General features: G+C 40.5%; 1 protein-coding gene across 1 annotated transcript; it reads left to right on the top strand.

Moving 5' to 3' along the window:
- The first annotated feature begins 24,508 nt into the window (after positions 1-24,508).
- tmem121ab (transmembrane protein 121Ab) lies at positions 24,509-66,215 on the top strand. Its single transcript, XM_079355601.1, has 2 exons — positions 24,509-24,964; positions 64,437-66,215. Exon 2 carries the CDS (start codon positions 65,234-65,236, stop codon positions 66,176-66,178), a length of 945 nt encoding a protein of 314 aa, XP_079211727.1. The 5' UTR covers positions 24,509-24,964; positions 64,437-65,233; the 3' UTR covers positions 66,179-66,215.
- Positions 66,216-72,089: the final 5,874 nt, after the last annotated feature.

The following is a 72,089-nucleotide window of genomic DNA, read 5'->3' as shown; positions in this document are numbered from 1 at the left end:
ACTGATTGAGAGAACATTTGAATTGTGTATGGATTACTCAAATGTGTTTTTGAAAAAAGGACAATAAGAGGAAACAATGTTTTGTGAAACAAGTTTTTACAACCAATCTGTGATGCCAACATCCAAGGACATCTACGTTCCCTGTTAATTATTCACACAAGTTAGAGCACAACATTTCAATCACATATGTTGATATTATCAATGCACCTGTATCCCAAGCTGTAAGAAATAAAAAATACAATGAAATAGTAAAGCAAAGCAGAGCACATTTTCAACACCGGGCCTTTATATTGGAAATTGACAGCTTTAGTCATTTAAAATCAAAGAGCAATACGAAACATTATAAACTGATGGGGTTTCTCCTACCCTGAAGTCTCTGAACCATCTAGACTTATGGTGCAGTAATCTAGGCACCAGCTTGCTTCTCTTGCTCAAGTCTGTGAAAGTTGGGCTTATGGCCAACAGGCATAATCATGATTTGTTTGTTATTTGTGAGACAAGAACATTTGGAGATTCTGTTTCTGTGTCCAATTTTCTAGGTTCCAAATATTGGCCCATGCCTTCCAATAAAGTTGATCTCTGAACACATGCTCTATGCCAACAAAGTTTGCAGGCTTGTGTGTTTTTCAGCTCATAGCAAATCCACATTAGAATCCTTCTTTGGCTGAGACCTTCCCACAACATGTGAATGCTTCTGAGAGTTTTTGACCAAATGGCTTAAACTTTGACAGGAGTAATCCCCTGAGTGTTTTGGCCAAATTTTTTCTGCATTTTTTTTTACACGTTTTATGGCCTTCATTGTTGTATTTGTGTGACTTGCTTTTAGTAGTGGCAGCTGGAGGCAAATGAAACTAAACTAGTTGGGCAGCAGCTCTTTTTTTGCATTAGATGGAGGAATGATAGAGTTGAGGTCATTGGGGCCAGTTATTGTTTGGATAGATAAAAAGTTGGCTCGCTACAGTTGCCTCAAATCTAGACAACCTATTCTCACCATCAAGTTGTCAATTACAGCAGTTTGATCGGTGGCCAAACATGAAAAAATATGAGACTTTATAGGTCACAAGAGTCGTTACTGGAAGCTGATTTACAAACTATTAGCAGCACCAACATTTGTAGGCTGTCGTTTTTCTGGGGCAATGGGCAGATAATAACCTTCATACACACAATATATAAAAAATGTTTTACAGATGAGAGAATATTTCGCTGAGCACGTATTTTAAGTTTAACACCACCAAAGCTCTACCTGGGCACTAAGCTGAGACTGCTAGCTCATGGATGGAGCATAACTTCCTCCTTCCCGAGAACCATGTGGAACATTTCCAGCTCATTATGCTGGTCCATGGAAAGCATCCACAAAGGAGGAGGAATTTGCCGAATTCATTGTTTAGCTGCAGGAAGCCATGACAGGTAAGGAGGACAACCGGGATTCAGAAGAAAAAAAGAGAGGGAGTTGCAGCAAAGGACACATTTGCAAAGAATTTATGGAGTTGATATCCAGAATAATAACCAGGTTTTCTTGGCCACAGCCCCTGGTTCATCCACTGTTATTCTCAGAGGGACATATTTTCAAGGATCAGCCAGCCCACCTGCTTGGACAGATGCCATGCTGGGAGAACATGAGGCAGGAACTTCCTCTCTCCTTGGGGCCTCGACATCAGTCTACCTCCGGAACAAAAATGGGTTGTTTTACATTATATCTGAGCCATTTTAGCCATGATACACTTGACACTGGATCCCTCAAGGTGCTCACATTATTTACAGTGTGTGCAAAGGGGGGGAAGAGTGTTATTTGACAACATTCTTTAGCAGAAAAACCATGCATCATACATTAAACTATACACATTTCCTCCTGCTTCTATTTCCTGTCGCTGGCTCTGTGCTGCAACTTTAAGCAGGCTTTGATTGTCAGATGGGTTGATAACATTTCCGCCTCCCTCCCCAGCAGCTGTCAATCACAATGGCGCCTGTGAGCCACAAGGAGCATAAGAAGCCACACAGCCAGAGGGGAAGTGGCACATAGAGAGAAGGAGAGAGAGAGTTACAGACAGAAACACACACACACACACACACACACACACACACACACACACACACACACACACACACACACACACACATTCTGAGACACAGAAGTACAAACCTACTTTGGAGCCATTAGAGGTCCAGCAGGCAAAGCATTGGCTGAACTAAATCGAAGTCTGTTTCAGCATTTCTGATCATTAAACTAATGCCCAGAGTTAGGGATGGAGCTCCGTCCCCCCTGTTGTCTACATCAATCTATTAGTGTTTATTGACTGGTCTAGTTTCCTGCTTTGAGAAAATCATGTTTCTCTCTTTAATCTTCCTTCCTTTGCTGATTTGACAGAGTTGCTCGTTGCTGAGAAAGGCTAACATGCACAAACTGTCACCGATGTGTGTTCATGCTCTGCTGGGGTTAGGGCTGTGTCCTCCACACAATGTAGTCCTAATACCATTGATGAGCCTGTGTACTGAGGCCTGTCTGAGCTGCTTAGCAAAAACGATTAAACAAGTACATCGAGTTATAATGGAGAGGGGTGAAAAGGTTATCAAATTGTGTGAAACAAATCACAAACCCTTCTCTAATATTAAAGGGGCTCTACCGACCTGCAAAATATCCCTCAGTTGCATTTCTGCAGCTTCATTTAGCACCTTTTAAGTAATTCTTGTTTGTTGTTGCTTCCCCTGATGTCATCCATTAGGTTTTATCAAATTTACAAGGTAGCTGAGAAATAGGATGAACCATAGCAAACAAATAGGATTGAGTAATGGGCAGCAGCATGGAAAGCCATTCTTGAGAAATATTGTCAATGTTTGAAGTCAGCAACAGCAAAGTATGAACCCTTCCCATCTGTGCTCCCTCAGAAGCCCCAGCCCCTAAAGTAAGTGAAATACATTTCAAGGGAAACAACTCTACTTCTGGCGTAATTCACTACATGCAGCCTGAGGCCCCTGAGATGGGAAACACTTTAATGGATTGCAATTTGTAGCTTGGTGGATAAGGACATAGAAGACAAAAATTGGCTAGTTAAGGAAGATGCTGAAGGGAAGTCATGGACTGTGTAAGACATGGATGTAGAAGTCCCTCATTGGTTCTAAAGTGGAGTTTTGAAGCCTGATAATGGCATTCCCCATGTTAGATAAAGGTTCCTCAAACCAGCCTAGAAACAGGCAAAGAGGTGGATATTAGCCTTCAATCCTGCCGATTATATTAGCTATTCAGACAAGAAACTGTATTTTCAAACTGCTTTATAAATGTCTTTCCTTCTGTTAAATAAGCTTTTTAACATGGGTGTTAATGGAACATATGTGGCTTTTGGAACTGGCATATTGGACACTGGAGGGACTGTGATTTTAGTGACTTCACCATTGACACTAAAGGTTGCTGCTGTAGTAAAGTGCAAGTGTGCTACTTGATGCTAATAGCTAGTAATGTGTGGTTTAAGCCCCTTTATGTTTCCTACAAAAGGGAGCAGGGTTTGGGAAAAACACCAGATGGCTGAGTGTTGGATTGGACTACAATTTTGCACTCAACCAGATTATTTGAAGGGAACAAGTGAGAGTTAAAAAAATGAAGTAAATCTTGAACAAAATCAGTGGATTTGCTTACAGGCTAACTAGGAATGGCATCTGGACACTCGACAGTGTTATAACCTTTTAGGCAACGGAGCTAAGTGGATTATCCCGAATCGAGGAAGTGGTCATAACAGCTCCCACCATCAGATTTTATGTAACCCTCCTCTGCAGAGTAAAAGGTAATGTCAGTGGAGTATCCCTGCTCCTATCCATTTTAATACCTTTAAAAAGAGGCAGTGATAGGAAGCCACTGCAAAATCTTGTTGTATTATTACAGTGCTGTGCCTCTTTCTGTTGTAACGACGAAAGTAAATTTGCCCAGACTCTCTAGTTTTTCAGGCTAAGATTCAACAATCAAGAGACTATCTTCCACTTATCATTTTGTAAATATGTAATAAAAGAACTGTTGGTTGAATCTGATATTGTAGTAAATATGCAGCTTTCTTGTCAAGAGATTAATGAAACCTTTTAAAAACAATGCTACCTGCCAACACAAATTCTGAACAGGAGGTTTTTTTCCTGCAGCAGCAGTGGGTGATTTCAGCAAATTAATGGTTGCACGCAGCCTTCATGCCGCCTGCCCCCTTTATCAAAATCTAATGGCAGGATTGTGAAAAACCCAGACAAGATTACACAAACAAAGAGTGGAGGTGTGATGAGATGTCAGAGCAAAAAGAAATAATTGTCAGCATGTGTGTCAAGGCGACCACCTGTGATACTGTATGTGTATAAAAATGTATGAAATATTAAATCCATGCATATTATGCACGCATTTGCTTTAATTGATGTATATGTCTCTTTTGGAGAGCATTTGGGGGCATCAGTTTATGTGGGGGAATGCATACGTCTTATGAGCCTATCTGTGCGTATACGTGTGCGTCTGACAGTAATAAATGTGGTGAGAGGGAGGCAGCAGCGGAGAGTGATGGATCGTCCATGTGCTGCAGGCTGAGTCTCCGGGGAGGGACAATGTTACATCCTACCAGGGAGGGACAACTTAGAGTAATTGGGTCACTGGTACTGGGAAGAGAGTTTCCACCCAGCCATGCTTTTAAGTAAGAGAGTGGCACCAAAGGTATGGAGACAGGAAGAAGAGGGTGAGGATGAGCAGGGAGGTGGGAAGAGCAATAAATTATGATGGTGGTCCATGTGAAAGAGGCAAAGCTGAGGCAGAAAAATAGAAATGGGAGCAATAAAACCAGGTAGAAGTACCCCAGTTGGCAAGAAATAAACGGCTATTTTGTTTTTTATACCTCATGGAAAAGCTGCTGTGATTACAGGCTGCCATGGAGTCGGATTCAGGGATTTTTCTCCTCATTTTTTCCTTGCAGACTGGCTTTTGTATGGATTTCAGCTTGCATAGAGTCCTATCAGGACACAATCTGCAAAATCACCAGCGAAGCTTACTCTTGCATGCATCCAGTCTTTCTGTTGGTCTTCCAGTGAGTTTCAATGGTTAAATCAGATCAAACTCCCCTTTAATGAACACAACGTGGTGCAACATGCTGCTTATAGCTTCTGAAAGGGAGACTAATAAGGATGAGAAGAGAGATGAAAAGAAAGAGGAAAGAGACGGGGAGAGAGAGAGAGAGAAATGTGGGCGTCCTCTGCTGCTTTGGCAAGACTGAAAGGTCAGAGATTGAATACTGTGTAAATCTATCACTACAACGCCGGAAGGCTGATACACTGAAGCTGGCTACCACCCTGCTGTTTCAAGCCTCGTCTCTTGTACAGTACTTCAGCCTGACCAGGTCAACTGTCTTTTTTTTTAAGGTTTATGGAGATTTACTGAACATGTTAATCTCTAATTCTTGTTGAATTAGCATCTTTTTGAACGTATGCACATTTTATCTACAGCTGCGTCTGTATTTATCGCAATATAAAACAAGCTCGTCAATGTTTTTCTCTGTCTGCTTCATTCTGAAGTCCAGGGACTGCTGGGTTAGGCTACAACCCAGTATTTCCCATACTAAGGATACCAAAAGATGAGCTCTGACTTTTGGGTTCACAAATAGGTAAAACATTATCAGCCAGTTCTTACTTGCCAGATGAACAGTATATGGCAGGTTGGTAAGTAGCCCAAAGCATCAAAATTGAAAATGTGGGAATATCTACATTGTCTGAAAGCATGTAGACGACGCAATGGAGAATGGGAACGTTTTGCTTTGGGGATGACGTGATAGGTGATGATAGGGTCCAAAAGGCACTGCTGTTCTTGGCCACAAGTCTCTTGAACAAGACATATTTGATCATAGTAAGACTATACCAGATAAATGTGTGGCTGTTTTTCTCCGATTGAACGTCCTTCTAAAGACTCCTGTCTGAAGCTGGCATTAGTTATGCATTGTACACAGCTAAATATCACGTGTATGTCCAGTTCATTTGTATTTACGTAAACCAAACCATGATTTTTTTTTCTAAAAACAAGAAAAGTGCTGTTGCAAAACAAAAAAAAACAATGGTGAAACCCCAACCTCTTTCCAACATTAGCTTTTGCTGCACATCAAGTTCATCACAGCATGTTGAACAATTTTCAGTTGGCTCCATTTTTTTAAAAATTGATCTGGAATTAACTTGGTTATTGTCACATACTTGACTGCTTTTTTTTTTGATAAACTTAACTGTACATTGCATTTCTGTTGCAATTTAAATGACTTGGAGGCCTGTAGATGAACAAAACATCACTAAAGTGTATCCTAGACTGTCGTAATTAAAGCTTAAGGTCTTGGGGCCTTATTTGTTAACTTCAAACACATATGTGTGCAACGAGTGCATAGAGGGTGGAATTTATCTTGTACTTATATTTAGGACTGTGTGTGAATAAAAGCACAGCTCTGACCATGTGTACACATGAAATCTAGTGGTAGAATAGATACACTTCAAATAGAAAGCATGCATTAAGCTGCCTTAAATAGCTCACATACATGAGCATCCTTTTATACTGAAGAACAACAGAGAATTCAGAGTGTAACATTCTGAGAGTGCATGCATATAAATGATGCAGTAGTATTATAATCTGCAGAGAATGTTCTTGATTATTAATTTGAAATATTGTATAATACATTGTCCAAAACAGCAGATCATAAATAATTAAAAACAGAAGCCAGGTCATCTAAATCTTTGATTTTCTTTTTTTTTTTTTTTTTTGTGCGTGTGTTTGCATAATAGGTCAATACCCTATATTTTAGAAAGCAGCAATTCTCTCAGTTTGGTTTGTTGGGAAGCTGTAAAAGTTGACATTTGTGTTTGGAAAATGACAAGTATTAAAAAAAAGTAATAATCTAGCCAACAATTTGATCAAATAAATTGTTAAATCATTACCCCGTTTAGAAAACCAAGTTCTTCTTCACACATTTTGTTTTCATTGGGCACTGACAGTAATAACCACCTTGGAAAAACAGACAGTCAAAACAGACCTTCAGTTTCAACAATAACAAAAGGCCTGACAGCAGACACAGTAACATGTAATATCTGGGAATCAGAGTCAAACTTCCAGTGCAGCAAAGACAAGAACAGTCATTAAAGAATAATCAGAGATTTTCTGCATCACCACTTTAACAACCGTCACACATGGAGGATATGCCACTTTGGACTATAAATGTTGACTTTGATTTTTACATTTTAGGCATTATTGCACGGTTACCCCGAGTAACTCTGTGTGAGAAATGCGGAAGAGAGAGGAGATGTGACATAAAGGTCAAAATCCTGTTTCAGACCAATGATGAAGCAAATATGACACACAAAACCTCTTCACGCTTTCACTTTCACTTCACTGTATCTGTAGCTCCATTTTCTCATTTTTGTACCTTATCTCTCCTCTCTGTCCTTCACCTCTTCTTCTGCTACCTTTATCTCTTCCTCACATCTCTGCTCTTCTTCTCTCTCTTTCTCTCTCTCTCTCTCTCTCTCTCTCTCTCTCTCTCTCTCTCTCTGTCCTCTAATTATTTCACCTGCACTCCTTTACCCCCTGAAAAACCATCCATCATCTCTTTAATCCATCCTCAGACCTTTTGCACATTTTTTATCTCCAACATTTATTGTCAAGAGCTTGTGTTTTTCTTAATCTGATACGGTTACCATATTTGCATAATGAGCAAACAACTTTGACTTGAAGTTGTAATTTAAACACGCAATTAAAACTTCTTAAAACCGCAAATTAGATTGGGCACAAGGATTCATAATTGGCCTGAGAGCCAGAATTTCTTAACGTAATTATTTGTAACTTACAGAACAAAAAACAAGGATCTTCTGCAGGAAAAAAAGGCTTGAATTAATCGGCTGCTAACACTTAAAGCTGCATAACCAACAAACAAAGTGGCATTTGGCTTCTTCTGCTGCTATAAAACTGAATGATTGATTTGAGCTCAAATCATTATCCCATGACTTGGAGACATGAATCGACTTTGTGTCTAGAATTAAAACCGGCTGTCAAATTTAAAAGGCCTCTGGATTGGAAATTTCACAAATGAAGGGAGAAATCCGATAAAAAAAAAATACATTCATGAGCTTGTTGTTCTTCTTCAGAAGGCAGTCAGTCTCTGATGACTTTTCTTTTTAATTCATGGCTCTACGCGATAGCAATACTCTGAAGCATCACAAGTAGACGCCATCAAGGACAGGGGCGCTTCTCGGGTCTGTGAGGGCCCTGGGCCAACATTCATCTGTTTGTTTATTATTCATTTCATGGAAATAATGCATGCAACACTTAGCAGGGCTGTCAGATGGGGACCTATTAGGAAGGTTTTCTACTTTCATTGCAAAATTTGCACATTCGAGGTATTGCTGTGGTTTAAAGTTTTTCAGTCGTTGGGGGGGCCCCCTACTTGCCTTGGTCCCCAAGCTGTTACCTACCTTGCCTGTTGACAAGCAGTGCCTCTGATTAAGGAACAAACTGGGATCCTGTTCTTGGTATGACTTTTTAAAAGTGTAGACATCAATTATTAATAATAATCTCCCCCTTTAACTTTGAAAGAGGGACAAAGTGGGGTGACAGAAATTAGCTCAAATACTGTCACCTGAAAATCAAGAGCTGTAAAGCCCCATAACCAGTGTTAATAGTCATCTTTGAGAACGATGCTTACTGTCGGTTTAAAAGTTCATCACTTATCTTTTTCTATTCCATATTTCACTATCTGATAATAACCAAATCAGTCAGCAGCAGACTGAGCGTCCTTTTTAGAGACTTGTCTCATGCACTGCTAAAGCTGTTTGGGGTAATTTGATGGCTCTTTATGTTGTTTTGAAAATGATGCTTAGTGTCATTTAAAGAGAAGAGCAGCTGGAGACGAGGTGGAGGAGACACCGTGCGTATGGTTTTTAGCCACTCGAGTGGCATCACAGCAGGAAAAGCAATGACAGCCAGTCAGACAGTGCACCAACTTCAGTCCTGACAGGAATATCTCATCAACGGTTGGATGGATTCCATTAAAAGTTGGCTCTCATCTTTGTGTTACCCAGAGGATAAAACTCAAGATTTCTGATGATCCTCTGACAAGGAAAAGGCCTGCTCATGTTGATGGGATTCACACAGGTCTTGTAGAACCAACAGAAGGTTGACAAAATGTGGTTTAATTTCAAGTTCTATTGCAGTGGGATTGTATGCAGACATTGGTCACCTCAGATTGATGCCCATTGACCTTTTTGGTGATAATCTGACAAACTAGTTGTAGTATTACCATTAGATCAACATTATTTGCTTCACTTAAATAGCTTGATAACCCCTCATCTGAATTGTGGTAAAACTGTGGCAACCCGGAGGATGAAGCAGGCCAATTTTAAGATTCTCCGGTATCTTTTCAGGTTGATATTTCATGACATTTGTTCAGTAAAAGTTCTCAATAACTATTGGATCAATCAATCAATCTTTATTTTTATAGCATCAACTCATAACAATTATCTCAAGACACTTGAAAAAAAGAGCATATGGGATAATACGCAGGAAGGATGTCTCCTTTGCATTCCTCTCGTTGCTGTTATCTGCACTTCCTTGCCACTGACGTGGAGGTTGGAGCAGGCTGTGCATGAATGAGGACGGCGGTGAAGTTAAGAACAACAGAGTTTTCACATCCAAATATCTAAACCGCTAGCATGGCCGCAAAGCCTTTGTTAAAGTTTCGTCTTTCATTTTTGTGCAAAAACAGTCAAACAAAAGGGTTTGCTGATGATTTTCACATCAGTGCCCAAAGACAGCAGAAATGTGTGCTTCCTCTTGAGTCTGTAAAGCAACCTGTTGTAAACCTTAAACAACTTGGGGTTTAGTGCTGTGCTGGAGAGTCCCTCAGCAGTCATAACGGGGAACACACTAATTACATCCAGACACAAGCTATTAATCAGCCTTTCTACCTCCAGGCAACCCTGCAATCTGAGAGTGTCAATCTAAAGAAACAGCATCAATCCAACTGAGATGAAAGCTTCCTGGAAAAGCTAATTAGTATTAGTAATGGTGGGAGAACTGTGTGTTTGAGCAGCGTTGCAGCCGATTTCGTCAGTGCACAGATATCATGGTCTATTCCAAAAGGGACAATCATATCAGGTCTCCCGTCTGCCTTCTGCCCAGGCTGGTCTTAGCTGGCTGCACCTTCACACCACTGGAGGCTGATCAAACAGGTGGTCTGAGACTGTGTGAGCGCCAGAGAATATAAAGTAAAGGAATCCCATTAAAGAGATGGAGACGAAGAAACTCCAGACAGTTCTCAGGAGGCAGCGTGAATTAATGGGTTGTTTTTTTTCTGCTTTAAAATCACTATAATCTTAAGCAAAGAAAACATTAAATCACAAGGATGTTTGCAGTCATGAATAATGTAAAATATTTCTATAAGAAGTTTTCATCTGCTGGCCTTTCATGAATAAAGAACAAATAAAGAGTGATTCAGTGTTCATAGCAGCCAAGGCCAATTATTCAATGTACTTAGGCTAAATGATTAAAAAAATACTGATGCACAATATACACATTTTTTATTGAGGTCTTTTTGCAAAAATCCAATTTTTCATTCACTTTTTCACATGTACAGATTACAAAAACTGAAGGCTATACTGCTCTATAAAAAAGTATCTGTTGACAGATACTGTGTAAGAATACAAAATATTAAACTCTCTTTGTAGAAAATGTTCATGTTTGATTGACCCTCAGCGCTTTGCAGAAAAAACAGTCTGAATGAAGAGCAGAAAATGTCAAACGCTTCGACAAATTGCTACCAAAACCCAATAAGTGGCCATCCAGCAACGAATTAGCTTTCACTTATCCTTATAACCAGATATCTGTATGAAAGTCCTACATTTGAGTCCTACACGTTGCCTTTCAACTGCAAATCCATGTTTGATTTGCTGCATAGTTACAAACTATGGCAGCACACAGAAAAGGAAGTCCTGATCAGAATCCTGAATAATATAGCTTGCTATACATAATTCTGTCCCAACAAAGACTCAAACACAAACAAATGCACACAAACATCCCCCTTCCTTCATGTCAACCCCCAAACTCGTCCCCAACTCACTCCTGCACATCCTATCAAATGGGGAAAAAGGCCCAATATGTGTTTAAAAGTGCTTGTGAATATGTTAAAAGATTAATTAAATTTCACATGGGTTTTTTTCAGCGTACACACAAACACGATGGAGAAGATGTTATTTCAAAAAAGATTGAGAATCCAAATTGTATCAAATTTAGATAAATAATATAATAATATAAATAATATATAATAATATAAATATAAGAACGTATTGACCCTGAGGATATTCTAGTACAAGATAGCTGAAAGTATGATTACAAGTATCATCAAAAATATGTTTTCAGTATATTAAAGTTGAGAGTTTATGAGTGTTTCATGCAGAGAAAGAGTGTCATAAAGAGGGCCAGCAAAAGCAGAACAATAAGTAAAATAAAGAGATAAATATAATGGCATGTGCATGGACAGTAGTTTTGGCTTGTGTTCCAGGTAAGTGCAGAGTTTTGATTTAAAAAGAAGAATGTAGCTATTTGATGGCTTTTTTAAAGCCATCCAGGAACATTGGTCAAAGATTCAAACTAACCTGCAGGGATCAGATAAAAATAAACAACAGGCTGTATGAGGTCGACACTGTTAATTGGCATGCAGAAAAATAATGTAGCACTGTTTGCCAAAGTGATTATGTTTCTCAAAGTTTAAAGTATTATAACAGACTGAATAGACAACATACGGTATTTCCTAACAAGCATCATGTGCAGTCAAACCCTGATCTGAAAGCATTGTTTTCCTCTGTGGCATCAAGTGCTATGGTCTAAAAACTATACAGAATACATCAGTGAGTCACTACAATAAACACGGGTACTCAGGTTTATTTTCAGTCGAAACACCGCCCTGGTGCAGGAAATACTCAGAGGCCATTATGTCGAAGCTGAAAATAGTCCACGATAAGTACGCCATTGACTCCCTGAGTTATGTTTGAAAACATGAAAATGTCGAAAAGCAACTGGCCAGCTCTCACTAAAAAATTAAGAATACACCCGCAATCCATTTTTTAAATCCCCCCCTCCAGCCACAAATGTATTTTTCGTGTTGTTACTTGAACTGGATGATTGAGCTTCTCTGTGCACAATGATGCTCAGAGTCTGACACTTAAGGGATTTTTTTCACGTTCATCTGCTGGACTTTTCCTTTTCTCAAATACTAGTTTGAGACTTGAAATAGTTAGATTTCGTGACTCTATGGTTGATGTTTTGCAGATTACCCGAGTAAAAATATTTAGCTCCAACTTTCCTTTGATAACAAATGATAGATCTAGTTGTTTTTCAAACATTTCAATATATTGTATTATATAATATCTCGTATCCCAACTAATGCACAAACAAACGCAAAAGATAGGCTAAAACCCATCTCATTAATGTGATCAATGGCAGCATGGTATTGTTTAGTTTAGCGATAGTTTAGAAAACTAACGCGGTAACAAGCTTTGTTGTCTCGAGACAAAGTGATAAATGAATCTGTTATATTGGGAAAGCCAGCTCTAACATCGTGAGATAATGAGGTAGCACATCAAGATCTGGAGAAGACACACCAAAATGACCTGTAATCACAAGGTAATGGAGTCAATAAAATGTACAGATGCATGTTTGCATTGGGATTCCATAAGTGGATCAATTCTTTGTTTGGATTTTTCTTTCCCTATGTTGGAATGTAAGACAAGTGGACAATCATGTCACTGACAAAAAGCCGTATATAACTGATTGTACTATTGGTGAAGTTTATAGCGGTCAACAAAAGTTAAAAAAGGGAAGAAAAAAAAGTTGGTTGTATTTATTTGTATAGTATGTATTTGTTTATCTTGCTAAACATCTGCTGGATCATGTAATTGTGCTCTGCTTGTTTGTTTAATGTATGTTTAAACAGGTTTGTATTTTTTTCAACATAAACATTCATATATCTTCCTTTTTTATTGAGATAAAAGTTGCAAATGTCTGTTAACAAATTTGTAATTGAAGTCGTTTATGGGAAAACCCACCAGATATAAATAAGTATTCCAATTGGATACTTTCATGCATAATGTCAGCAGGGGATCTTTGAAGATTAAACACTTCAGCTGGAAAGGGTGAGATTAAGTCTGAGTGTCACAGAAAGGGCATCCTAGGGTATCCTAAAGCTCCTGTAAGGAACTCTGGTTTGTGACCATGTTGGCGCCCCCTGTAGATAAAGCACTAAATCTCATCTCTTTGCTAATCTCGTCCTGTACATGCATATGAAGCATTTCTGACAAAATAAATCACAGCTGTCTTTCAACTGTCCATTCACTGACTGTGATCTGGTTGTTAAATTAACCTCCTCATACACCACCTACCCAGTGGCAGCGTTTGCAGTAGAAACACAAAAAATAACTTAAAAGAAATAATTAACCTACTCGCTGATGCTCTTGTTTGCGTTCAAAGCTCATATAGAGGCATCAGTATTTATTTCAGTCTGTTTCACAAACGGGTAAAATTTTGTCACTGGAGCTTTAAGTAAAATACAGATATATACCACCCCCTGTAGATGCCATGAAATAGCATAATAATATGTTTAGTCGATTTACTTTCTTTAAACCTTGTTCCAAGCTGTCAAAAATCCAATAAATGGTTTGTGAAACCAATCTCTCTTTTTTTTTTTTTTTTTACAAAAAGTCAAATCAGCGCAGCTTTCAGTTTGAAAAAGGTCTCCCACAGATCCCACAGTTCTTTTCTTTTTTTGTATCCATCCTCCTCATACTCCCCTCTTAATCCCGCTCCATCCACCTTCTACCAACACTCATGCAGCATCCGTCCAATCAACCACTGCCCTCTCTCCTCAGCAGCTTGTTTCCGGACATGCTGATCTAGGAACAGGTAATGAGGCCCAAATCGGACAACAGGTCACCGCGGTGATGAAGCTGCAGGAGGTGAAAAAGCCTCCCGGAGTTTCTAACAATGTGTCACCGAGATTGACCTGTGGCCCTACGTGTTATAATCTCTGAAAGCTTGAGCTCACCTCATGGCTCACCTGGTAGAGCAATACTCTCTCTCTCTCTCTCTCTCTCTTTTTTTTTCACTCTGCCCTCTACTAATCCTTCTCCTCTCCTCCCCTTTAATCTCACTCCCTCCTTTTTCCTCACATTCATCCTACACAGCCGTTCATTTCATCCTCGCAATTCAATTTCATTTGCTGTAGAAGTACAGGACAGGGAATGCTTATCTTGCCACAACATGTATATAAGAAATAAATAGGAAAACATAAAACAACAAGGCGTAAATATGAGACAGGATTAAAGTTGGTAAGCCGTCAAATTTGTTCCCAGCCAATAAGTAAGGTTTGCAACAAAGGATTCATATTCATATATGCCATGAGAGCTCAATGTGAGTCCCTTAGCTCCAGTAAACAATGTTACTTTTTACACTCAGCTTTATCAGAAGAACAATCAATATGCAAATGATTTCTTTAAAGGAGCTAACTCTGAAAGAAAAAGAAAAAAACCTCAACATGCAGATTTAAGTCTAGTTTTATTTTGGAGTAGGTCTCCCCGTCAGAGAGTGCCAGACAACGTTTTTTAATGCACTTCACCGCCTACACACACACAAACATTCACACCCACATGCACAAACACGCACACAATATGCTCCAAAGGACCCCTGAGTAGGATTGCAAATGCCAAATGGCCTCTTAATAAATACAAACACAAATGCATTAACACACAAATAATTACAGCCCACTTCCTTGAATATTTCGCAGGAATCCTCCCACGTTTATGCATTCATTGACTCTAAACAAGCAAAGGATACATGTGTCAGACTGCACACTCCATCAAATCAGCCTCATTGTTAACCTGCCATGCTGTGTGGAGAATAATCCTTTACACTCATCACTCTGGCTGCCTCTCTGCTTCTTTTTTGTCTCTTTATCATCCTTCAAATCCATTTCCTACTGTAGTCAATAGAGGTGAACACACTGCAACTGCCACAACACATTCCCTTATGTTGGTTTCATGATTGATGATTGATTGATTAAATTTTATTTACATGTCATGCCCAACCCTCCTTCGTTAACAAGACACGAGAAATGCAGTTGCAGTGGTCCAACAGGACATTAGAAGTCGCTATAAAGTTTCATGTTTTTTACAGCCGGGTCTTAAATTTGACCCCCAGGCTTTGCAGATAAAAGCTGCTCTGAAAAAGTTTCTTCTTCTAAAGCGCAGCTCATCGTTTTCATGATCATCCAACCAGAAGAGATCCGCTTTTATGGAAGACAATTTAGCAAAAAGTACATGCCTCATGTCATTATAGATGAGCAGCTGTGACTCAGATTGGAAGGTCAAGGGTTCAATCCCCGAGTTGTACCAGCTGACAGAGTTAGCACATTCTTCTGACATTTGTCTAACATCAAACCCAGATATCTATTATGATCAGTATGATCTTCATTAAAAACAACTGAAGTTCTTACCTTGAATTGCCCCCCGGGGACAAATAAAGTTTTTTGAATTGAATTGATCTTTGTCTCAAAAGTACTATCTGTGTTTTGTCTCGATTTAACACGTCTCCATTTCCAGCACCATTCTGCAACAATGTTCAGCACAATCCAAATACAGTAAGAACCCAACAGTCTGTTAGACTTTGACGCCAAAGTTAGGGGCTTTAATTTGAAGAGCTAAATCATGAATATGGATAGAAAACAATATAGGAGACAAAACATCTGCTTGCTTCACACCAAACCATTCGGGATTCCATCCGGTTGTGTCCTAATGAATGTGAGCACAGGCAGCAGGTGCTTGATAACGAGCCATAAAGAGGTAAAACTAAGAAAAAGACAAAAAAATAAGTAAAGCCAACTTGTTGCTGAAGTTAAACTTTTTGAACATACAGACACGCGAGTGATTTGCCTTTTTAGTGTAAACACATTGCACACTTCAAATGTGTGCAATGTGAATTACCAGTTCCAATTTCTAGTGTTGCCATTGATTTTTTAAATGATTTTGTTTTTGGTCTAAACACATCACTAGGTGAAGCTGGCTGAAACTCAGAAAGCACTCAAAGTGTCTTACAAAAGTTTTTTTTAAAAAAAAAGCCTTATATGCAAATGAAAAATCAAGTTGCAAAAAACAAAACAAAAAACAGAAACCCCAACAAATTAACTCATACACAGATGCACTGTAATGACAGAAACAAGAAAGTCAGATACACTCAAACCCAGAAGTACAAACAAGACAGCACTCCCCCACATCACAGCAGACGTTGTCTGTAGGGGCCCCTAACTTTTGTTCAGTGTTGATTCAGAATGTTCAGCTTGTTTATTTTTACTAAATTCATTAACTTCCCACCACTTCTGATCTATGCTCCGGTCCTGCTGTACATGCGGATGTGTCGCCCAGCCCTCATCCCTGCACAGTGGCCAAGGTCTGGCCTGCATCTGATGAGGACGGGAGGCCAGAAAGAGTGAGCAGACTCTACAGGTATGCGCTTTGAAATGGAAAGAAGCTGCGTTTATAGTGCAGCACAGATGAAAGCGAGCCGCAAGGAGATGCACAAGGTGGAGGGGGTGAGGAGGACATGAATGCGTAAAGGGGGGATTGGAGGATAAGACAGGGGAGCAGACTTGTTTTTGGCAGCCTCCATCTCACCTTCACTTCTGCCACTGTTACCTGAAAAGATTTACTCCCTTTATCTGTCTTGCCTCCATCCTCTTATCTTTTGTTCCTGATCGCTGCTTTGATAGAGGATAAAACATACGAAAGAGGTTCATGTAGAGGTGAAAATGAAGGAAGAAAATGCCTGGACATCCGAGCAAGAATCTATATAGTAGCATGGATATAAAATCGGAAAATATTTGACTCTCATTATGTAGGTTTTTATGTATTATGTATCTGTTAGAAGAAAGAAGCCAAGTTTTCCTCTTTAGCAATGCTGCATTGCTGCATTTTTTTTGTTACATTGCACTGCCCAATCTTCCAATGGGGATGATTAAAGTTTCATTTTGTTGTGCCTTATTAGGCATCTAAAATCACATTACTCTGTAATGATGTTTGATTGACATATTGGTTTTATTAAAGAGACAAAAAGTGCCTATTATTTTAAAATTTCTTTGTCACCTCTTTTTGGTTAGAATCAGAATCAGAGAGGATTTAAGTTGTGTATGTCGAGTCATTGCAATGGAGAGTATTCAAGGGATTTAAAGTACTTTAAACTGTTATTAACAATCTTAGAATAAATCCCAGCTCACCTGGTTGAGACAGCTGGGCTGGGCTGCAGCGTTACATCAAAGAGCCGCTCACAGTCATCACAGAAGGGAAGCTGTAGGGAAAATAAAAGCTTAACATGAGGAGGGGGAGAGAAAAAAAGCTGAAAAGAGAGAAGAAGCAAGTTGTGTGTGGAAAAAACATGAATAATGGATAGCAAGTACAAAAATCATGCAGATGAGAACAAAAAGCAGAAACCACAATAAGAGCGGCATTACAATAGACAGTACGACATACAGAAAAAAACAAAGGAGACATTTTATGGATGCTTGGGCACGTGCACACGCATTAATGCACACCAAAAGTGAGGAAGTGTCTCCTGATGTGTCTGACATTAATGAGGCAGAGTGCAGGATTTGAGATGCTGCAACGCCTGCAAGCAACAGAGAGGCATGCCGAGCATGTCAAATCAGCCTTATGTGGGACAAAATCATTATGTCACCACACAGTAATCTGCCAGACACAACCCACACTTGGTCTTTTGGCAAAACGCGGGTCAGTGGCAGATGGGTAAAGGCTGGATCTGTGGGAGAAGCTGCTGGCCACGCAAACTGAGCGTCTAAAGCGCTAACCTCATTTAAAACCGGTTTCTGTTCGGCTCCCGAGGGCGCAACTCGAGTTCTGAGCCTGAGTAAATCCAGGCCAGGCCAGAGGAGACCAAGGCTTCTGCAACTGTGGTCACTTTGGGGGTGGGGGGGGGGTTATCAGCTGTCGCTGCGTGCACATCAAGTATTAAAAATGCACATTTTGTGCAGAACTCAAGAATTTCAAATGTAAGTGCACAACAAAATAAAAGCACAGCCTGCAGGACTCGTGCGGCTCTTTGGTGCAGTGACTGAAACAGAGGCAAAGAAAACAACCTGAAGGCTGAATCCTGCACTACAAGGAGCCTCGCTCTTATTCCCTGCGTCTACTCAAGTTGTAATAATCTTTTTCAATATTATGCCCAGCAAAATTTGCAATTTTTCAAGCACTTAAATACTTTCCTCACTTCTTTCTGTAAAATAACTTTGACTGAAGACAAAACTTTGCCGTCGAGCTGTGATAAGTCACAACAAATCTTACACTTCAGCACAAGTCAAGCGTTGGGTCAAAACAGACTTTAAGGAGCAACTTATCTTCACAATTTTGTGGAGTGTGATGAAGTCCAGCTGAAGTTGCTTTAGTTTAAAGAAAAATGCTGGTCTGCTGCTGAAATACTGAACCACAAGTTAACATACCAATTTATTTTACACTTTAAATACCTGTCTGTGCTACTTAGATACAATAAAGGATTAATGCAGCAAAAAAAAAATGGAAAACTGAAATCAATGGAGGTTCTTCAAATTGGATCTGCATGGCTCGGCTCCAATTTTACTACTTAAAACAAAAAAGGGCACATGGATATTGGGGTTGTAGAATACTTTTCGACAGCTGAGTTTTTTTAGTCTTTGAGTTTAATTCATCAGGATGAAGACACATATGACTTGAAACATTTGTCATGTTCCAAATAGCAAGGCTGGGGAGCAAACATCAAAATCAACAGCTCGACTTGTGACTCCTTTACTTTGAGAAAACAGAAATGTGGTTTGCAAGAAATGAAACTCAATTTGCCAATGACGACCTTCTAATAAAAAACATTGTTTCTTAATTTTGCATTTTATCCAGCACTGTGATGCTTTGTAACAATGGATGATGATGATTCATAAAAGGTTACATATTGTGCAAAATACACTTTACAATGTTTTTCTAACACTTATGTGTCCCCAGTACGTCTACAAACCCCCCGATTATAAGAAGTTTTTAGAAAATGTGTGCTCAAACAGGTTGTTTGGCGATGTTCCCTTTGTGACATCACAAAGGGCATTAACCCTTCCCCAGGTAGATGACATTCCCAAAGCTAGATGGGTCCCTTGACTTCATATAAGTGTTTGTTTCTATCATCATATTTTCTACTAAATAGGCAAACATGTTTAAAAGCTGTTACCTATTCCCACATCAAGCTGTCATGGTGCATTATTCATTGTTTAAGTATCCTGCTTCTTTATACCATATTTAATATGATGCAAAATTACACGGCTGCGTTCATTTCCCATTGGTCATTTTGCATTCAGGAATCTGTTTTCGCTTTTTAGCAGAACATTGCTAAACAGACCACACTTCTGCGTGCCAGAGTTTCTTTTATTCCTGTTGCTATTGAAAGCTAAATGAGAATCGGTTGTCTTGATGCCTGCTGCAGATCTAATTTCCTTTGGGATAATAATAAAGTTAAGTTTGCTGGGGACGCAGCTGTAATCACAGACTCGGGAGGATTAACTGTAATCACATCAATGCGCAGAAAGAAGACAGGTACATTTTTTTTTTAAGATTTATTTTTGGCCTTTTTAGATAGGAAAGTGGATAGAGTCGGAAATGGGGAGAGAGTGGGGAGAGACATGCGGGAAGGTGGCCACAGGCCGGACGCGAACCCGGGCCGCCCGCGCGAGGAGCGAAGCCTCTCAACATGGTACGCGCGCTGTCGCTGCCGCTGAGCTATCGGCGCCCCCGAAGACAGGTACATTTGATGGTGGTCTGCTCTCTGTGTTGGAAAAAAAAAGGAAAGAGAAACATGCAAAAGCTACAGGCTATGACAGAGACATTCTCAAAGTCAAAGATGGTAAATACAAACATGGCTAACTGGAACACAACAGTGTTTAAAGACTGGTGAGAGGTAATGAAAATGTCACCTTCATGTCGGGACATTCACAAGTTGAAAAACCTTCTCAGGTGCTCAGATGATTTGTGTGGCCCAGTTCACTTTGTCTTACTTTACCATCAGTGTAAAAAGTTCATTTATCGTGATTATTAACAGCCAGGTAAGCTCATTTTAAAAAGGCTATTATCAACCATTATGCTACAACAATAGCAAAGAATTTTGGTCTCAGCAAGCTCCACATATGCTCCAGCAGCTCTTCTCTAGTCCATGTCTCTGTGGTTTGGTGATGTGCAGCTGTCAAATGCTGACAAAAAAAACTCACAAGAGAACAGTCTGGGTCAACCTCAACAGAGGGCTGAAATACATGAACCATCCACTTATATAAGCCTTTTATCAAGCGGTTTCTCCCGCTTGATAAAGGTCCCGGGGACCTCAGCTTCACAGTTTCACTGTGTTTTCATATTATCATCTTTAAGTGTAGAATCCTTTCATCTTTACTTGTATAGAGCATGTGAAGTATGTAAAGTCTAAAGCTACAAGTCTCTCAAATTAAAAGACTGAAGTAGTGTGGGATCATGGGAGCTGGTGTCTGCTGCCCTGGAAATATATATAAAGTTCCTGTGTTTGTGTGTTAGGGTTAGGGAATTTTATTCACGTTACATTTATTCATGTTGTTTTCTTTCCAAAGAAAAGAGCTGATAATGTGACCATCTGTCTTCCTCACTCTGGTTTACCAAGTTTCATATCCGACCTGCGGCTCCTTTCGTGCATGTCATTCCCAACTCTGATTTCCGACTCTATCCACTGAGCTATCTCTCCAATTAAGGCAAAAACTTTGGGAAAAAAAAAGTTCCATTGAAAATCTGTCATTAAACTATACTTGTAATAGAGTAGTTTGGCAATTATAATAATTACTGTTCTATTGTTATGCTTGAGAAAATGCAACAGAGATGCAATCTGTAGGCCAATAGTTCTTTGAAAAGAATCATAAAATAATCCACTATGTTCTTATAAAATGCACGGGAATAAAAACATGAGTTTCCAACTTTGGGCTTTACACCTGCAAGCACACTTTTTCGGGCTGATTAGCATAATGCTGTTGAGGCACAGATCTTGTCATCTTAATCTTGTTAAGACAATAATGGACTTTATCTATATGGAGAAAAAATCTCATGTCACTTTATTTGTTTAAATTAGTCTTCAATGTAAAACATCACAAAGTATTTCTTTTATACAGACAAAAATCTGTATCATGGTGTCCTGTATATTCCAAATATATCCTGCTACACTCCTCTTGACAAAGATAAAAAACAAATAAAAGTTCTCAGATAAGTTATTTGTATCATACATCAGAAAGATGGATTTGAAAAGAAATATGTGCAACACAATACAATTTCTGCTTTCTTTTATTGAATTTTCAGGTGGGGGGAAAACAGCCTGTTTTGAATCAAGAGGTTTTCTCAGACACTTTAAATTCCAATCGAGTCCCACAGGTCACTAGCTACCATAGACTGTTGTGCCTCCTTTCAATGTGATGAAAGCACACATCACCCTGTCATCTTTCCCTCCTCGGCAGCCAGAAGACAATCTTTCCCACACCCTGAAAACATTCAGGAAAAAATGTTACATAACCCAGAAGCTGTAGGGGAGTGTGTGTGTGTGTGTGTGTGTGTGGGGGGGGGGGGGGGGGGGGGACCTCAATATTTATCAACTCATCTTAGATTCAGTTTGACGCAGACCAATGAATAACCTTCTGATCTCACCCATCAAAGCTCCATCAGACAGTCACCTCACATCTACCTTCATCACCCGAATCAAATCGCCACTGATTGGCTTATGAAAACCCTCATCATTGAGGATTGCTTTTAACGTGACGACGGTATGTGTGGCATCTGAATAACTTGAAAATGACGAGCGAGGGCAGGAGGGTTTTTCTGTGCCTACTTGATTTGAAGGAGCTGAGCGCAGTCACTTCATATAGATGCGGTTTTGAAAGCTAATGAGAGTGAGCAGACTCCTCTCCTCTACAGGGAAGGGGGCAGCCAAATCCCCATTGAAAATCACTTCAATATTCCCATTATAACCCTATAGGGACATAGCAAGCCTATAGACTGCATGGGGCTTCAACTGTGACTGTACAGAGTGCTTGAATGTATTTGACTTCTTCTATGCTATCATGTTGCCCTGCCACCCTAACCCTAACCCTTTTTAGTATAGCTGCACTGTCGTTCATTTACTGCTCTGTGTGCCTTTAAATTGCCCCCCTGGGGACGAATAATTGTTTTGGAATTGAATGTAATATGGAATAGACCCATACTGACCTGTACGGTGTCTGTATGTATGTGAGTGAGTTAGTTACCTTTTTTCTTATTCTAATATTCCTAATCTATTACTATGTTACAACCACATATATCACATCCATGCAATCAACCTGGACCTTATGACCTTAATCTAACATGATGGCATTTTAATGTTTTATAATAGCAGGTAAAAAAGATCAATGTATTGTCACCCTGTGCTTTTTGCCAGCTATTTAATGGTGTCAGAAGATAATTCATTTTGATTAAAATGACTCCTTTTGTTCTGGATGGATTTGATATAGACTGTCATGGTTCCAGAGGATCATTCTTAATGACTCTTTTGATTCTTGACCTCCACATTAAGGTCAAAGGGTCCCTTAAATAGACTTACACTACATACATAGCTCATGAAGGATACATCTTAATGAGTTAGGGGATCCACTGATTTTCCAGTATCATAACTGTTGGGAGTTTAAGGGGAAATCTGCAGCACATTTTGGAACTTCAGTGTCGAACAGAGGAACTGTTTTGTCAATAGGCAAGGCAGACCACTGCTTGGGGCCCCTGGCCAGTAGGACGCATCCAAAGGCTGATATACTATAAACCACTGCAGAGGCTCAAAGTGTGCTAAATTTGAAATGACAGTTGGAAACCTCCCTAAGGGGGTCCCATCTGACAGCACTCACACATATAACATTAAATAACTGAATGATGCTTGTCTAGCCTTAAAAATGAGTGAGAGACGTTTTAATAACATAATTTCCTCATTCCCCATGTTTTTGTTGGTGTCAGAATATTTAAACCATAATGGGGAGGAATGCTGCTGAGAGGGCCCCCTGAAGTTCTGCTTTGGGCCCCAACTGAATCTAGAATTACCATTGGTAATGAAATTCGATACAATGAACTACGATAACTTATGTGGCTCTTTGACTTTACATCCATAATTCATTACAGCATGTAACACCCTCATCAAAGTCAATATTTCAATCCCTCCACTTCTTTCGTAACCAAATTTGAAAAAAGTAAACTAACAAAATCCAATCCGCTTCAGCAATATTTTACATTTGTTTAGAATTGCACTTTTAGCAGCTTGAAAAAGTCATAATTAGCCATAATTGTTTATGAACGGCTATTAAATGTTAAGTAGGGGCAGTTAAAGGAATGTAATGCCCAAATTAGTTAACGTGCAAATAAAAGGATAAACTTGATTGTCCCCTTGGGGAATTTTATCTTGGACAACAGTGCTACAAAGCTGCAATCATAATTGGTAATGTAGAAAGCTCAGATGATGAACAATAACATGGTTACCGCTGACCTGTTAAATCTAAGCATGTTACCCAGACAGGTATTTTACGTTGCTGGATATTTCTTATGTGAGTAAAATAGATATTATTACTGTCTTTTTCTTAGTGCTTAACAGTGTGTTTCATGACTTTATCACACTTTTTATTCAATAAAATACCTTGAATTTCTGAGTGTGAGGATGACAATGCATTTATTAAAAATCTCCAATGGAGCGAGGAGGCGTTGCTGCTGTACGGTGAGAAGTTTATGAAGATCTTTCCCCTTCATTATGGAATTTTTTCTCCCATAATGCCACTCACTTTATTTTAATTAAACACTTTTACAAAATAATAAATCATTTAGTTTCATAATGAATCATTTGCCACTAACTTTTAGTGTGAAAGTTTTGCTCTGTGAAAACAAAAGTCCGTCAGATAACCAATAAAGGGACAGTAGGTAGCTGAAAAAGATGGCTGTTCATTACAAATCGACCATAAATGCAATCTTTACCCCAATGCATGTCTGTTTGTCTGTGTGTGTGTGTGTGTGTGTGTGTGTGTGTGAGAGAGAGAGAGAGAGAGAGAGAGAGAGAGAGAGAGAGAGAGAGAGAGAGAGAGTGTGTGTGCATTTGTGAGTGAGTGCTAGAGAAAATGTATTTCTTTGTTCGTGAAGCTTATATAAAGCAGAGACATGCTTTTTTGGCACCTTCACATTGGACTAAGTCAAATTGAATTTTCTGAATCACATCACAGCCAATAAAGTTAATGCCACATGATTTCTTTTTAAATATGGCACTCATTAGCTCATGTCTATTGTAGCTTATAGGACACTGGAGGCGATTGGTGTCCCTCCTGTCACTCCAACATATTTAAATTGAATAGTGATTGATAGAGCGAGGAGGAGGAGGAGTAGGAGGGGAGAGAGAGAGGGGGAGAGAGAGAGAGAGAGAGAGAGAGAGAGAGGGAGAGAGAGAGAGAGAGAGACTGGTTGAGCTATCCAGAGGAAGAAGCAACTAGCAAAGAAGCCTCAGCAGTTGCCCAAGCGGCTTCACTTCACACAGCCAGCTCACTGCACTCCTCAAGATTCAGATTTCACATCATCATTTTGAACACATGATTTGAGCCGTTCACGCTCTGTCTCGCGCGCACTGCCTGTGCCGTACCGGGCGCGCGGCTGGGATTTTTCTTTAATGTAAGTTAACGGCAGCGTCAGTTGTTGGACCGGCGTTTCTTTTTTCTGCGCCTCCTTGCAGCGGATTTACAAAGCCTCTCCGGAGCATGCGATGATATTCAGCACTCTGGACAGAGACTAAGCATTTCAGGACCCTGGACAGAGACCTTTTCAACACATTGGACAGCGACAAATAGTCTCAACACCCTGGACAGAGACTAAACGTGCACTGGAGGTAAGCCAGCAGAGTTTAACAGCAGCTGATTTTGCTGTGTTCAATGCATTGATCACTCCTACAATTTGTTGAACGTACGACTTGTATCTAAGAGACTGGGTTCATATAAGAACAAGACATTGAAAAGAACAATTCGGGGTGATTTTTTTATTAGTTTTGAAAGCAGTTTTACGTTTCTTTGCATCGAGGAGGATTCATTACCACAATGCTGCTACTTTCCCCAGATCAAGTTGGAGACCGGTTTTGGTTTTTTGCAGCTTTCTTCGTGTGGTAAAATTTAGCAAAGGAGGTTCAAGTAATGGACACATATAATTGTTTGTTTTAAAAGCCAAATGTTTGATTGTGACTTGATTTGAGGGGAAAAGCGAGCTGTCTTTCGCTCTGTCAGTTTCATTTAAGGCAACTGTTTATTTTGAAGAGTCAGCGCGTGTCCGGGCAGCAGCAGCTCGTGCCTTCCAGTCCGCGCGGAAAATCAGCTATGAGGCCTGCCCCACCAACCATCACCACTAACACATACACACTAACACACATATTGACACCCACACCACCCCCACGGCAAGCAGCCAGCAGCTAGCAGTCACTAAAAGAAAATATATAACCCTCGCGACCCCCCCGCGTGCTTCCACCGCACCAATTTTACAGACCAACTATCTGATAATGAGCGCGAGACGGTCGCTCCTCCCAATTTAACCTATAGGCCTACTGTTACGTTATGTAATCTAACGTTTTTTGCGATTAAACCGGCGAGATTTACTATAAACTGGCTGACCGGGCCTCAGTTTTTATTGCTCAATGGCACTTAAACAGAAAACATGGCTGCTCCCTGAACCCACTTAATGGGTTTTTGTGGCACGTGCCCCATGTGTTTTACCAAACTTGATTGAGCCTTGCAGTTTAAACGTGTTCATAAAGTATAATCTGCATTTGTTCAGTCATTTTATCAACCAATTATTAATATTTTAGCATCAATTTATCTTTTTTTCCCACTATGTATCATTTGTGTCTGTTTTCTGCTTAAATTGGTGGCTGGGACTGAAGATTTACATGTATTTAGAATTTTTGAACGATATCTTATGTTTTCCACTATTTTCCAAATGCTAATGGATTAATCAAGAAACTAATCAGCATGCTAATGGATAACATCAACATTGAGTGAAGCCAAAGTCATAACCCTAATGTCTCAAGTGTTGGTAAATAATGTCACATTCAAGGACTCATTTATTTTACATCCTTGTAATCCGGGCTGCATGTTAGCTGGTGCTGGGATTAAACGTGTGACCTTTTGACTAGCAGAGGGGGAACTTGAAATTGATGTGGCCACCCAGCCTCTGTGTTCCCGCTCACTCAGCCCCATGTATCACTTGATCTGTCTGCTGAGGCTCTTTTGCACGGAGGAATTAACTCCCAGGATGTAAAGGAAGAAAAATGCTCATGTCAGATTTGCTTTGAATAAGAGGTGACCCGTGTGCTTATTTGCCTCTATTGCTCTAACAAGCACTAATAAACGCACAGATTCACACACATGCACACACACACACACCCTGACAGTGCAAATTCTCAGTGATGTGGGAGTTTTTTAAGGTGTTCATTAGGATTGTGATTACAATGAATGTGGGATAACTCCCGCCTCTGTGTTAAGTGTGTCTGATATGTCGGCTCTGACTGGGAGTGACAAGAATTAATCGAGGAGGAAGCCAGAAGCATGAATCACGGCGGTGGGACTAGCACAGGGCTTCACTCCAGTGTCCTTAAAAGAAAGGAAACACATTTTCATAAGCCAGTTTTGCCTCTGGGTTATTAGTCTCTGGACCCTACTGTAAAGAAATTGCAGTGCTATATCATGGGGATGATGAAATAAATGCAAATTAATCTTTCATGCTCAATTTATTATCCAATAAACAGACTGAGGATTTGAATTTGAATAGTAGCCCTGCAGAGGGCAGGCCACACAATTGCCAGTCTCTCTCTCTTAACAGCCTTTGTCTTGATGGAAATAAAATCCCAGGGTGTGGATAGGGTGCAAGACACTGAATTCAGTGCTCTTCTTTTGAGGTACACCCATACCACAAAAGCAAAGCCAGTTTAACAGTCGCTTTCCAGCCTTGGGGGTTATGGCTTAACTGGTCCCTCTGTCTCCGACTGAGCCTCATTGAGAAACACGGCACAGCATCGCATACAACCTTAGGGTCAGCAGTTACAAGCCCTCATTGGCATCCAGGACAAAGCACCTAGATGGACTCTGCTGTGGAATTTCTTTGCATTACACTGACTGCAAACTGGGCTGTTTTTCACGAGTGTGCCCTCCCCGTGCTCACTGCATCAGTAGATCATGTGTCTGCATGCCTGGAATTCCCTTTATTGGTCTCTTAAAATTCAGAAACCCCTGCTAGAAATGCAATTAGATTCAATATTGCTCTAACCACATGACAGTCTGGTTTGAATGCCAAAAAGAACGCCCAATTGCCCCCCTTTCCTTTTTCCAAATCAGCATGTGAAAGCCCCTTCCCTTCCCCCCCGCCGCAGAGTGAATTGTGGTCAATTTGAATGATCAACTGAAGACAATCTGGGAGCCAATGGATGTCACAGGTAATATCAGGCTGTAATTAGCTGCACCAATAAAGCATTGACTATATGTGTGGGTTAGTCTATTTGATTTTCAATCCTGTTTGCTTCCATCGTTCCCCGTGGCACGCAGAAAGCACAGAAATGAAAGTGCTCTGTCTTTGCTTTGCTCCACAATGGGAAGGGTTATACCCTGCTACGCTAAGCTAAACGGTTCTGTTCAGCTCCGTGCTGTGCTTGGCTCTATGTCATTAGCTGCTGTTGCATTCGACGCAGTATAAGCACTGAGCTCATCTCATCGGTTCTCAGCCACTGGGTTTCCACTTCAGAATGCTTCCGAAGGGGCTATAATCTCGCTGACATAATGGCGTCCACTTGGATCAATAGCCAAATGGCAGACCAAATCAATAGCTACCATACTGTAAAATAACGTGGCCTGGAAGAGGGAGAGGCAGGAGTGGAAAGATTGCAGAGAGTTGCATAGATGGCATGTGTGACTCTGGAAACTCTTTGAAAATATACTCCTTAATTATGGATCAAAAATACCAACCTTGTTAACTGGCCATGTATTATAGATTGCTGCATGATCTATGCTAATGTAAGCACAGCAGTGGGAGAAAAAAAATTGGCAAACAGTTTGCCTGCTTGCTTGCTCTTAATAATCTCTGCACATGCAGATACACAGTGACACAGGGTAAAAGCAGAGGAACAGTAAGAATGATAAAAGGTGTAAAAGTTCATTTAAAGCTCCTGTGAGGGACTTTTGCTTGAAACAACAAAAATGCACGTCTGATGTCACTGCTTTTTTTGTTCTTTACATGCACAGGTAATGTTTTTTTAAGAAAATGTTACCCTGCATTGGTCAACTGTATCCCTCACTGAGAATATTTGCTGTGGAAACTGGGAAAAGTCAGTTTGTAAAGAATGTTGTTTATAGCTTTATCCTGACAACTCCCCAGCTGGAGCAGTTACAGGAATTGAAAGTAACAGATTAGAAATGATCAGTCTTGTCGCTGATGGTCTGGTTTGCTTCTGTAGGTCATTATGAAGCATCCGTATTAATATCAGTCTGTTTCAAAACCAGCAGAAAACCTTTCACAGGAGCTTAATATATGGAAAAACATGATTTGTCAAAGAAAGTTTTCACTCTTTGAACGTGAGAGAATTTTTAAAAATATTAAATCTTACAATCCTTGTTGCCTTCTCCTCAATATATAAATGTTGTTTTGTTTTTTTTTAATTTAAGCAAGAAAGAGCATCCACATACCACATCTACCCTATTTAATAACCAGTCTGTTTGTGTCCCCTTAGGAGCAAGAAAATTCATTAGTCAACCTTTTATATGAGCCGAGTCAAGAGAAGTCTGAGATAAAATGCCCATTCTGAATTTAGGAAGGCAGCAAAGGAAACTTTTCTGCAGTGTTATCGGGTAGGAAACAGCCCGAGTTTTTCACTTTCTACATTAAAGGCTGCTGAAATTATCCACCTGTTTGAAATGTTTTTCTCTGCAGCTTCCTCAGAGATGATATTATGCACCGCAAAACAGCATCATGGCTTTGGAAGAGAGAGAAAGAAAACATTTTTTTTGAAAAGGTAACTAGCTAAGGGTCACAGCTAGAGCTCTGTGACTGCTGCTATTTCCAGCAGAGAAGCAAATTATCCAGAATTGAAGATAAGTCTATCTTTCTGTCGGTACAACACGGAGAGTGTCGCTGCATGATTAGATCCTGCTTTAAAAGAATCACTGCAACCCTCAACGGCCGTTTCCCTGTTGGAGGGCAATTTGGCAAACTGCTCAGCATCTCATAAAGCAGAGATGCAATAGCTTCGCCGGACATTGATAAATCAAAGGCATCAAAAGCGAGAGAGTCGCTGGAGGAGAAAACAAAATTGCAGATGTGAATTCTGACCCATCACTGCCTGCGTTGATTACGATGAGGAGGTGTTGTGGTTTCGTAAAATCCTTCTGCATGGTGGTTAAAGACTTTTCCTTATCATTGTTTTGACTGAGGCTATTTTGTAGCCCTTGGCTTATCTCATTTGCAACTGTGGCGGACCGTTTACTTCTTGAAAAAATTGAAAGTTCGTAGCAGGAGCACACTGCAAAGAATCTCCTGTGCACGTGTGAAATGTTTGGTATGGTATTACCGCGCACGTAGGTATCTCAAAATACCAACAGGCACGCCCAAAGCTTTTCAAACATTCACTTGCACAGTTGCAGCAACCCATACACCCTCCTACACACACACACACACACACACACACACACACACACTCTTCCACACAATGAAGGCTATGCTTTAAAAAACGCGTGGCTGTGCGGGTATATGGCGGTGAAATATTGGAGTCATTGCAACCCTGCAGGCATGCAGTTATCAGGGATACAGAACTGATGGGAAATCAATCAGCTCAAGTGGAGTGGCCTGGCCTGTGGTAAGGAGACGAGTCTTGTCTTCTCCAGCGGCTCGCCTTGATGTCAGCAGCTTCCTGTGCTAAGCACTGAACTGAAACATACATCCATTTACTGCACTCATGTATGGACATGTGCACTCTTTATCTATCTATCCTTTCGTCCATCCATCAGTCTGGTGTGCATGATTTCAAGACGCTTCATCTGAAATATGTCCCTGCACATTTTCTCTATGCTCAGTATGACCTGTGTGTGTTTTCTTGACAGGCTGCAGTCATGTTGTGAGTGATGATCTGTTCCTCTGGGGCATGTTATGGGGCCTCGCAGGACCTTGAAGCTCTCCTACTGAAGCCAATGTATGTTATAAACCACGGCCATGAGCTTTTTTCAGCTCTAACAAAGTATTAACTATGGACACAGACTGTACTCCCACAGGATGAAAGAAACAACCAAAAATGTGCTGTTTGCACTCCTTGATATTTAAATTTAACTGTAAAAAAACACAATTTCATTTTTTTTGTACATATGACAAATGTTCAAAATAGTTCAAAATCATAGAAAATATTCATACTTTGATTTAACATTTATAAAATTCAATAAGTACTTTTCCCCAGAGCCTGTTGCTGTATCTATTGACACATTTAGCTCTTGCCTAGTTTATTGATTGTTGTTTATATTATTGGGACTTCTATTTCCTCTTTTTGAACTGCTGTTTTTCACATTGTAAATTGGTACTAAATGAGGTTGGAAGGCGGGAGAAAAGTCACTATTTTCACGAGGTAATGATGACTTGTTGATCTATCCTAACTATCTATGTACACTCATTGTTGTTCAATCAAAGCATACCTACTTAGCAACCTTTGTCTATATACATTTAGTTTTGTGTTTGCTCAGTGTAAAGTAGGCGATGCAGTAAGAATGCAGACAGATCTGTTACATCTCTGTGTCAGCCTCATCTCTAATTCATGCACATTATTGTTGCTCACCAGCTGCGTATATGCGCTGTGAGTGCTATGAGGTGCAGTGGTAGCAGCTTGGCCCAAACTGAATCACACACAAAAACCCAAACAGAGTAAAGGTAATGTGGTGTAGCTAGAGGCTGTGAAGGATTAAAGTGTCCATAAACATTACTGTGCCACATTATACTACAGAGACTGTTTCCTTTATAATGATTCTAAGTGGGAATGTAAACCCATTTTCATGCAGAGCGCTCAATGGCTTCATCCTGACGGGAGGCAGATACATGAGGTGTGTGTGTGTGTGTGTGTGTGTGTGTGTGTGTGTGTTTGTGTGTGTGCGTGCACTCCATTTACATTTTCACATTTTACAGAAGCTGTTACAGGGAACAGCTTATACAACAAGTGTAACTTCACCAGCTTAAGCAAACGAGCTGTCGGCGTAAAAGCAGCCACATTGGTCTATCAGAATGTGTGTAGGTTTGTGTGTGTGCGTGGATTCATACGTGAATACATGTATGTATGTATGTGATACAGTATGTATGCATACATGCTATCGTGCTTAGCATTGATGTCAAAGTAGCACTCCTGTTCCTGCTATATGATGCTACTATATTAGATATGCTGCTTGATTTTGCTCCTGTTAGCATGTGTTATATTCACATATCTATTCTATCAAATCAGAATTGCAAGTTTGTGCACCTGTCCATTTGGTAACTATATATTTTTGTGTGTGAATGCATTTTCTTCTTGTCTGGGAGAATCCGGTGTTTGTGCATTTGTGTAGGAATCTGTGATTTGTTTGTATCTATGTACAGTGTGTGTGTGTGTGTGTGTGTGTGTGTGTGTGTGTGTGTCTCTGTGTGTCTCTGTGTGTTTATTAGACATGCTCTTTTAAGTCTGAAAAGTATTTGTTTGTGCATTTCTGAGTGGGTAGGAAGCACCCTTCTCCTGACAGCTGTGCAGTAAATAACTTCTCAACATCTAAAAGGAGAGGAAAATCAACTGAGCATTTCAGAGTAAAAATGATATTTTCTGCTTCTCTGGCTCTGAAGTTCTGAGTCGATCAGTGAAAGCTGCACAAGCTGGTGACATATTAAAGGAAAAGTCCAAATAGGAACATAACAAACACAAATTCTTTTGTACAGCACATCTGAGGTCACTGCAAAATATTTGAACATGAAAATAATGTTTAAAAAAAAAGCCTTGTTTCCTGCTTTGAAATTCTGCATTTCTCATATAATGAAACCACTTTTTAAAAGGTTTGTTTAGAGAAGACTTTGGAACATCGCCTCCACCCACTTAATCCTACAGTTCTGAAAGTGTCAAAATCACTCAAATTGGAGCTACTTTAAGCGAAACTAGCGAGCGAGTGAAGGCAGCCAGCACGAGTCTGTCGCTTCGCTTACATGGCTCACTCCTCTCACTAAGAAATATATCCAAATGTAGCCGTTCAACCATGGCGCTGAACTTAAGCTGACAGAGCTCTGCCAAACCGCTCACCTGAAAGTTAGGATGTCACTTTCTGCCGCTGTTGCTGTCACTACTTCTGCTCAGATATTCATTTCAAAATGCCTTCGCACAACCGAGCACTTCCTGGAGAGTCTCTAACTATTTTAGCGTACAGGAAGGGGGCGGTTGGAAACACCTTTCCTGGCAGTGTTGAAGAGTGACAAATTTAAATCCCATAGTTACCAAACGTATTCATGGAAAAGATTCCAAATGAATTAATCATCCGTGTTGATGATGCTATTTTAAATACACTGCTTTAAAAACGTCAATTTACTTCAAACCGGAACACAGAAGTACAGCAAAGCTACCACGAGGAGAAAAGTTCAGTAATCTAATCTTCTTCAAACTTCTCTGCAAGAGGTCAACAATGCACATGTGGTACAATCGTATATATTTGATTTAATGCAGAACATGTGAACGTGTGAGAAAGGTCAGCCTTTTATTCTATAAAGTATTCATCAAGCAGTAATTCTCACGGGTTCATTCAAGCTTTTCCAGACATTTGTTCATGAATTAAAAAGGGTTTGCCAATCTGTTTCCTGGAACATACCCGACATATTTACCAGGAATAAACATCTTCTCTTTTCATTGGGACAAAACCAGTACTCTTATATTTCACTTCAGTAAGAGATGAAGTGAACAGCTTTGAAAATTAGAAACACCTGACAAGTGCAAATGTAACATATGCTGACAGTTTACAGCTTTTGAGCTTGCTAACCTGAGGAACCACCTGTGATAAGAGAAAAATGAACAGCATTAGACTGTGCTGAATTTTCGAAGGATGTGGAACATTAAAATTTGATAAATGACAGGAGCTGTGACTTTTCTATTCTGCATTTCTCCCTCGCTGCTCCGTCAGATTGTAAGTGACAGCTCGGTTTAAATCAGGATTCTCTGCGAAAAGAGGTTCTTAGCCTTCTGGTGGCCCTGACTCTATTTTGCATTGTGGCTTTAAAGCAAGGCCAATGGGAGGGAACGAGATGACGTGTAAATCATCACAACATGTCTTGATGCCTTGTGTCTGTGAGTTTGTGTGTGTGTGTGTGTGTGTGTGTGTGTGTGTGTAAGGATTTCCTCAAAGAGAGCAATCTGTGCCACTGTGTTTGTGTGTATGAACACAATCATTTCTCACCATATGCCTGTTTTAACAGCTGCATGCTGCTCAGACTGATTATGACATGGTCCAGTAATTTGAATAACAGCATATATGTGTGCACATATGTGACAAATTCAGCCCAGCTGGAGGACACACAAATATGATCTTAATAGCTAGAACATATTGTGCTGACCACAACCCCTCGTACTGTTTATCTATTTACTAATGGACAAAAAGTAGCCACAGTGAAGGTTATATGAGCAAAAGCACTGCCCGAGCTGAATGCATTTAGTAGATAATAAGGGGACGTCATTGAGCTCGTCCTCTAAACATGCCTATTAAAGCAGATTAAGGCTGTTTTCTTCAAAAAATATTTTGTTTGGACAACCTTTGTGAAAAGTGCTTGCAGTGCTGTGCAGGTGAAGCTGTGTGTAATTGCAGTGTATGTGTTCTCCTGTAATTAAGCAAGGCCCACAGAGGCAGCACCCGCGCTTGTCTCGGCTACATGTGCGGTGCTCAAAAGCACAGGCTCTCAAGATTTAATTACCGTACAAGCACACCCACACAAACACACAGAACAGTGAGCCAATAGAGCATGTCTCACACTCTTTCGTATCGCTCTCTGTATTCCCCTCTCGTTTGTCACTTTCCGGCCTTTGCCAGCCCTCCACAGATTCACTGGCTTTGTGAGATGCAGAAGAAGGTGGCCCCATGGCAGAGAATTAACCTTGCTGCCTAGGGCCATCTGACCCATCTGTAGGACATTATTGCCCGTGTGTTGTACGTTTCAGACCAGTGAGCCCAGTAACTATTGCATCAGCATCGATACAGATCAAGCTTGACATGGGGGGGAGGGGTCAGACTCCCTTGGCCAGGACTGGTGGACTGGTAGTTGTTGCTTGAGGGAGTTTGCATTGGTTTGTGTGGAAGGAAGGGGGGTCTGCACTTCTTTTTTTTTTTCAACTTTATTTTACCAGGACTATTTTCGTTTCCGATTCCAGGGATACAAATCAAATATAAATCTGTTATCCAAAAGAGAGTCCTAAAACAGAAAGAACAGAAAACGGACTTTCATAAATAGAAATCAAACGCTGATTAGGCAGCGTTCACCAACAAGAAAAGTGTACTCACTTCCATAATCATAAAAAATATGACTAGATCTGATACCAGTACTAGTAATGCCTCTGAGGTGGTGAAAACTCCAGTCCATGCACTGATCTGATTCTGAACAGAATACACTGGAAATAAATGATGTGTTGAATGAATAAACGAAATGTTTTTCAGAGCATCAAAGAAAAACTGATTGTTGGTCATTTATCACGTAATGTTAAATAACAACTGTGCAGGGCAAGCAGAAAGAGTCACTTAAAAATTGAGTGTTTCACTGACCCTTTGTTGGACACAGCTGATCTAAGGGGCCGGCAGCCAAGCTGTCATTATCATTATCTCAGCATGGTTTTAGGGGCTCTGTAGCGTTGGCTCAACATGAGCTAATTATCAGAATCATTCTCCTTTTTGAATAAAGCAGCCTCAGATAAAAAAAAAATCAATATCCATCCCTGATTGTGACACAGACCTAAATTGGAGACAATGTGTCAAAAAAAAAACAAAAAAACCTCATCTTCTGTATTTTTACGTATTTACCCACATTTTAAAACACCACCTTTCTTTTGGTGTGTCCTACATTCTTATGTCATACCCTTGTATGGATATGATATGATCAACACTTGGCTTGGTATCTTTTTTTTTCTATAGATTTGTAAATTCAAGTTGGAAGAGTTCCTTTACATTTGGGCAAAATGGTATTCAAATGAATCTTTAAGGTCAATATATTTTTAACAGTCTCCCATTCTAAAAACGTTATATGGTTTAGGGTGACTCAGACCAAGAGGATGAGGATGTATAACCATTCAAGGTAATTTTCAAAGACAGAATTTGACAAAGAACAATATACTGTGAACACATGAGTGAAGGTTGCAGCTACTGAAAGTTTTAGGAGTTAAAAGGGAACAAAAAAAAAAAGCAGTCCATGTAGTTTGGCCTTAAAAGAAAATATGTTTCTTTCTTCCTTTCATTCCTAACATTGTCAGCCCTTCCTCTCTTGTGTCTCTTTTTCTTTCTTTCATTCTTTCTGGGAAGCACTCAAACACAAGCACCAACAGGCGGAAGATAATGCAAGGACACACACTCGCCCAGCACTGCTCTCACGTGTTTCACTTTTTCTGTGTGTGGGCTTGAATACAAAAGGCTTGTCCTTCTTATCATTGCCTGTTGTCTTTTTACCTCTGCGTGTGTGTGTGTGTGTGCGTGCGTGTGTGTGTGTGTGTGTGTGTGTGTGTGCGTGCACAAGCAATAAAAAGAATTCTCCTACATTCAGATGTGTGTAAACGCTTCTGGGTTTTTCTTGTTTTCAGTGAGGAGCCTTTTTTTCCCTCTCTCTCCACTGGCCTGTCTCTCAACTCAGCACGGCTCTAATAGGCATTCTGCAAAGCCACGTCTGCTCTGCAATTAAATGGAAACCGCAGCAAAAACATTGATAAACAAAGATAAAACAATTCACACATTGCCCCGCACGAAGCCCTCAGTCAAAGTCAAACGCTATTATCATCCCCTCGATGCATTCAGACAGGTGGAGACCCGGTCTGCCAAACAGACACAATTACGCCCTTGAAACACATCAAACAAAAGCAGATGCAAGTGCTTGTTTGTTCAAACACTTATCAAAAGTCCATATAGGCCGTTTATGTGGGGGTTGTTCCTGGAACTGAAGCTAAAAGTGGTGGTGGGTGCTTCTTCCTTGTCCACACAGTGCTCTGGCAGTGTCAGCCCGGGGCTGCTGTCCATAGTTTCATGTCAGTGCCAGAGAAAGGGACTGCAGCCACAACCACCAACCAGGGCTTAAGAGCTCCATCTTCCAGCAAACACACTCATCTATCCTGAGCTGGCTACCGAGTAGAAGAAATGGCTCCAGGAATTAGAAGAAAAAAAAAACACATGAATTGTTCTCTCCGTCTTTCTGTTCTCTCATCTTCCTCTCATTTCAAGCTTTCTTTTTTTTTTCCTTCTGGAAAATATTTACGCCTAACGAAAGCCGGCAAGCATGCTCCCTGATGTGGGATGCCTTTGAATGTTATTCTTAGCCTCAGCAGATCAATATCACTACATTGCTGTCCGTCTGTTTGCAATTCCAGAAACTTTGTAGTATTATTATTATTTTTTTTTATCTTTAACTTTACAGAAGTCTGATGAAACCAGAAGAGTCTGGGTCCTCCGATGGGCTTTCGCTTCTAAATGTTGTCAGCCACAATAAAACTCCTCGTATCTCAAATCTGGATTGTTATTTCTTTACGATAATTGAAGTGGAACAATAAGGAAACGCTCAAAACCCAATCACAGCAGTCACTCAGTGTGCTGCAAATTGATGGAAAACAAACTGGGACCTTGAGTTTCATCCATGCACTATATAGATGATGGACGCTTTACCCATCCATTCTTGACTGTGTTAATTCAGCATAGTAACTTCTGCCATGTTGAATTTCAGGAGCCAACATTGACTATAATTGGATGAGCTGCTATTGCTGGAAAGCAAGAGGGATTGGCAAATGTCAAATTATCATGTCTAAAATGTCAACACCTGTAGCTAATTCATTAGATGGTAAATGAGCTAGTTGGTGAGTGTTTTTCAAATAAGTAAGCATGTGGCAAGAGCTGACTGGTGTTGTTTATTCTTTTACCTGAAGTAACTAAGGAGCTTGGTGAATAGATTGAATATGAGCCTACTAGCCCAAAACTTGCAAACATTTTACAAATTGGTGAAATATAAACGAAATAACACTAGATTTGAACTTGTGTTTAAAGTCATAGTAGATAATGGCTAACAGCTAAACGTGATACGATCAACAAAACCAACGATGGAACACATCCAGCACTTTATCTACTTTGTCACTGGCATGTGGCTCTTTATTACAAAACAGGGCTGTGTGCCATAACGAGAAATATAGACCAAAAAAAACAATCAACCGTGTATTTAAACATGGCGTGGTTGTGTTTGCCGCTGTCGCGCGGGAAGTGACGATTCTTTCGACCAATCAACGGACTGCAGTGTTAGCTCCACCGTTTAGGGTCGGATCAATATATTTGGCAACCCAACAGAAGGTTACCAAAAAGTAGGAGGGTACGGGTCGGTAATTTGGGGATCTTTCCCGGCAATATTCAATTCAATTCAAAAAACTTAAATTTGTCCGCTGGGGACAATTCAAATTTTAGTCTGTGGAAACGCTAAAAAGTAGGGCTTTTGGCGCACAAGGATTGGCTCTGTTTTTTTTGTTTTTGTTTTTTTTTCAGTCCCAGAGGTTGCCGTTTGGTTGCATCACATCAACTGTCAAGCGGCATGTTTTTCTGGTCAAACAAGCGCTCTGCTCGCTCTCTGTTTACAGGAGAGCCGGTCAACAGGAGTCAAGGAGGTGAATCGGAGGTTGACTGGCGCCCTGCTTCACTGGACAGACTCAGTTTAACAAGGTCTCTGTCAATAGCCATGACAAGCTACAAGCGACGTTTCTGCACTCATGACTGCACTGGGGAAGCCGTATACTGAAGCTCAATGGCCAGGGCATAACACTTACAATTCCCACTGGGCCTACACAGGAGGTTACAGTATGTCATAAAATACAGACGTAAAAAATAACAGGAATGAAGTGAAGGCAAGGGAGGAAATGCTTCAATAATGATGGATAAGGGTAAGACAAATTCAAACATCTTGACACTCCTCTGAAATAAACAAACACGCAGACTTTATGCACTCTGAAAATGATAAAAGAGTGCATCAAACAGGATTTTAGTCATTTCAACTGAAGCCCACACAACACGATTCATCACTGTCACATGCTGGAGAAAAACAGCAGTAAGCTGTTCTTTTCAAATGTGCCCATCCCTGTTGTGAGTGCTTACTGTGTCAAGATTGATGTGAGAAAATTGAATTTAAAAGAATCAATATGCAGCTTGGAGCTGAAACAATTAGTCGGTTAGTCCATTAAAGAATCAACAGAAGGAAAACGTAAAAAGGTATTTTGACCATTAATTACTCTTAAACTCATTTTAACATCCCCCCTGTTATAGCTTCACAGATGTTAATTTTCTGCGTCTTATTAAAAACATAATGGAATACTTTGAGTGAAATAAAACGCAATTTTTCAATAGCTCAATTATAATAATGCAGTTTAAATAATTATATTGAGCTCACAATCTTAGTAAAAGTTCTGCCTGGAGGGGCTGCCATTGATCTGATGTATCCAGGTTGTGCTTTGTGCAGATTTGGGAGTCGAATTGAAACAACATCTGTCATACTTGTCTGGACAATATTGCATATATAGAAGTCTCAGGAGGGGTTATAAATGTTTGGTTTAAATTTGATAATGACCTTTGTGAAGTAAGAGTCTTGCTTTTGGCTTTCATTCTTTTAGGCATCAAAAACCAGTGGGTAGATTTTGAAAACCTTCAACCATAAAACAGTCGACATCGATAGAGATTCTTCCTTAATTGTGACATTGGGTTGCATTCTCTGTGTCAGGAACAAAAACAAGCTCGCAAAGATAACCCTCCCATTCTTCATCTTAAAGCAGATTTATGATTTACAAATATTGCCTGACAACAGCCTGCATTATGTTCCCTCCTTCCCTCTAGTAACGTCTCTCCAGCTGTGGTTTCTATCTGATCAATGTGTGGTCTTAGCAACTCCATCTCTTTCTAATTAAGATATTTTACTGTGTTCTCCTCATGGATTTTACAAAAAGGTCACGCTGACTGTTTTCCCATTTAGGTCCCGAGGCGTTCAAACACGGCTTGTTTGTCAAGACGACGACTATCAGCCCAGTGTCTCTCTATTACATAAAATGTCAGCGACTGATGACATCGGGGGTTTGGAGATTTTGAGATTTTGGCGTTGGCCACGCTCAACCCGCTCCAACTCCATCAGACTCACTTACTGGCTTAATCACCTCATGTTTCATCAGAGCTTTCAGACGGGACAAATGGTCGCTATAAAACACAGGGAAACAAATTAACCACTGGTGTCAAGATTTTAATGGTTCCAATTAGTCAACACTTTGGGGAATGTGCATTATTAAGAGCGATTGCGCCCCGCTTCCAATCGCAAAATTCCACCTAGTTTGAAGTTGTCGAAACAAATGTGTCAGGCTGCTTTTACACCTGTCCTACAGGTTTAGCTTCACTACAACCAGTCCTGATGAAGTACATGATACATGATATCAGAGCAGTGTACTCAATCAGACAAACAGTGCAACCCAAGGGGCGCACATACCTCCATTTCCAACAAAACCACTAAGGCTTATCCTGTTTACATGCCAACAAGGATGGCAGCTAAATTTCCCCCAAAAATATCTACTTTAGGCAAACATGTTTTCTTCCTCTCCTTGGTTCTCTCCTCTTATGTGTTGCCTGTTTGTAAACAAACTTACAGAAACTGAGCCAACTGGATAGCAATACTCCAAACTTAAACTTTTTAGTGCCTTTGGTTTCGTCCAACTTGCTATCAGTTCGGAGGCTTGTGTTTTGAATAAACATCCTCAGCAGCTCCTGACTGATTTGTTCCCAGATTACATCCTCTTGGAACGTTATTGTTTTGGCACACTCTGTCTTTCCTGCAGTGGTCTGGTTCCAGGCGGAGACAGTAACCAATCAGCCTCCCTTCGCAGGTTTCAAAAGAGAGTGAATGTAATGTAGAGATATTTTAAATATAATTCTAACATCACTTTTTAACAAGGCTTTACAGCCACCGTGGCACCCTTTAAGATTTATGGGCCATGGTAAGAACTATTAATTGTATAAACCAAAGTACATGGGGAACTGGTAATAATATCTTATAATTGGCACTAGATCAGGGTCAGAGGATGACCAAAGTCCAAAAAGCTATAAAAGTCTCCTATTAAGTCTATTCACATTTTAAGGGGATCAACAAACATGATCCGCCCTCGGCGAACCAAGAATGTGGTTAACAAAAGTTTGTTCCAGTCCATCTATCAGAGGAGATACTGTTCTGGAAAGGTGAAAAAATGCACACTTCAAGGGCTCATCAGAGTCAGATTCATCCTCTTTGCACCATGAATGATGAATGAAGAATACTTGTTATTAAAATCCATCCTTCGTCAGAACTACTTATATAATTCAAGGTTTTCGATCTTATTGTAGAGCTGGAGGAAGAGTCAGGGCATCACTACTGTCAGAAGAATTCTTTCTAGGGGAAGTTTGAATGTCAGAACAAAGCATTATAGAAGTCAAACACTAGCTGTGCAGATATTTCAGTCTGGACCGAAGTAATGGACTGTTTAATCACACTCATTTGCTATACAGCATCTCGCTGCAGGCTTGGCTATTAATATCAAAGTAGTAAGCTATCAAACATTGTGCCTTCATTTGAACATACTGGGGAAAAAAAAGAAAGAAAAAAAAAAAAGAACCACAATAACTGTAAGAAAACCTTAATAAAATAAAATGCACAAATTGAATGCATAATTATGCATGTTTAGCATGCATGTATAGCATAAACAATTGTCACTACGTAATTGCCATCACATGTCTGCTTCTGTGTTCTTCTGCGATACACTGTCATAAGATATTATTGACACGTGGAATAGCAGAATACATAGAGCCAAATCTGCACATGCACTGCACCACATGGAATTTAGCAAGAGTGGCTCTTTAAATGGTTAAACAGGCAAGGATCTGACTAAGCTTTCCTTCAGATTGTCAGAAAATATGTTCATTCACATGTCGTCTTCGGGCTAAATTTAGGCAAAGCGCAACAACTTGTGCACCTCCATCTGCTCCCCATTCTTTTCTCTCTCACCTCCGAACACACCATGGCTCACTGAGCGCGACAATGCACGCAAGAGAGGTCAGATGAGGACCTTTCCCTCCCCCTTCCTGTGTCACATAGAGGGTGAGATGCTTCTCTACATTCCAAACCCACTCCCATCCTAAACCCAGTCCAACAACCTTCCTTCTTTAATTGTATCTGCTTAAATGTCAAGAAAATGGGGAATAGACGAAGGGCGGGGAAGACAGTCAGCAAAAGTGTGTGAGCGACCGTGCACATTCGCTGTCTGAGCCTGTGTATGAAGACTTGTATTTGTGTCTCAGAGTGCTGGCATGTTAGCGTGCTAGCAGGAGACATGGTACGTCAGATTTAAGTAACACGGCAGAGAAATAGAAGCCGAGGAAGAGACTTAAAAGCACCGCAGACGCTGCTGCTGCAGCTGAAGGTGTTCATCTGTGTGTGAATGATAGAACGCTTGTGTCGCTCATCGTCTTTCTGCTCACGGCCGCGGTTAATTATTCACTGGGGTTGTGCTGCAGAGATGAACTGAGGGGCTCTGGGATAAAGGCACTGGAGGAGGAAGATGAAATTATAAAATCCTAATGACGGAACTCTGGCTGAATGGTAATTTCTTAAATTGATTTTGAAGAGGTGCCCAGACAGAAGCGGCATGGAGAGACATTTAGATGGGACATGAGAAAGGACTCCTCTGCTGTCCTCTTCTTCTCTCCCGCTCTCTCTGGACATGTTCCAAACCCTTTCACCTCTGGCCTGATCTTTCCTGTTTTTCCATACTTAAGCTTCACAGCCACGCGTCTGTCCTTTTGATTCAATCTCTTCTACTTAACCTCAACTTCATGATCCCTATCTACATTTTCCTTTCATTTACCTCAATTATGTGATTCTCATATGAAAAATGATCTAATTTTCCTCCATAATAATATACTGTATGTAAAAGGTTTTAAAGGTGACTAGCAAAATGGTTTCTTTAAAATGAGAATATAATGTGAACCAGCAAAGTAAAATGAGCATAAATGTTTAAGGAAAGGGAAATAGAGGTTGATATCTGATGGCAATGGATTAAAACCAAGGACAAATGTGCAGCGAATGGAAGGTTATGCAGCTAGAAATGGTGAATCCCATTCTGTATATACTCTGATAAGTATGTGTGTCATGTTCTGGCATGCTTTTATATTATGTTGTATTCTATCTGTATCTGAAATCCTGCGTGCACAACTAATTTACCTGTGGGTATTAAGAAAGAAACTTTGAACCTTGAACCTTGTATGCATGTGAATGAATAGGATTAGTTACTCCTGCTGATCACATTTACATAGAAGCCTCTACCATCAGGGTGTAAATGGGTAGCTGTGCAATGTGGTGTAAAAGTGCTTGAATAGTCAGAAGACTAGAAAAGTGCGATACATGCCCGAGGCCATTTACCATGCTTTCTGAGAATACTGAAAACATGTATTCTTTCCTTTCTTATGAGTTGTGGAGATACACAACTTCATATACTATATAGAAATAGCTGCTTAAATAAATACATATAAATACTTTCTAAAGTTATTTTTGGGACTATAGCATCTGTATCTGGGGCGTGCGACATGACAAAGGCCAACAACAGATAGGACCCATGGACATGAATACATCTAGAGATGCAAAGGGGCTGCACAGAGCAGCACCCAGAGCAGCTGGGCATTTGGTACACTGCTCAGGGGCACCTCAGCAGTGCCCAGTAAGTCAACTGGCAACTTTCCGGCAACCACTCCTAATTCCATACGTCCAACCTTAAATCAATACGCTTCTGCTACCAAACATCAACATGCACCGTTCCCTTACTAAACAAGTGAACTAGAAATATGAAAAATAACGGGGTTTTTTCTCTTCGAGGAATTCTGTTTGCTTTAGAAAAAGTGTTGGACAGAATTTGTTTTTAATTTTCAGCTAGATTTTCAATGGTTTATCCTCTTTGTTACATATATCAAATAAATATTGCATCACCTTTGTATGCTGCAGTATAGCTAAACCAGCTCATATTCTGTGGTTGGTTACACTTGTGGATTCAAATGTTGCATTAAACATGCCTTAGTTCAGACGCCTCTCTGAAAAGCTTGCGTGCATCCCCGCATACCAATGATTTCCGGTTTCTTTCTGTTTGAAACCCTATACATTCCACTTTTTATCATTTCCGTTGGAGCACAGCAGTAGCCTCAAGGGGAAATACTCAGACTAACCATCAATAGCATCAGTGAGAAAAAAAAAAGTTGAAAGGACGGTTCAATGCAAAGTACTCTCCTCTGACTCAGAAGCTACAGTTGTGTTGCCATTGAGCAAAGCATTTAACCTTCATCTGCTCCAGTGGATCTGTTCTGATGGATCAGAGGAAGCTGACTTTACTTGAATTAATCAGTCTCACTTCCCTCCTTGTTTTCTCCACCTGTGCATGCAATGAACATTCCAAGAATTTAAGAAACATGAAGCACGTTTTTATTGGATCCTTCTTCTACTCCTTTAAGTCCCTTTTTGGTGTTTTATACACTCCTCATGGCCTGCCTCTTTTCTCGTCCTCTGTGACCACCACACATCATGCTCTGACCTGTTACGCTGTTATCCAAAGGCGAGTGAAAAGCTCAGTGATTGACAGAGATAAGGGCTCTAATTAGAAGCTGTGATTGGGGGTTCTGGAGGGGGCTTAACTTCCTGGCATGCAGTGACAGAGACGTATTCTGGGCGCGCAACCCCACCACAATTAGATACACACATCTGCTATCAGCGATCAGCTCGGTGTCCCTGGAACATGGGGGGGATGGAGAGAGAGACGTTCTTGCAGCATGTTGCCTGTCAATGTCATTCATTGTCCCTTTATTTCCTCCCTAGTACAACCCGCCGCCACCCCAAACCCCCGATGGAGCAGGGAGATACAAAGAGTGCCACGCTGGCACAGTGCAAAAACAAAAGTGTGAGACTGGTCTGGCTGTGTGCAGTAACGCACGCACGCACGCACACACACACGCACGCACACACACACACACACACACACACACACACACGCACGCACACACACACACACACACACACACACACAGCCAGCCCGATGAATATTCATTCAGTGTCTCAAGCAGGAATGCATTAACACAGGAAGAGGCACAAACACAGTCATGCATATTGCTTATCCTGAAACATACATGTGCAGTCATGACTGGATACACAGAGGGCTGAAATTTACCCTGAAAATCGTGCATGTATAAATCGTAACGTGCAAATGATTTGTTCAAGTAGATTGAATAAATGGCACACATACACACAAGACATGACTCACCAACACAGGGACTGAACCATTATATGGCCTGGGCTGGAAATCTGATTGGTTAACATCCTAAGCTACACTGTATGCTATGCTATTTGATTTGCAATCCAAAATAGACTATTTGGGCTGACTCTCACAATGAATGACTCTCACAACAGTCCACTTTAAGCTGGCTCCAAAAGACCAAGACCCATACACACCCCATACTGACAGTAGGAAGTAATATGTTTACAGTCTGATATACAACAAATGGCTTTTAGCCTGAATCATGTCTTTATTGGCACAAACTGTACTGGAATAATGTTTTTTTTCTCTCTTTAAACTCCTCTAATTTAAACGATGTGAAGGACAAGAGTTATTCTTAATAACAGACGTGTCTCATCTGACGGGCGAGCTCTTCCCTGTTACTAGGGTGACCAAAAGTTTGTTTGAGACAATATGTCGAATATGGTGAACACAGTTGATTTGGGCCTCAGAAGTCTGCTTCAGAAACCAATGGGTGACGTCACAAAGACTACGTCCATGTATATACAGTATTGTTCCAACATTCCCTTAAATTGGGATTTTGATAACTTTGACTCCATAAAGAAAAACTAAAACTCGACAGAGTAAATAAAAGTTGTTCATGCATATAAATGTCATACCACCCCTTCCTCACTTGAACCAACCAACCAAAAAAAAAGAAGTCTAGATCGCCGTTGATACATCCTCTATACACATTCTCTAAATGCCTACATGTCACATACCCTTAGCATGCAACAGCTTGACTCAAGGCTCTTCCAGCAGGCACTGAATTTACAGTGTGGAGGTGCAAGCACGCTGTGGAGATTTTACAGCCTGGGCAAAATGTCACATCATCTCAGGACTAAGTTTTATGACCCTAATCTGGGTGACTGACAGAGCACCCACTAGCATGTTCAAAATGGAATAATAGCACGTTATGACACATGAGAGCATACATCACCGGGGTTCTTTGTAGCTGGAGTTACTTGTCGGACAGAGCCAATTTATGAGCAGATATGTCTGCAGACTAATTCCAAATATGAGGGCGCCGTCATTTGAATAATCTACACTGAGGGAGCGGAGGGCTAAGGGATATTTAACTTGATGAATAAGCTGGAGCTGTACAACTTGTGCTATCTGCTAAGGTCTTAAATCTGGAGTGCTATCCTGAGGTAAAGGGGTGAGACTGTGCAAGGAAGGAGTCTATGTTGGTGCAAGGCTTTTAGAAAGAGAGAAGGGACAAAAGGTCAAACAGTTAAAGTGAGGAATACATTCAGGAGGGAGGCACAGGGGGCCAGTTATGCAGACTCCAACTAAAGAGATGTCTCTACAGAGACGTGCAGTGAAAAGACAAATTAGTCCAAGAACAGGCATAATCCGTGTCTGTGAAACTGGCCACGAGTGTTTTCTCTCCAGGGAGCCAGGTCTTCATTACAGCCCTGTTCTTCAATATCACACCTTAGTCTCTGCCAGGAAACTGGTCGCCTCAGCAACAGAGGAATTTGATTTTAAAATGCTGTTAAAAAAAAGTCCTCTGCTTATTCACCCTTCTCTCTGCATCCCTATTTTAAGCTGTTTAAAAACTGGAAATATTGCTCTGCTGATATTTGCTTCTGGTTCATAACCGTGTCTTTCTGGATTGTATGCATGCAGTGAATAATTTGAAGGAAATTTTTATATGATATGGTGTGTTTTTTTTTTCTACAATCAAAGTATGAATCCAGGGGGGAAACTTGCTGTAGTTGCTGAAACACTATGTTCTTCTGTCTTGCTCCTAAACTGGAGCCAATTGTAATCAAAGGGCAGAGTGTAAGAACAGAGCACGTTGGTTTTTGTATAGATTGACAGATTGTGAACTCTATTTCATCGTTGATACAAGGCCGTTCAAATTCAAATTGATTTCACTGACTTCAATGAGGTTTTCTTTTTCTTCATGTATCTCAGGGTGTCATAGGTGAAATAGGGTGAGCAGGGGTGCTGAGGGTGCCAAAGCATGCCGCAACATCAGGCACAATTAAAACCATCATTTTATGGAAATGTTTAAACTTTGATTCTCGTGGATTAGCCTTGAAATAAGAATAAAAGTGTTTCAGAGTGAGAGAAAGCAGAGTGCAAGCAGAGTAGGATGTACTCATTTTGTAGTTGTCCAAATCGGTCTTGGTCTCAAGACCGGTCTGAGACCACTTTTTTAAGGACTCAGTCTTGTCTCAGAATCAAAAGTCTTTTTACATGATCTTGTATCAGACTGGGCAGACTTTGGATTATTAATCAAGACCAATCAAGACCACCTCTGATTGGCTATTTATGCACATCATTACTGTAATTAGAAGGAAAAACATCCCTTTATGAAAGAATGAGCAACTTCAATTCACCTTCTCTGTGTTACAGTCTAAATGAGAGGCACGCCCTCTACACACGAAATTATGATTTTCGGTGATATTTTATGGTCTTGGTGCGTCTTTGTCTAACCTTAGTCTTTGTCTTGAATTGGTCTCGATCCCTAAATGTCTGAGTCTTGTCTCAGTCTCGGAGCCCTCTGCTCTCAGGTATGTCTTAGTCTGTGAAATGTGGAATTCTGTCGTGCAGAGCGTATATATTCTTGTTTTGTAGCCACTGAGTGCTTTAGCCACAGAGTCATAATGAGGCCACTCTTGAGCAGGTTTGAAGACATTTCCTAGAGACCTATCTGAGACGTCACACTGATGATAATGTGTGGAACAAGCAGATTTAAAAAAAAAACAACAAGGCACAAATAAATGTCCATGTGAAGGAGTTTCAATCCTGAGTCAAAGCACTTGCTCTTCCTCTCTCGCTGTGTAAATATTATCAGTGTGAGCGTAGCCTTGAATAAATGACCTTGAGTGAAGTGGGCATTGTAACTGCTCAGAATAATGGGGAGCAGAAGAAGAAGATTGTGTTTCTATGTGGGGTGAGGAGCACAGAGTCATATCCCCTCAGTGCGGGTCAGACAAGCTCAGTGAAATAAGGAAGGAATCAGGACAGCAGCAGAAACGTGGAGGCAGAGAGCGAGACAGGAGAGGAGGAGAGAAATCTGTGCTCAGTCAGGGAGAGAAATGAAAAAAATTGGAGCATTTCCCCCTCGTGGATACTCAGCATTTATGACCAGATGGAGAGGAGACGTATAGAAGAAAACAGACAGTTTTTACTCCCTTTATGCCTGTGTTTGTATTTGTCACTCTCCCTGTCTGCTGCACTCAGCAGCTTTAGAGTTAGGCTCCCCTCTTTAGCATTTTAGGTTAAATCCTTCCTCTGCTGCTTTCCAGCTCAGTTCTGATACACGAGTCATCTGAGTCCACGTGAGGGAGAGCTGAGGGACAGTAAATAAAAACAACAACAAGCCCAGATTGTTGATCTGGGAGCATAGACTTATAACATAAACTTATTTTGCCTGAATAATTATAGCGAGTTAAAATCAAGACTTGGTGCTATTTGCTATTTCAAGAAAATAGAACACTGTTGAACCTTCACACTTTGATGGAGTTATTCGTCCTCAGGTCACTGTTCCAATGTTGCCACACATGAACGTTAATACTAAACGACTCAGTACAACAATGGATTCCATTAAGTTCCAACCACAGACTGAATAAATAGATGGACAACATGACAGCCCTGTATAAGTGAGGCCAAAACATTTACAGTGCTATAGTATGTAACGCTGTTGAAGTAAAAAAAACAACACTTTAAATGGCTTTAAACCAACAAAGTAATCGGTTCTAATGTAGACTGTTAGTGTGAGAGTAGGTTAAATAGTGTATTGGGATGACAAAACCATTACAGAGCCGTCTGTGCAAATCTCTGATGCTGTATGTCAGCCCCTGTCAGGGCAGTATTTAGGCTTCACTTTGTTTTACGATGGTGTGAGGTGCAGACACGTCGTCCATCTTTACATACAGTTATACAGTTCTAATATTTACTTTATTCTTGCTTAAAAACGTATGCAAATTACAATTAATCAAGGCCAAGATTTGTGGTAATGGTGAGGGCAAAATGCAGACCTGCCTCATGATATGTCCATGTCCTAAGTCTTTCAAATTAGATTTAGCTTTATATGCGTCATGTCATGTCAATAAGTCTCTGTTGACCTATGCATGCAAAGAACGCTTGTAATATTAGACACAAATGTCAAAGAGAGAGAGAGAGAGAGAGAGAGAGAGAGAGAGAGAGAGAGCCCACACAGAAAGGATGATGGATAGGTAAAGACAACGTAAGGTAGTGTAACTTCTATAGGTATAGCAACAAAGATTTTTGTTTTATGACATATCAATCAACATAATATTTGATGGAAACAAGAAATAATGTTATTTTTTACTATTTTTTTAAAATCACAAACTAAATTCAAACCACATGGGGATAGTAGTTTACTTTTACTCCTGAGATTCCTCATGGGGCTTATTTTCAAGTGTACACATAGAGGAAATGAGCCTTCAGTTATTTTGAGTCATTTGTTTTTATTGTTTTATCAGTTAAAATTAAATAGGAAATGTTGCATTTCTGAAATTACCTACATAGAACGTCTAAAATCGGTACCCTGTGCATGTTAAAGTCATTTCTTCCTCTCCACTGGTTCACACTCTCTGTGCCTCTGCCTGTCTGTGTTGACCTCATTAACTCCTAGACAGTGACAGATCTGCACTGCATCACACATGTACAGCAGACGACAGTTTAATAAAAGTTTCAGCACTTGCAGAATTTCTAATCTAAAATTATCCTCCTGCAGACTGAATAAAGCAGCTCTGTGAAGGTCTCATTATTATAATTGGGGAGCTCTAGCATGTTCTGAATTAAGAGAGTACTTTTGTGATTCTTTTTTTTCTTTTAAAGGCTTTCTGCTCTTCGTCTCTTGTCAAGATTCCTTTTATAGCTCCAAGTTTTCAGGGTATTGTGATAATCTAAAGCGTTCTATGAGATATGTCGAGGCGCTGGAGTCTCATAGAATCTCATAGAATCTACAACTGGGAGGAAGAGTGAAGGCGGAGTATTTATGAATGGTCTCTAACAGCGGGGGAGAGATGAACTGTTGGATTTTCCCTGCTCTCATTTCTTCGCCTCCTCTCCGTCTCCCTGTCTCTCGGCCCCCACCCTGAGTCAGTGTGAGGCATCCTGCTGTACGTGACATTCAGCCTCAGTGTGAAAATCAGCAGATGGGTAATTTTTGTTTGTATGCTTTGCGCGGCTGTGCGTGTTTCTGCCTGTGTCTGAAAGAGAGAGAGTGGGTGAGAGGGAGCTAAGGAGCAGAGAATAATTCATGACCGCTGTACCCTATAATTAGCAAAAACTAAATTGCATGTCAATGTAGGAGGCAGTTAAATAGAGCTCTGCGCCTGTCAGAGGACATTAAAACCTCAAAAAGAACTACAGTAGCATGGTAAGAGTGTATTTCCTCTCACTCCCTCAAATAGGAGCCTTTGGCCTGAATGATTTTAGAGCCAGTTTGCCGGGACCAAAAGCACCAATAACTTGCTGATGAATTGTTAGTTCTCAATTACTTTTTGGCTTTTAATCTGTTAATGAAGGTGACAGCACAGCCCCAAAGGCATGAATAACATTTAGAAACACAGCACTTTGTAGGAAAAGACAGCAAATTGTTGTTTTTAAGTCTTCTTCTATTCACTTTGCTGCCTATGAAGGTCCAGACGAGCCTGAGGTCTGAGCGAGAGTGTGTGTGTGTGTGTGTGTGTGTGTGTGTAGGTGTATGTGTGGTGTACATCAGTGCAACACTTCCACAGATGGATGTTGTTCTCATTTGCAAAGCCTGTCAGCGGTTGGCTGATTGATCAGATTGACTTTTTAGCTGACAACAACTCCCCGGAGCTAAATCTCAGACTACGAGTGAGGATGGGACAGATTTTTTTTTTTTTTCTCACCGTTCAAATCAATTTTGGATGATGCAGTATCTGCGATACAGCTCAAGCACCATTAGATACAATAAACTATGTGGACGATGAATGATTCTAAGCTATTGTAGGGTTTGAAGCTAATGTTCTGCAGAAATTGATGAGCAATCTTAGATTGTCATTTTCCTTATAAAGGCAGGATTCATTTTTCTGCTGCTCGACTGCAGAATATATAAAGTCCTCACATTAAGGGTTTGATCACAGAGAGAAACTGAAGCCAACAGATCATAAAATGTCCTGAAGTTGAAAGAAAGGGTTTTAAATTTGTACATCAATATTTTTAAAATGTTTACATGCATTTAAATCTCAAAGATAAACTGATTTTCTTCAATCATGAAACTTGACCCATCATTGTTTGTTGTAAATGATTTAACCTGCATCCAGACAGAAAAGTCCAATAAGCAATCCAATGAGCGTTTAGGAGGGAATAACGATTTGCCAATAAGCACAATAGGTGGGATTAAAACCATTGACAAGTGGTTGTCATCTGTTATGGAAACTGTTGCTGGAACATAAAAGGCCTGATTGAAAAAGTGAAGACAAATGACAAGTATTCATTTTTTCAGTGAATTTACTGATCTTTTTAATGTATTTTGAGGCTTTGTATGCCTTTAGTTTAGAGACAGGACAGTAGATAGAGTCAGAAACCAGCAAGAGAGTGTGTGGAACAACGTGCAGGAAAAGAGACACAGGATGGATGTGAACCTGGGCCGCCTGCTTTTGGGGTCTTCAGCAGTCTTTAATGTTTGGGTGGACTAACCACGGGGCTACATGTGCCCCAACATTTTACAAATATACTCCATCATAGCTGATGATGAAATTAACACTGAGGCCTGTTGATGACCTGCCATATAAATCCAGACTATCAGTGAGAAGATTGTTTGTTTCTATTCAGTTATCTGAAAGTCAGAGCAGTCTTTTCTTGATGCATTTTCAGACATTCTCAATAAATTATACATTTGAGTGGTAAAATAAAGCTTGAGATGCGTTGTTAAAAACACTTCTTGTCCCGTGGACCCCTTTGTCCACAGGGGCCCCCTCTTTGTATTTTTGTCTCTATCTGTTCCCCGTCACATAATTAATACCACAGATTTGAATTGCTTATCCTAATGACTTCTCAGAATTGTGGGTTGTTTGTAAATTAATGTGTGGCTTTGTTTGAAGAGCATGACACAAAAGGAGTTTATTAGTGTGCCCCATCTGCTCGTGAGGCCCTCTGAAGGGCTGTTTACATCACACATCCTGATGTTCATGTCAAACACTGACGCGGGGCTTCAAATCGCTCTAACTGATGGGAGGCTGCCTGCATGAAAAGTGGCAGAATGTGCTATTAGCTTTAAGTGGATGTCAGTGGTACTCCATGTGCTCATCAAAGACCATTGTGTAGGAAGGTCTTAATGGAGTACTCTTGGACTGTACAGAATGGTTTATGAATCAATGCAACATTAATATCAATGAATGGTGCAAGTGAGCCATTTAATGACTCAATGAAGGGACATGATACCATATTCATTTTCACCGACATGGTTATTTTCTTTTATTAGACATAAGGAAAAAACAGACTACTTCTGTAATTGTCACCAAATATGGGTTAAGGATGAATATCTTGACACTCTGGCTCTATGAACACAGCTAATTCTTAGGCCAGCTATCTTTTGGCACTGGTGCAGAAAACCTAAGTTATCTCCAAATGATAATGTTGGTGTCGCTCAGTTTGAGGGATCGTATAAGATGATTGTTCTTTTAATTGTTGGAGGTTGGCTGTGGTGTATAAATGATACAGTAAGAATATGGACAGTTAAATACTACTTATAAAACAATGTAAAAATAAATAGGGACTGGTTTGTGACTTATATACTTATGATACACTGTCTTATGAACTGTGCATGGTAAAAGTCTGAGTTGTCCCCCAAAAGAAGCAACACAACTTAAAGGAGATGTCAGCAAAGACTTCAATTTGAGTCTATCAGGAATACATTCAGACTCTGGGCTCACATGGGGCGCAGGTCAGAGGCCTGCTAACTTGGTGCGGAAGCTTGAGGTGAAGAGGAGATGGGGAAAAATCTGCCAAAGGAGAAGGAAAATGTCGTCCAATATAATGCACCTAACCTGTGGCTGTATAATTTCCATGTTCTGTATTTCTAGCCATTGGTTAGCCTAGATACAGAAAACACCTGGGTTTTGTTTGTATGGGTGTGAATCACTCACAGCTTCACTGATAATTAGCAATCTCAGAAACAAAAGTTACTCATTACTTGTTGAGTGATGCATTAAAGAGTGTATTATTGTGTCTGTTTGGCTGCTGGTTAGTCACTGGAACGCCTACATTCAGGAATCAGCAAGCAATTGTTTGGAGTTTGTGTGAACCTTGTACCTTCACAGTAACAAAAGGATATTAGATCAGTGCAGTCACTTTGGATAAATAAGTCAATTCTCTTAGGTCGCTTGTTGTGTTTGGCGTAAGTTGTGTTTCCTGGAGGTGGATTTCAAGTATCTTGGGATCTTGTCTCCAGGTGAGAACATTTCTGGTGATAAGATTGGGACTGGAGCAGTGTCAGCTGGAATGAAGGCCAGCCTTTGTGCAGAAGTGGGAGCTAAACAGAAAGCAAAAGCTCTCAATTTACCAAACAATCTAGTGTCAACTGTGAAAGGCAATGTAACCAAAAGGAACATATCACTGGTGCAAGCAGTCGAGCGGCAAGGATTTCAGAAATGAAGAAGTAGCTTTGAGAAGCGATGCTTTCCTTAGCTTCAAAAGTAGCCTGCTAAAATTGTTCAGGTATTGTATGAAGATGCCTCCGAGGTGCCCCCTCTCTGGTTGTTACATGGTCATGTCTCAATAGCAGGAAACCCCAGGGTACCTCTTACTTGCTGTAGGGATTATAAATCTCAACTGGTCAGGGAAGACCTCAGGGAACCAATGAAAGGAAGCAGGAAAAGGCTGCTGGGGAAACAAACTAACAGACGGGTGGATGAAATGACAAACAGACTGATCAATGGACACGAGAATGATTGAATGGGCATATTAAATGATGGATGAATGAATGAATGATTGGAGATAGAAGCATGAATCGATCAAAGGATGGATGGATTTACGGATGGATAAATGGATGGAATGGAGTCGTTGGATGTTTTTCAGGTACTGGCCCATCACCGCTGTTGTTTCATGTGTACCTGTAAGAGCTGGACAGCTACTGCCACACTGTTACAACACAGACAAATGATTCCATCAACGTAGCATTCAAAACTGCTCTACTTAACTACAAGATACTAAAAGCTCCCACAGTCATGATGACACAGCCAGTTACTGCCAGTTAAACCTTAGGAGACAACAATTAGGACAAGGCCTAAAGGTCTATCAGAATCTACAATTCTGTTGATGACAACAAACCACCAAAAAGAAAATCCTCACAGTCTCATAATTATTCTGGTTTTGGGGAAGTTCCAGTGAGTAAAGACACATTTCATGAATCCTTTTTGAGATTCAAAGCACTTCTAAACCTTAGAGTTACACCCAGCCAAACCTCTACAGAAGCAGGCGCCAGGAAATACGACACTCCTCAGCGAGTTGCACGGCAAACAATTGTCTAATCCTGAGTGAAATGTTGTTTTCCATTTCATTATCATACAAAGCAGGTGTCACTGTAAGAAAAACACCTTGCCCAAGAGACGCATTGAAATTTTTGCGTCGTTTCTCTCAAATACCTGGTTTTATTTCACAGACAGCACACGAACAGAATCTAACAAAGATCCTCATTCGCCGGCAAACATCTCCACTTAAATAAATGATCTGATGCTTTTTTTTTTTTTTTTAAGACCCCTCATCCTTCAAACGAGGAACACTTCTCACACCATCAATAGAATCTCTGCACTCGCTTTTTGGAAAATAACTTTAACACTGGCTGTAAGATGAAATGACTTGTTGAAAGGGACGTTTTTCCTTCAATCCGTGTTTTTTACTCTCATCATAAATCCCTGGCTGGTAATACTTAAATCGGTTTCTTCTGCAAAGCTATCCGTTTTTTTAACTCCCAGCTCATTAGCAGCACTTCAAATCCTCACAGTATCGCATCTCCTCTGCCTTTTATTCAATCACGTGGAACAGCAACCCCTGCTCTCTTGCATCAATCCCTCTCTCTCCCTCTTATCGGTTTCTTAAGATACTTTTCTCACTGGATGGCCTTGCTTGAAGGTGACTGGTGTTGCCCTTTTACCTGCCAGTGCACATCTGTTTTATGCAAATTTGGAACAGCAGGGTGCGTGGGTTTTTTAATTGCAATAGGAAACTAAGTTAATCTTGATGGATAAACATTACCTGAAAGGACCTGGAGCATACTTTCTACCGATTTGTTCATCCCACACTCAGGAAACATTTTGCCGAAATGATGAATACTGAGTAGGATCTATGAGGTTTTGATGTCTCTGGGAAATCATTTTACCCTAAAATGAGACGGAAAGTCAACAGAAAGGAACCGTGACTAGAATGAGGTATTGATGCCACCTCCCATCTCTTGGGTTTGATGAATTGGAAATGGCTACAGCGAACATTGCAGGAGGACGTGCAGTGCAGGGTGACATAGAGAGTTTAGGAAAGATTAGTGGGGGGGTTGGTTTATTGACATAAAGATTAAATGGATCCCCTTGTAAAACAGGAACACAGGCAAATCTGACAACTCCAACACTGATGTATGTGTAAATGGTGAGTTTTCATAGCACAGCTGTAAAGATGTGGGGAAATTGTATCACTTCAGCACTTAATGCTCGTTGGTGGCCCATGATTAAAAAAAATGAAATGGTTGTCCAATGATCTCTTGGAGGGACGATCCAATTATCAGTGTGAGTGGGAGTTATACTATGGACTTTTTTTTTTTCAACAGAGAGGATTAAAAGAAAGCTTCACTCAACAAGTCAGGACACATCAAACTGTTGTCACGTGTTTAGGTCACTAAAGTAAAAAGCCATGGACAAAGAAACTTAGAGTTTTATTTGGGACATGTGTCACTAACTCATCGATGAATTTTGATGAAAGTGAAAAACAAGGCGAGGTTGTTTCCACGTTCTGTTTGGTTTATCTCCGCTGTTGTTGGCTTTAAATAGTGGTCATAAAGATGTGCAATGATTTTTAACCGACCAAAAAGCCAGCGTTCACTTGCTATGATTCTAAAATTGTGTCAGGTTTCTTTTTACAGGAGCAGGTTCACACACAGATCACGCAGCAATGACAGTGTTCCTTATTTTTTTTATCTTAGAAAAAAATTCAAGGAATCATCATGGCACGCCACGAAAGCGTACATCATCTTAACCGTCATATGGATTTGGCAGAACATCATATCTTGAACTTCAAAGCTGCATGAATCTATATTTGAACCAGAAAACTGGCTCTACAGACCCAATGTACACTTTTGTCAAACACTTAAGAGCAGACAGACACAGTTAGCGTCTAGCTGGTGAATTTAGTGGAGCACTAAGCAGCTAAAGAGCCACAACATTTCCCTCAGGACTTGGTGGAAAACTAAAAAAAGTGTTAAAAGGACAGTGAAGTTCTTCATGTGGGAAGAATCATTATTAAAAAATGAAGTCTAATGGTGCTCGGTGTGTGTGGAATGTGGAACAAGGGCAACTAAACTTTCTTAGTTGAAAAGTCTTATTTAAGAATGTCTGTTTGTTTACAGCTTTTTCCTCCCACACATGGCTTAAAATATCTCCTGATGCCACCTTAAAGCCTTCAGAAAGTAATTACAGCTTTCACTTCCTTCCTCCTTTTTTTTTGCCCTTTTTTTTTTTTAAACTGCCTGTGCTTCACAGAAAGTGAAATGAAAACTTTCAGTTTTTGTTCTCAAAAAAACATAAAATCTCATTCAAAGTCACAATGACATTTCAAAAACACTAAAGCCCAGTTTATGCTTCCACGTAGCGTTGAAAGAGTGCCTACTACGTTGACCCGACGCCGTCATTGAGCATTCGTAGTTCTGCGTCGAGGGAATCCGCTAGGGGGGGTGTGGCTGTGTCTTCGTGTGGTATCATAGTCCTTGTGGTTTGCGTTGATGCGACGCGGAGGGGTCCGCGTTGATGGCGTAGGTACAGCGTTGACACGACGCAGAAACAAAAACTATACTTAATTAGGAAAGAAAAAAAACCAGTCCTGGATCTTAACCTTGGTCTAGAGTATGTCGTACAATTCAGTTTTTCTAGAAAGAGAAAGACATCTAATAATATTTAACATTATTGTTGTTTGGAGCAGCCTTTCGGACATAACTTTACCAGAAGCCCACTGTCCATCGAGTTTAAAGCCACAGGTATGGCACAATATGATCCGATTGGTGGCCTTTGAAAGGTGCGCAGACAACTAAAGTAAGAGCAGACAAGAAAAAAAAAAGTTGCTCTGCAGATTGCAAATGTAAAAGTTAGAACTCACTGAAAAAGTGTGTGAACTACGTTTCTCAGAGAGCAAACAAAAACATCATGTTTCAACCTTGATGAAATCATAACGGGTTCAAAATTCAATTTGGTGTGCTGAGGCAGACACTCATTGATTCTTTAGAATACGGATGGTGAATCCCAGGATTCACTTTCACAGAGAGGTGAGAGATGAAAGAAACTCTCAAAGAGCGATTGCACTGAATTACAGAAGCTAATGGAACAGTTGCGAGATGCTCGCAGTGATGTCAGGAGTCAGGGCTGCGTGTGGGTGTGTGTGTGGCGAGTCAATATATTGACATTAAATATTGATTACTTTCTTTTATCAAAACTTTTAAGTGAAATGTAAACTTTTCATCGCCACTTATTGAGGATGATGTATGGAACAACGCTTTAGGATTTAGTTGTCTCACCATGCACATTTATTTTGTGACTAGTCCTCTTCGCCCCCTGTATCACTGACTGCCGGGTTGGGATGTCAGAGGACTGCTCTTCACTTTGAGGATGACTCACTGTGGCACGCTGCCTTTGATCCACTCCCCAGCTTTGTGAATAAAGAATACTCTTTGATTGACGCCACGCACATTATGGCCGTTTGAGAGTTGGCAGGGGAGAAAAAGACACGGCTGTCATGTTAAAAAGGGGCCCCAGTCTCTGCTGCTGAGGGCCAAGATGGAGGCGATGCTCTCTGTAAAGCTTCTTTCAACATCTAACCCTATACGAGGCCGATTATCGGATCTCCTGCGTCGCCTCTATGTAGCCTTTGTCGTGTGCTGTGCAGTTTTGTTTGATTTCAGCAGCGCTTGATCAACACCCACGGCTATTTTAAAGCAGACAAGCTGAATACAGATCGGGTTAGTTACAGTTATGTGCTTAAATGAACCTTCAGTGCTTATCAAGCAGGCGATGTGACAGAGTGCGGATCTGCCTTAATCAAGCATAATGGGTGATAAAATGCATTTAAACCTTCTGGTACAAAACACGGCCCGCTTCTTAGTTTCTCCTTCGTATTCCATCCCAGTGCAAACCTAAAGCCAGTATCAAGTATATTATACAGAATAAAGGAATTAAAAAACATAAAAAACACACAAACCTTTTTACTGTATATACTTTGTCTAAGAGAAGTGTCTCCCTTTGAATCGCAATAAATATGTGAAAGGGACTAAGCCTGTCAGAATGAATGACAAAAAGATGCAAAATTGGCGTGTTTAGAATTCCAACAAGCACTGTAGTGATCCTTTAGATACAGTAGATATGCACGGTGAATAATGCACCGCAGACAAGGCTAAGCCCTACGGAGGCAGCTGAGTCTGGTGGTTTTAATATGTTAAGGAAAATGTGCTGAGCGCCTCGGCGATGTCACACACATTCATCAGTGCGACGAGTGGGAATCAGGCTGACGTCTCTCGATACGGGCAGATTTGTTATTGGAGGAATGTGTTAATATGTATTCAGGGATTTGGAGGAGTAATACAGTGCGATGTTATAATCAGCAGAGGTTGTGTGGAATCAGGGAGTGAACGATGGGATGAAAATGTGACTTGTAGATCCTGTCTGCAAAATTTCAGGGGAGGAACGAGCTTGTGCTTTTATCCGTGAGCTTTTCCAATGTTCACATGGGGTTTACATGTGTGCGTGTCCAAGTGTTTGTTCGCCTGAGCTGTGCTGAGCTGTTTTTGCTGTGCACTGGGAGAATTCAAAGCAATCTGCCACCTCTCCTGAAACTAGCCAGGCGCCGACTGTAACACAAAGGGCCGCACGGAACACCTGCCGAGATGATGGAGATGGAGGACAGCCAAGGCGACATATGGGTTTCATTCTGGCCCTAATGAAGACAACCTGACATAAATATCGGACAAAACGGACCGCTCTGGAGAGGGGCGCCGTCCCACCGCAGTGTCGCTGACATTGACGGAAACATTTGATCAAAGCTCGGTGGTGTCGAGGCAGGAGAAATGAGAAAAAGAAGCGTGAAAGGAAAGCAGAGTTGGGCTTGTAAGGGATATATTTAATGCATAGCAATACGGCTTTCCGAAAGCGACGACATTTCAGCGTTCTTTGAAGCTTTCCGGTAACAGAACCCATTCACAGTTGCCGGATGAAATGATTGTGTTGGTGTAAACAAGTGCGAGCTCAGAGTGTATGAAGTGTCAGAAGATCTTAGTGTAAAAAGAGAAAGGCTTCTTGATGCTGGGAAGACGTAACTCTCCTTAAGCTCTGAGACGGTGTCAAAAAGACAAACATCAGAAGCAGGAACAGGAGTAATTAAGATAAGCCGGTGCTTTAAAAGGGAACTGTTTTTGAACGTATTCTAAAGAAGCACCTGGGACCAGCAGCAATTTTACACTTGACTGGAAATTGTTTGTTGTAGAATGTAGTGCCAAAATAGTTTTCTTACACTTTCTTATTCATTGGTCTGAATTATTTAAAATAAAAAAAAGAATCTGAAAACCAAACAAACAAACTTGCACTGTCCAAACCTTGGTCCGTGCTGTGATCCGTGTGTGCAAGCTTGGAGCCTTACCGTTAATACAGCTGCCTGACAAGGAAGCTGTGGCTGTTTAGAGGGATAATAACTCTGGCCGCAGACGCAGTAATAGCCTCCCTCTGAGAAGAAATGTTGCACTGTCGGTTCACAGCCCCTCCATGTTGTCTATTTATAGTGCAACATAATTAATATGCTGTAATTGTTGCAAATAAGCGATGCCCAAAATGTATGGAGGCAATCCAGAGAAGGTTCAGTGCTCCTACAGGAACACACACACAAAAAAAAGGTCAAGCAGAGATGTCAAGCGATAGTCGACACAGCTGTCAAATCACATATCAGCGGACGCTTCTTTCCTTCTTTTCTCTTTTTTTCTGCGGTGACACCAAAGGGCTAATCTCCAGCCTGGGGTGATGCATTATAAATGCAGAGCAGAATATGCAAAACAGAGCGGTGCATTTCTGTCATGATTCCACACTGACAAAGGCACTTTTCTACTCTACATGACAGAGAGGATTAATAATCATCCATTACTGTCAGAGTTCATCAGCTTTCCGTTTGGTACGGCAGCCGAATCACAACGCAGATCCGTGTTTCGTGGCTGATGTCGTAACTCCGGGGAGGTTCAAACCATCCAATTTAGCCGCTCTCATATTATCACGCCGGCTGTAATCCGTTCATTAGGGAAACAATCTGAAAGTCTTTTTTGGTAATTAATGGCATTTAAATTACGATGTGATGTGCTGTATATATAAGGGAGCAGCCTCCCTTATAGTATGTTAATGATCCACAGCATTCCTCTAATCAGTCAATTAATCACCTTCTTACACATTTAATCTCTTACTTAGGCCCTGTTCAACATAATGGTTTTTAAACATTCAAATCCTCCTTGGATTACAAATGAGCCTCATTCTGATGCAATGCTCTTCTTTCTATTGACAGACTTTGATTTGAGAAGTTATTCAATGCAACATTTCTTCTTCAACACACACTGATGTGTCGGCATGACTTTGGGATTTTGAAGAGTTGTTGTTTATGTAAATCCTTAAGGATACAAATGGAGATCATATTCTTCTGGGTGGTATTTTCTGATGAACAACAAAAAAAACAACTCTCTTCACAATCTCTGGATCTCCTTCAAAAAAAGCTCCAAAGCCCATTTTGCTTTGATGAATTCACACAGTGCATGAAAACAGACTAATGTTTATTTATCACATCCTTAAAGGGATGCTTCACCCATTTACATGAAGCTGTGTATCATTAGAAACATGGTAGTAGTGTTGAATGGTCGTGAGTCCAGCCCTCATTTTGCCCTGAGACGAGAAAAATATGTTTTTCTTTGCCTGGAAGTTTTCTTCATGTGGTGTATTATGATGCTTTTTGCATCACATGAAGAAAACTTTCAAGCAAAGAAAAACACATTTTTCTCGTCTCAGAGCAAAATGAGGGCTGGACTCACGACCATTCAACACTACTACCATGTTTCTAATGATACACAGCTTCATGTAAATGGGTGAAGTATCCCTTTAAATCTCTCATATCAAGATCTCAGTTAGTCTGAATGGGAGTGAAAAGAAGCTTGTGGTTGTGAAGACTAAACAGTGGTGGATTGGTTTTGGAAATATTATAATCAATATCACTCTGGATGAACTGTTTATTTGGTAAAATAATGGAACGAACACATTCAGACCATCAACATTCAAATTTAGGAAATGACACTGTTGGCTCCAGTTTTGAAAGTTCCCCTTAAATAGGATTTCAAGAGCAACACATTCTTTGTAACTGCTGAAATAATGTTTTGTTCAGTGACCAAGATGCTCAAACTCTCCTTTAATGTTTGCTTTTGTTATTTAGCCAAAGACAACAAGCTAGGGAAACAGCTTGCCTTGCACTGTCAGGGACCACAACATCTACACCCCCCGTGTGTCTCTGATTAATGTGTGATTTCTCCTTTTATTCATTTGAACTGAAATTAAATTAGGTTCTGAGCTGTTATAGTGAAAATGAAGCAGACCAGGCCTGGTCCAGTGACTTTCTACAGCTACCCAGCAACAAGTCACTGCCATTAAACTGTTCAGAACAAAACTTCTAATGTACTGGATATACAGCCATCTCTTACAATGTGCAGCCTCTCCAAACATTGACACTAATGTTTACTTCTTTCCCTTTATCTAAACATGAGTCCTTTCATGCATCCATTATTTGGGCACCAAATGCAAAGAACAGACCACTGTGCCCAACTACCACAAATACACACTCCAATTTCTTTTTCTTTTTTACAACTATAAAAATGAAGTTCAACATCAGTTACATCAGCGTGAGTTGGGAGAAGTTTACTGAAGTAAAATAATCCATTTAAGCTTCATAAGGAACGTTAAGTAAATGAAGCTTGACTCCAGCCTGCAACATATTTACTTTGACAGATCCCCGTTTAAACTCATCAGCCACAATAAAGCCAGTCGTCTGGAGAAGCTGAAGAACCACTACCGTCGATATTTGTTTCAGTTTGGAAGAAACATCAGAGTCTTCTGGGCTTAGAAAACAGTCACTGATGGGGATATCTGCAATGTCAGATTGCTCCCAGACAGCATCAGATACTAGCTGGCTGCTGCCTTCTGTTATATAACAAATGCTAGAAAGTAGCTGTATAGTCTCAGCATGAGCTTTACTGCAAATTAGATTTTCACTAAGTTACCATTCTGAGCTAAAACTGAAATTCTTATTACAGGAACTGAGCAGTTTTGTTTGTTTGTAATGAATGCTCACATTAGCTTAATTAAACTAATTAACTGTCACTTTTTTTCATCAATTAAAGTGAAATTAAAGACCAGTTGATAAACAGGATTTAAAACAGCATAATCACCAAATAGGACATAAACAATGACCTGCCAACTCAAAGTTTCTTCTCATAAATGGCTAATTATCGTTATGTTTATTCTAAAACATGATTATGGTGACTCTAAATGGTCTGTTTGCATGTGCGTATGATATGGTTGCTTGTCTGTCTCCATTTGTCAACATGTGATTGACAGGCGACCAGTCCAAGGTGTAGCAACCCAAACGGGTAAAGCAGTATAGATAATAGATGGATTTATGTAGCAGTGATAAAGTATTCAATTCTACCTTCTAATGGTCCAGCTACATTATCAGAAGGCACAGTCGTATGATGAACAAAAAGTGAAACTTATTGTCAAGGATAGCACTATTCAGCACACAAATGATGAATTAGGAGCTCTGAAGGGAGCTCTCTTATGTGTAAGGAGGAAAAAAACATGACATTGTCACTGTCATTTTGTGCTTTTATGAGATAGAGATTTTGAAGAGATGACAGGAAATGAGAGGGAGAGAGATAAGGCGTGTATCAAAAGGTCCCTCCATGCTCGGTGCATGTTGCTTTGATTTTGACGCTTTTTTTTTTCTTAATCTGTCTTTTCTCGGTGCAGCATCCTAATGAAAAAGGTATGAGAAGTTCCTCTTTAAGAAGGTTTTGTGATTTTTATACACATTGAAGGCTTTTAACTTTTTTTTAATTATATTTTCAGACATACTGAATTAATCTTTGGCAATCCAAGCATAACCATCCTCCGTTTTGTGGGGAGTAGACACTAAACATTATTAATTCCTGTCTGGATCTGTACGTCAGCTTAGATTACCCTCATTGTTGGAGTGGTAGAATATTTTGGGATGGCTACATACCTTCGAGGCAGATGTTTCATGGTCACTTGCTTCAGTCTGGTTATAAAAGAACACTGCAGTGCTCTCTGAATGCTACTCATTTTTGGAATTGAATCGTAGCTCAGTTGACAGAAACACTAATGTGATTTATTTGTGTTCTGCTTGGGGGGCTCAGTGACAGGAGGAGCAGTCACAGAAACAGACTGAACATCACAGAGTGACGGAAAAATTGTAGTTTCTGCAAAAGCTCACTATAACCAGACAAACAGAACAGTCCCCCCCCATCCCTCCCAATTAACACATATTCCATCCTGTTGCCCAGCTCTGATTTCTCTGTCTTCATATTTTGACATGCTGAGTTACTTATTGATGAGGCCAGTGCACGAGGAGGTTGGCTGCAGCTGGCACGTCAAACGCTCAGCATCTCAATATCTTTATAATATTTTAGTAATTGCTGTAAACGTCAGTCCGGACTGTTGCTGAGATGAACCCTCTGACCCAACCCGTCACACGCTTTGAAATACACATCAGCCGGAGCGCTCAAACATGTCAAAGCAGCAACACCTTGAGACGTTCAACAGAAATAGACTGTGATTGGAGACTGTGGATTTAGCTTGAACAGCAACATTTTGAATACTGTGTACACCTGAGGGAGACTCGGGTTTTTAACTCTTAATTAAAAAGAGCTGCTCAATATTCCTGCTAATAAATATACTGTGTTCATACTGTAACCATAACTTCATTGTTTCAAATTAGAAAGTGTCATATCGAACCAGTTAATGCTCAAGAAAAGAACTATTACCCATCCTATTCCAATTCACACTCGCCTAAGAAGAGAAAAGTAGTGCCAAGCAATGTGGGAAAAGGAAAAGGTGCAAGGCCGTTAGCTTCTTTATGACACTTTAAAATTGGATTCTACAGTTTCTTGTAATAAATCCTTTATTAATTTAACTCTCTGAATTAAACTCCTGGGTGTTATGGCTCCAAATATGCAGAATATAATAACGTTACCATTGGAGCATATTAAGTCATGAATCCAGAAATCTTGTGACACATCTCAGACAACAGAGAGGTAATGACATCCTGAAGCAGTCTTACTCTAACATGTGCAATATGTTCTGCCCTATCAATAGTGCAGGAGCTTTATTTGAGCCAAGCTGACACGTTACTTGGCTCCTCATATGTGAAGGGCCATTGGCAATGAAAACTGTGTTATATGGCCCAGTAGTGCTGACAGGTTTCTTTCTCCTTCTCATCTGCCCTCCCCCTCCTCTCCCCTCTTTATTTCTCCCTCTTCCAGGCTGTGGAGAGGCCGGCACGTGGCGGGAGGAGAAGGGGGGGAAGGATGGATCTTCCGCTCGGTGTGAGAGCCTCCCCCCAGGGAAGCCGACGTCGGACGCAAGGCCTCATGGGCCGTTGACCTGCTGTCTCTGTGATTTATGGCGGCTGGGGGCCTCTGGCCACTGCAGACTGCTCTCCTCTCTCTCCTCCGTTTCCCGTCATACACACCGCAGGAGTGCAAGGAGCCACACACACTGCACCACTGTCTACAGGACGATCCGAAGAGGAATTCCTCGCACATGCTGAGCTGCAGCACCCCCAAGGCTTTGGACACCGTCTCGTACAAAAATAAACACCCTCATAAACATTTCTACGCTGCAACACCGTGTCCTGCAATCCCATCACATGTACAGTAGACCAAAGCGAGTGCTCTCCGTTTGACTGTGTGTGGATTACTATCAGTTATGGTGTGTCAGCTGTTGAGCCCTCGGTGTGGCTGCTGCTCATGAGCAGAGGCGGATCAATGGAAGTGCGCTGAGTAACGACGTGATGTTCCTGTTTCCACGTGGTCTAAGAGCAATCAGCAGCTGACTCTACACACTGCTCTGCTTCTACTAAATAACCGGCCTCATTTTGGGACACTCATTGACGTGACTTTTTGTATTGTTTCTTTGCTGGACAATTATCTCGTGGACTGCACAGCTGGCAGCCGGAAAGTTTTTTTGTGATTGAGCAAGTTGCCTTCCACACCTTCTAGACTAGTCTTCTTTTTTGAAAACTGGGGACTGTGAGTGAGAGCCAGAAGGTGCCCTCACCATGGTGTTACCGCCCCCAGACAAACGCCACGTGTGCCTGACCACCATCGTCATCATGACCAGCATGGCCTTCATGGATGCCTATCTGGTGGAGCAGAACCAGGGACCCAGAAAGATTGGGGTTTGTATCATAGTGCTGGTAGGGGACGTTTGCTTCCTCATAGTCTTGCGGTATGTTGCCGTGTGGGTCGGTGCCGAGGTGCGTACAGCCCGAAGAGGATACGCCATGATCCTTTGGTTTCTGTACATCTTCGTCCTGGAGATCAAACTCTACTTTGTCTTCCAGAATTGCAAGGCAGACAGGAAGAGTTTGGAGACAGTGGCCCGGAAGGCATTGACGTTATTATTATCTGTATGTGTACCGGGCTTGTACTTGGTTCTAGTCGCTCTGGATAGTATGGAATATGTGAGAACTTTTCGAAAGAAGGAGGACATGAGAAGTCGTCTCTTCTGGGTGGCACTTGACCTGCTGGATCTGCTGGATATCCAAGCCAACCTGTGGGAGCCCCAGCGGACAGGCCTGCCCATCTGGGCCGAGGGTCTAATGTTCTTCTACTGCTACATCCTGCTGCTTATCCTGCCCTGCGTGTCACTCAGTGAGATCAGCATGCAGGGAGAACACATGACACCCCAAAAGATGATGCTGTACCCAGTTCTGAGCCTGGTCACTATAAACGTGGTGACCATTCTTATAAGAGGTGTCAACATGATTCTGTTTCAGGACAGCCGCGTTTCAACTATATTTGTTGGTAAAAACGTCGTAGCCATCGCTACCAAGGCGTCCACTTTCCTGGAGTACCGCAGACAGGTGAAGGAGTTCCCCCACCCGCAGAACGCCATGGCCCTCGAGTTGCAGCAGAACTCTGTGAGCCACACACAGCCGCTGCCAAATGCCACCAGTTTGCCACATGAACCCTCGCCTGCTCAGGACGTCATTGACACATGACCGCCAGCACTGGACTGAACCCCATTAGAAAAGTGACTACTTTTTATGTCAGCTTCAGGAGTGGAGGTAGATAGAGAAATCAGCTGCATGACAGGATGATATTCTGCTCTTGTCATGCCCACATGAACTGCTTTGAAACCATAAAAGAGATTTTCAGCATCACCTGCCTGTCAGAACACACTGTAAACCTACACTTGACTCTCGAGTGCAGCGTGCAGACTGTAGAAATCAAGTCAATGGTTTCTAGTGTGCTATTGTGTTTTTAATTGTTTCCAACGTTTTAAAAGTTCACAATTTTAGTAAGAGACAACCTCCGCACTGCGCAGACTGCAGACATTATGTTTGTGTCAAATGGACAGTTGGTTCCCCCTTGGTGAGTATCTTGTAATTTTATTAAAGGTCACATTTTTAACAGGGCATCTGTGGCATTTCCTTTGAATTCCAGCACCAAAGGACAGAGCACTCAGCATGAAGCACTGATGGAGATGAGGAGCAGAGAGTGACACGGGTCAGGCATGGGGGCCTGACTGTGCTGGGCTAGAACAGGGGTGGTGTCAGAAGAATACTTATCCGTCTGTGTTTGGGTTCTGCTGAGAAACGAGCTCGGTGGAAGCTGCTGCCTCGGTCAGTGTGACGCTTTACGACCAAAGGTCTGATGAAAGCACCAGAGCTCAGCACTATACCATCTACTGCAGGCATCCAAGCGTATGTTTTACCGTCTGTTTGTGTGTATGTGTGTGTGTGCGTGTGTGTGTGTGTGTGTGTATCTCTACGAGCACCCACACTGGTGTTGAAAGTATGACCACAGGAGGTTTAGGCTATTTCACGTTGTTTTGGAGCAAACAGGAGTGATTGACGTGTGTAGTGACTTGCAAATGAGCAAAATATATGTTGAAAAAAAAAAAATCTATATGATGGAGGTGAGATACTTTTTGTTTCCTGTACTGTACATTCCTCTAAAAAAAGCTCAAACCTTGAAGTCAGAGAATGCAGAGATCAGAGTCTAGAGAGCGCCTCGCTGAAGAATTGACATAAAATAACAAATAAATACAAAAATATAAAAACAGAAAATACTTTTTCTGATTATATTCAGTTTATTATTATCATATTATAATTATGTATATTCTTTACTTGTTGGAGGCAAATGATGTTTTAATAAAAGTATTATTACAAGAACAACCGAGAGAGTGGGGTTTCGTTTTTTCCATCAGTCATCATGGTTGAATAAATATCATTTTTAGATTAATTAAAAATCATTTGTTGTTATTTTTGCAACACAGCTGCAACATGACAGAAAAGCTTCTTCTGTAGTGTTTTGCATAGAAGGTTTCACACAGCACATAAATATTCAGGCTGCAGGATCCTTCTGGACTCCGGCGTTTGTTTTTTTTTTTACCCCTCAGGCTATCGCTTTTGGGGAAAGTAGGCAGAGAAGTTTAAAATATGATGAAATGTCTGAATCTCTTCTCAGACTGTTTTCTCCATTTATCCTCACAATTCTTTTCATCATTGGCATATTTTTTCTGTGTCACAGCTTATCTTCTCTGCACTTTTCTGTTATCAGTTCCCAAGTCCAAACACAGCCACTCATCTTTTTTTATTTTTACCCCACCAATTCAAAGTGATGTGCCGGGGTCATCCATATGGTTGAAGTCACTTTATTGTCCTCAGGTTAACGAATGTCAACTGCTGATCTCAGCTCACACACAAGCACCCTCAGACCCTGAACAGCCTGACTCCATTAACAATAACTGTCAGCTGCAGAGTGATGAACAAGCTAAGGATTACAAGCGAGCGACGTTTCCTCTTTTGCTTTACGTAAGCAGTTTACAAAGATCATCGTGATTTCATTCATGGTTCTCAAATAAGGCAACGCCAATACTTAAAAAAAACAGCAGTTTCTTCTAACTGAGTGGACTAAAAAGACGAGGACAAACTAGAGTCCTGTTTTCATTTACAAAGAAATATGTAAATAAGAGGTCATTTTCTTAAAGCTGTGGTTGATGTAAGTTGTCCTCATGTGCAGGGGCAAAACTTCTTCTTGCATTATGCAGCAGTAAACTGACAGCCATATTTGGTGTTATTATAGTTTTTTGTTTAGACCCGGGTACATGTGGGCTTGGTTGGCAGATTCTTAGATTCTCAGAATATATTTGCTTACTTGCACACTAAGATCTTCTTTTTTTTTTTGCAAAATATTAAAAGAAGGACTCATAAATACTTCTTCACCAAATAAAACTACACATTCACATTGAGTTACTGATTTCAGTTCAGTTCCTACACTTGCTCGAGAGTTGCTTCAAGCTCATCAAACAACCGATCGTTTAACTGAGCGAGCGGGATCAGTTCGGGCCCTCCAGTATCTGTACAAATCCTTCTCTTGGAATGTCTTCTGTAGAAACATATTGATTGCTCTTGCTAGTGGAGCATTAAATATTTCTGAGGAGGATCTCTCTGGGCATATCCAGCTCCTTCTGGTTGGCAGTTTTCACTTCAGCCCTTGTCTTACAGTAATAGTCCACCATAGACCTAATTACAGAGATGTGCGGTTGAAAAATATTGAGTAATTTTGACAGTGCAGTTTCTGTGCTGTTTGCAGGAGATTTCCTGCTATAGAATTCTTTTCCATACCAATAACCATGAGGAACTTCGTGACTGTAAAAAGTAGCTTTTTTTAAGTTTTCATCCAACTACACTTATTTATTGTGTTACCATTACTGAAAACAGTTCAAAGGTTATGATTCTTATTAACAAGTAATGACAATGTACTCACCACATGAATTTCTCTTTAAATTGCAGGGACACTGAAAAAGGTAAGAGGAAAGAGGATGGTCACAAGATCGTACACCCTTCAGAGAAAACCTTGCATTGTAGTAACACACTTTTGTTTACCAATGGCTGACTTTGGTCTATTTTATTTCATTTAAAACACAGAAAAATGTATTCAGGAATTCCTCCTTTTTGGCTTGTTTACAGCCAGCCTTGTTACCGGAATGTTTTTCTTCCCAGCAGAAATAGGAACATGTTTTTTGCTTTTAATCTGTTTTTCTCATTGAAATAGTGAGTACAAACTATGAAATAAAACCAAATGATTTGGTGTAATATATTGTAAAAATAAAGATCATTGTTCCAATAGTATCGCCAGTATCATGCTTTGATCGCAGGGCAACAGGACACATACTGTAAACTGTGATTAGCTATTTGCCCTGTCAGAGGCGGGACTCTTGTTAAAATCAACTTTTAGTTCTGCAAAGTCTGTTTGTAGTTTTCTTTACATATCAGTGTAGCATATTTTTGTGTTTTTACTTTGTAAAGTCCACATTTATTTAATTAAACAGGTTCATGAAGGCATACAAGCGATCACGTACCATGACCAAAACACTGCAAGTCAGAATGTGCAAGGTTTTTTTTACTTTTTTAGTACTTGTAACTTTGAACATGCATCTTCTTTTGTATCCTTAAAAATGAAGCTAATATTGCTGTTATCTTGTTTTATAAAAGAAGATATAATTGGTGAAGTTAAAAAGGATAAATAACTGATAACCGATTTATTTGTGTGCGTTTATGGGCTCATCACACTTCAGTCAGTACCCTTCAAGTCAGTGTCCCAGTTGAGCCACCCCAGTCATAAAAAGTCTGGACACAGTCCTGCTGGGCTGCAATAGAATTCTGATCATGTTGCTTTAATTTATTAAAAAAACAACAACACAGTTTTACTGTCAATCATATGTCACAGCCTCAAGAAAGGAAAATAAGTGTCTTTCAATAAATCACCCCTCAACATGTTCTCCCCTTCCTGACTGTGCTGTCACATCCAGGTCTCTATATTTAGAGCCTTCTTGTTAGGCGGGGACAGCAGTTAATCTCGATTTCACTCAATGCAACATAAAGAGTAGATTAGAAAAAAAATCTAATTACACACCACAAAAACGATTTGTTCAATGTAAATAGGCAATAACTTGTAAATGTTGAAATGACACTTGGTGTTATGTTTTGACTCTAACAGAACCATTGAGGCAGCATTGTGATGTGACACAGTGCGAGTATTTGGAGCCTGTGTTGACAGCTAATGGCCTGGTTGGCTCACTGCAACATCTCATATTATTAAATCTCTCTTTTGCTGCCCAAAAGAGGCACTCAGCAGATATCTTTTTTCAAAGAATAGGAATAGAGATCCAACATTTAATTAACAATTTCCCCATGCCCCGGTATAAAAAAGAGCCACAGAACCAGTCCTTGGTATTCTTTAAAATCTTTTTGGCTGAGACAGGGACCAAAATCCCTGTTGTAGTCCGAATCACAGCTCATTGTTAGGCTTACAGCATTAGCCACTATGCTCTGAATAAATCTTGTCAGCCCAAGTAGTTGAAAGGGGGGGACTAAATGGCTACATTGGGAAGAGAATAAATGACCTGTGGCTGCCTGTGCAACAGATCACCTTTCTGAGACCCTACGAGCGAGGGATTTATTCATAAATCAGCAGGAATGTGAATCAGGACTATAATTGTGCACCCTCTATAATAAGTCGGTAAAAGTGCTTTTCCCCTTACTGCCCCAGAGTTACTGTGTATCTATGACTTCCAGGAGCACTTATACTGAGCATAATTAAATTAGAAACAATGAAATGAAGGTGGTGTTTACACTATTAGAGACTCCCTTTGCCCACATTTGGATTTGCTGACTTGTAGGAGTTTGTCCACTTGGTTACTGCCTCTGCTTCACACTTGTTAGTAAATGTCTCTGTTCCCTTGCTGTAATCACATTGTTGGCTACACACGATTTCAACTGCACTACCATGCACCGCGCACAGTAATCTATATGGAAATCGCGCTTTGTCGGAGCTTCTATCACAAAACTGCAACACATTTGTTCAGGGGATGCCTGGTTCAGAAACAGTATCCTCCTGTCAGAAAAAAAGTGATGTTTCTGCAGCCAAATGTTTCCACTTTCACGGCTCTACATGACAATTACTTTAGAGCAGGGGTTCAGAGAGAACCAGACATCAAACAAGAAATGTAATGTTGCAAGTGTGAGTGTGTTCGCTTGCTACAACTCAAGCCCTGTAATCTTTAACCTACACTAATTCAAAATACAGCAGTATTCAACAAGTATGCTGGATTGTGATTTGAACCAATTTATAGACATTTAATGTTAAAACAAGGTGAGTTACAGTTGTTCCCACAAACAAATTAAGCATTTTTAAATGTTGCACAATCACAAAATCATTTGTGCTCACATCACATGTGAAGCAACCCCGGCAAGTCAGTTTCCCAGTTGGGCCACCCCAGTCGAGAAGGAACAAATCATTAACACTTAATGCTTTCACCTCAGTTCAGTCAATGATTTTTGTTTTGCTCTGCCTCTTATCCTGAGCAGAAGTCATCAACATGACTTATTCAAATCACCTGTGTCTGTTCTGGGCCTTGCTCAGATGACAAAAGCAGCTAATTTTCAATTAATCAACCAGTGTGTTCTTCACATTTCTGTCCAGATTAAACATATGAGACGTCTTGTTAATGCTAGTCAGAAGGAAACCAAGCTGGCTGTTTCTTCCTGTTTTTAATTTTTATCTAGGCTAGCTTAGCTCATTGCAAGCTGGCTACCCCCTCCTGACAAAAACAAGTGACTGAAGCTTTATCAGCCTTGCAGGTTCAAACAAAACATATCGAACAAATGTGTAGAGATGCGTTACATGAAGAAAGTACATACATCAACTTAAACATTAAGTAATAGGCTACATTGCAAGAAAAAAAAGGTTACATCAAGTGTGTATACTGTATGTTTAAAAAGCAGTGATTTAATGTTGAATCAATTACCACATTTTACCAAAAAGTTTAACTTACAAAGGAGGATGTATGCCATTTTAATTATGAATACAATTACACTAAATTATGCACATGACACAGACAGG

The sequence above is a fragment of the Symphodus melops genome (assembly GCF_947650265.1).
Source record: "Symphodus melops genome assembly, chromosome: 1".
Lineage (NCBI taxonomy): Eukaryota > Metazoa > Chordata > Actinopteri > Labriformes > Labridae > Symphodus > Symphodus melops.
The sequence above is the reverse complement of the archived record's forward strand: the minus strand, read 5'-3'. Positions and strand labels throughout refer to the sequence as shown.

Coding starts and splice junctions, on each gene's coding strand:
- tmem121ab (XM_079355601.1), top strand. CDS start 65,234: ATGGTGTTACCGCCCCCAGACAAACGCCACGTGTGCCTGACCACCATC.